The 58687-nt window shown below is 46.0% G+C and overlaps 2 protein-coding genes across 2 annotated transcripts in view; one reads left to right on the forward strand and one right to left on the reverse strand.

Annotated features, from left to right (window-relative positions):
* Window positions 1-6089: 6089 nt before the first annotated feature.
* LOC120033224 (heparan-sulfate 6-O-sulfotransferase 3-B-like) lies at window positions 6090-29069 on the reverse strand. Its single transcript, XM_038979506.1, has 2 exons — window positions 28522-29069; window positions 6090-6861 (listed from the first exon to the last, which is right to left on the reverse strand). Exons 1-2 carry the CDS (start codon window positions 29067-29069, stop codon window positions 6090-6092), a joined length of 1320 nt encoding a protein of 439 aa, XP_038835434.1.
* Window positions 29070-46660: 17591 nt separating this feature from the next.
* LOC120033731 (zinc finger protein Dzip1-like) overlaps window positions 46661-58687 on the forward strand; it is a 12345-nt gene continuing 318 nt past the window's right edge. Inside the window, exons 1-18 of the mRNA XM_038980177.1 lie at window positions 46661-46769; window positions 47522-47742; window positions 48008-48610; window positions 50766-50850; window positions 51179-51315; window positions 51437-51583; window positions 51708-51833; window positions 51918-51980; window positions 52147-52275; window positions 52574-52622; window positions 52792-52842; window positions 53536-53693; window positions 53917-54121; window positions 57044-57179; window positions 57406-57791; window positions 57975-58102; window positions 58250-58412; window positions 58500-58687. The exon at window positions 58500-58687 is cut by the window's right edge and continues 318 nt beyond it. Coding sequence (XP_038836105.1) covers window positions 48152-48610; window positions 50766-50850; window positions 51179-51315; window positions 51437-51583; window positions 51708-51833; window positions 51918-51980; window positions 52147-52275; window positions 52574-52622; window positions 52792-52842; window positions 53536-53693; window positions 53917-54121; window positions 57044-57179; window positions 57406-57791; window positions 57975-58102; window positions 58250-58412; window positions 58500-58579 — 2502 coding nt within the window. The 5' untranslated portion in view covers window positions 46661-46769; window positions 47522-47742; window positions 48008-48151 and the 3' untranslated portion in view covers window positions 58580-58687. The remainder of the gene's footprint in view (window positions 46770-47521; window positions 47743-48007; window positions 48611-50765; window positions 50851-51178; window positions 51316-51436; window positions 51584-51707; window positions 51834-51917; window positions 51981-52146; window positions 52276-52573; window positions 52623-52791; window positions 52843-53535; window positions 53694-53916; window positions 54122-57043; window positions 57180-57405; window positions 57792-57974; window positions 58103-58249; window positions 58413-58499) is intronic.

The raw sequence follows: 58687 nt of genomic DNA on the forward strand, positions 1-58687 counted from the left end.
TTGTGTCATGCACAAAGTAGATGTCCTAACCGACTTGCCAAAACTATAGTTTCTTAACAAGAAATTGGTGGAGTGGTTGAAAAATGGGTTTTAATGACTCCAACCTAAGTGTATGTAAACTTCCGACTTCAACTGTAGATCACTGGTTCTGTTCTCTCTTCATCACATCACACCAGCCTCTCTGGTGTGTAGAAATCCCCAGGGTGACTATGTACCCAGATGAAGGAGTACGGCATTCAGACAGCCTACTCTTTATTGTGCTGCGTTGGAGTCAAGCTCAATGGCACTTTAAATGCTTAATTTCACCCTGAACTGCGTGTAACCACAACTAATGGCTAACAGCTGCTCTACACCACCATGACGTAAGAGGGCTCTAATTGGTTCAGACAGCCAGCCTATTGTGCCACCCCGGTGTTTATTTCTAACATCTTAAACAGAGTTCCATCACACAGTGAGTGAGTGTGTCTACGTGTTTGTGTGAGTGTTTGTGTGCGCGCGTTTGTGGATTTGACAGGGAAGGCGTGCAAAGAGAACTGGATGTCATCAAGACTTCTCTTTGTCATGAATAACACAATGTGAACGGTAGCAGAAAAAAGGACAGATTTTGGAAAGCTTGGAAATCAGTGGTATGCTGCGTACATTTAATGAACAGCTTTCCTACAGGTGAACGTCTTGAATACCATCATACTGTACATACTAACTCATAGTTGGAAAGCAAACTTACAAAGTGAACTAATACAAGTCCTGTCCTAAATAACCAAAGTATGGGAGGGTGGTTAATGAATCCTTTATTGTGTTATTTACTATCGTATCTTACTTTAGATATCATGAGCAAGTCCTAGGTTGCAAAGCTACCACTAATTCACTAAAGTTACCGGAATTTTCAGTAGTTTTGGTAATTAAAATGTAATCTTTGGTAACTTTGGTCATTTACTCAAATAACTTAAAAAATATATTCATATATGTATACATTTTTTATATCTGTGTCCATATTGTCCATGACTTTCTAGTGTATAGACCATATCGTTCAAGAGAAAATAGGCTAATTAATGAAAAAAAGCATCTAATCAACAATGGCATTTTTTTCATTTAACTCTGCAACTCTTCCAACTATTGACTTTTTTCACAACTGCCACCAGTTTGGCGACAAAACAGTTACAACAAAGACATAAAAGTGTGTAAAAAAATATAAATGTGTTTTATGCTGAAACCCTCATATTAAACACCAATGGTATTCACTAAGTTGATGGTTTATATTTGAATAATATTTTACAGGTTTTTCATTCAATTTCCTATTTTAAAATCTTATGCGATTATTTTATACATTTTACATGTGATAAGGCCACATAGAGGGCCATATATAATTACAGACACCTGTGATAAACTGAAGTACCCAAAATGACCTGTAGATGTCATCTGATAAAATACAAAAAGAAAGCTACCAAAATCCTGGTAGTTTACTGGTAAACTTTGAAAGTTTCCAGTATTATACAGTACTGTGCAAAAGTTTTAGGCAGGTGTGAAAAAATGCTGTAAAGTAAGAACGCTTTCAAAAATAGACATGTTAGTAGATTATATTTATCAATTAACTAAATGCAAAGTGAGTGAACAGAAGAAAAATCTACATCAAATCAATATTTGGTGTGACCACCCTTTGCCTTCAAAACAGCATCAATTCTTATAGGTACACTTGCACACAGTTTGAAGGAGCTCAGCAGGTAGGTTGGCCAAAACATCTTGGAGAATTAACCACAGTTCTTCTGTGGACTTAGGCAGCCTCAGGTGCTACTCTCTTCATGTAATCCCAGACAGACTCGATGATGTTGAGATCAGGGCTCTGTGGGGGCCATACCATCACTTCCAGGACTCCTTGTTCTTCTTTACACTGAAGATCGTTCTTAATGACTTTTGCTGTATGTTTGGGGTTGTTGTCATGCTGCAGAATACATTTGGGGCCAATCAGATGCCTCCCTGATGGTATTGCATGATGGATAAGTGTCTGCATGTACTTCTCAGCATTGAGGAGACCATTAATTCTGACCAAATCCCCAACTCCATTTGCAGAAATGCAGCCCCAAACTTGCAAGGAACCTCCACCATGCTTCACTGTTGCCTGCAGACACTCATTCGTGAACCGCTCTCAGCCCTTCGGTGAACAAACTGCCTTCTGCTACAGCAAAATATTTCTAATTTTGACTCATCAGTCTAGAGCACCTGCTGACATTTTTCTGCACCCCAGTTCTTGTGTTTTCGTGCATAGTTGAGTCGCTTGTGTAACGGCTGTCTAATGCCTCCTCCTCGGATGAGGAGGAGGAGTAAGGGTTGGACCAAAACGCAGCGTTGTATGCAGACATAATTGATATTTATTGAAGACAAGACGAACACGAAAAACACTTGGAAAATTACAAAACAACAAAACGACGTAGACAGACCTGAACTTGAGAACTTACATAAACACGAAGAACGCACGAACAGGTAAGACTAGCCAAACGAACGAACAAACGAAACAGTCCCGTGTGTCACGTTCCTGACCTGTTTTCCTTTTTCTTGTATTTATTTAGTTGGTCAGGGCGTGAGTTGGGTGGGTTTGTCTATGTTTGATTTTCTATGTTGGGATGTTTGTGTTCGGCCGGGTATGATTCTCAATCAGAGACAGCTGTCAATCGTTGTCCCTGATTGAGAATCATACTTAGGCAGCCTGGGTTTCACGTGTGTTTTGTGGGTGTTTGTATCTCGTGTCAGTGTTCGTGCCACACGGGACTGTTTTCGGTTTGGTCACGTTTGTTGTTTTTGTATGTGTAAGTGTTCAGTTTACGTTCATTAAATAATGACCACTTTCCACTCTGCGTGTTGGTCCGATCCATGCTCCTCCTCGTCCGAGGAGGAGGATTACGACTGCCGTTACAGAAACACCCACCACCAAAGGACCAAGCGGAGTGGAGAAGGGCGGCAACAGCAGCGGGAAAAAACCCAGGACTCCTGGACTTGGGAAGAGATCCTGGACGGCAAGGGACCCTGGGCTCAGCCAGGGGAATATCGCCGTCCCAAGGCGGAGTTGGAGGCAGCGAAGGCAGAGAGGCGCTGGTATGAGGAGGCAGCGCGGCGACGCGGTTGGGAGCCCGAGAGTCAGACCCAAAAATTTATTGGGGGGGGCACACGCGGAGTGTGGCAAAGCCGGGTAGGATACCTGAGCCAACTCCCCGTGCTTACCGTGGAGTGAGAGGACGTCGTACTGGTCAGACACCGTGTTATGCGGTAAAGCGCACGGTGTCCCCAGTACGCGTGCTTAGTCCAGTGCGGGCTATTCCACCTTGCCGCACTGGTCGGGCTAGGTTGGGCATCGAGCCGGGTGTCATGAAGCCGGCCCAACGCATCTGGCCTCCAGTGCGTCTCCTCGGGCCGGCATACATGGCACCAGCCTTACAGATGGTGTCCCCGGTTCGCCAGCATAGCCCAGTGCGGGCTATTCCACCTCACCGCACTGGCAGGGCTACGGGGACCATTCAACCTGGTAGGGTTGGGGAGGCTCGGTGCTCAAGAGCGCGTGTCCTCCTTCACGGTCCGGTATACCCGGTGCCACCTCCACGTACCAGTCCTCCGGTGGCAGCCCCCCGCACCAGGCTGTCTCTCCGGGTTCTCTCTCCAGCTGCTCCCACCTGTCCAGCGCTGTCAGAGCCTTCCTCCTCTCCAGCGCAGCCTGAGTCTGAACTGCCTGCCTTCCCAGCGCTGTCTGAACTGCCTGCCTTCCCAGCGCTGTCTGAACTGCCTGCCTTCCCAGCGCTGTCTGAACTGCCTGCCTTCCCAGCGCTGTCTGAACTGCCTGCCTTCCCAGCGCTGTCTGAACTGTCTGTCTGCCCAGCGCTGTCTGAACTGTCTGCCTGCCCAGCGCTGCCCGTCTGTCCTGAGCCTTCAGAGCCGTCCGCCAGACAGGAGCCGCTAGAGCCGTCCGCCAGACAGGATCCGCCAGAGCCGTCCAGCCAGGACCAGCCAGAGCCGTCCAGCCAGGATCCGCCAGAGCCGTCCAGCCAGGATCCGCCAGAGCCGTCCAGTCAGGATCCGCCAGAGCCGTCCAGCCAGAGCCGTCCAGCCAGGACCAGCCAGAGCCGTCCAGCCAGGATCCGCCAGAGCCGTCCAGCCAGGATCCGCCAGAGCCGTCCAGCCAGGATCCGCCAGAGCCGTCCAGCCTGGATCCGCCAGAGCCGTCCAGCCTGGATCCGCCAGAGCCGTCCAGCCAGGATCCGCCAGAGCCGTCCAGCCAGGATCCGCCAGAGCCAGCCAGCCAGGATCCGCCAGAGCCAGCCAGCCAGGATTTGCCCCTCAGTCCGGTGCTGCCTCTCAGTCCGGTGCTGCCTCTCAGTCCGGAGCTGCCCCTCAGTCCGGAGCTGCACCTCAGTCCGGAGCTGCCACTCAGTCCGGAGCTGCCCCTCAGTCCGGTGCTGCCCTTTGGTATAGTGGGATTGACATGGAGGGTGGCCATTGGGAGGAGGCCACGGAAGCGGGGTTTGACTATGGTGGGGTGGGGACCACGACCAGCGCCAGAGCCGCCACCGTGAACAGACGCCCACCCAGACCCTCCCCTAGAGTTTATGCTGGTGCGCCCGGAGTTCGCACCTTAAGGGGGGGGTTATGTCACGTTCCTGACCTGTTTTCCTTTTTCTTGTATTTATTTAGTTGGTCAGGGCGTGAGTTGGGTGGGTTTGTCTATGTTTGATTTTCTATGTTGGGATGTTTGTGTTCGGCCGGGTATGATTCTCAATCAGAGACAGCTGTCAATCGTTGTCCCTGATTGAGAATCATACTTAGGCAGCCTGGGTTTCACATGTGTTTTGTGGGTGTTTGTATCTCGTGTCAGTGTTCGTGCCACACGGGACTGTTTTCGGTTTGGTCACGTTTGTTGTTTTTGTATGTGTAAGTGTTCAGTTTACGTTCATTAAATAATGACCACTTTCCACTCTGCGTGTTGGTCCGATCCATGCTCTTCCTCGTCCGAGGAGGAGGATTACGACTGCCGTTACACCGTGTGTTGCAACAGACACAGACACAGGAACAATCACCCACAAACAAACAGTGAGAACAGCCTACCTTAATATGGTTCTCAATCAGAGGAAACGTCAAACACCTGCCTCTAATTGAGAACCATATCAGGCAACACATTCAACCCAACCTAGAAACACATAACATAGACTACCCACCCAGCTCACGTCCTGACCAACTAAACAAAGTAAAACAAAGGCAAATAAGGTCAGGAACGTGACAGCTTGGCCTTGTTTCCACGTCGGAGGTGTGGCTTTCTGGCCCCACGTCTTCCATGAAGGCCACTTCTGACCAGACTTCTCCAGACAGTAGATAGGTGTTACCAGGGTCCCACTGTTTTCTGCCAATTCTGAGCTGATGGCACTGCTGGACATCTTCCGATTGTGAAGGGAAGTAAGCATGATGTGTCTTTCATCTGCTGCAGTAAGTTTCCTTGGCCGACCACTGCGTCTATGGTCCTCAACATTGTCCGTTTCTTTGTGCTTCTTCAAAAGAGCTTGTCTGCCTGGGACATGTCTGCCTGGGAGAGACCTTGCTGATGCAGTATAACTTTGCTGTGCTCAGTCTTGCCATGGTGTATGACTTTTGACAGTAAACTGTGTTCAGCAACCTCACCTTGTTAGCTTACCTGCCTAAAACTTTTTCACAGTACTGTACCCTCCCTTTGCAACCCTAAGTGAACCACATTACTTTTCAAGAATCCTGAGGCGCTAATTTTGTTTACGTACAGTCCCATGGAGATTCTGATCAAATCTTGTAGAATGTCCATTTCACACTTGAGTTGTTCACCAACTTTGAAGAACAGACAAGCATTAGAAAATGAACACACACAATAAACTCTGCATGAGAGGAGAAACAAAAGTTTACCACATCATAATACATAGTAATAATAAATAATAAATACATCCATCTGAAAGATTAAGACACCATTGGGCAGCCCAAGGCAGAGAGAGAGAGAGAGGGAGCAGAGAGAGAGGGAGCAGAGAGAGAGAGAGAGAGAGAGAGAGAGAGAGAAACTGACAAGAAGTACTAGTCCTTACATGGGTGTTACGGCTTCACCATCTCACCACCTGGCTGCTGTAGTCCTCTGTGGTGGCTACACCTCCCACCTCCTCCCCTTCCACCCCCTCTATCTCCCTCTCCTCCTCCTCCCTCCTGGCTTTGGAGATAGGGGCTCTGTGCTGGTGTAGCCGCTGCCTCTCCTCCTGCCTCTCCTGCCTCCTCCTCACCCTCTGCTCCCGGTGCTGTGTCTGGTGGCTGTACTGGTACCTCCGGAGGAACAGCTCCTTGGCATACTCGTACAGCTCCACGTCCAGGGCGTTGAGCCCCTCGATGCGCCGCCGCAGAGCCCCCTCCCCCACCCCCACGCTGGCCGCCCGCGTGCTGTTGATCTGCGTGAAAGCCTGGATGAAGCGCAGGCCGAACGTCCGCTCAAACAGGTACTGCGTCTTGCGCTGGAACTCGGTCAGGCCGTAGAAGGCCATGTTGCGGAGGTTGTTCTTGGCACTGGCTAGTAGGACGCGGCCGCGCTCCCGTTCGGCGCCGGCGGTGAAGGTGGAGACGTTGTAGCAGCCCACCAGGCTGAGGTCGGCCAGCATGCGGACCTGCCGGTTGTTGGCCAGGTTGGAAGGGCAGTCCATGAAGTTGGTCAGCGTGACCCCGGTCCAGTCGTCGCCACTGTAGCAGGCGGGCAGTTCGTCCTGGGTGGGAGAGCGGCCGTCACACATGTGCAGGGCTGTCTTCCAGGTGGCGCCGCGCTGCACGTGCTTCCACTCGCTCAGGTAGCGGGAGACAGGGTCCCTCAGCATGGTGATGTAGTAGAAGTTCCTGCAGCAGCAAAGACAGAAAGAGACATTAGTTTCAATATTTGCTTCCTTTCCATGTCTCCTTTCCTTATCTTATTTCCTCCGTGCTCTCCAATCTGTAATGACAGAACTGGGAAGTGGGAGAAGTGGGAGAGTTAGAGAGAGTGAGACTGGCACACGTCTTTCACTTTCCCTCCCTCTATCTAACACTCACTGATGAGAAAGAGAGTGGCAATGAGCTATAATTATTTGACCATGTGAGAGAGAAAAAAGGTGGAAATGGGGCGATGAAAAGAGTGAAGAAAATATAATATTTCTCACATTTAAAAATAGCCAGCATTAGAAGTCTGATAACTCTCTCTCCTAACAGTGATCCTAATGAGCTGAGAGCACAGTGGGCTATCTCATTTTTAATACTGAATAAGAGATATTTCTCATCTTATTGCTAGGCCTCCCTAGCTCCTGAATATGCATACCCCGGTACCTTCCTTTCACTACATAACAAATAGCCTTTTTCATTGCGCTCTACTGTACTTTTTCGGAAGATTATCAATTTATCGAACATCCAATCCCTAGAGGATTTTTCCTAAATCAATAAAGGGAATATAGGCTAAAGATGAGAGTGTAGTCAGAGAGATCCCCTTCTATGTATATAGAATCACTTCTAACACAGATCAACCCGCACTGCAGTATTTTCTACATTATCCCGTAGTCAAATAAAGTAAAGGAAACGTTTCGGGCACTGGAAAAAATAGTAGCCCCCCCTTGACAGGTAGTGACGGGAGTTTGAGAATTGAGATCAAGACTAAAACCTTGAAAGCTGCAGCTACATGGAGTCAGACTGTGTCAAACGTAGAGCGCTGCTTGTTTCCACTTCCAGATTCCTAACGGCGAGCTGCTAGAGATTTATGAGGAGCGGGTAGGAAAAGAGTAGAGACCGTCAGAGGAAACAAAGCATCACAAAGCATTCACTTGTACATTCTGAATCAGATGGGAATACTTGATGGAGAAGGAACATACACTTTGTAAGATAGATGCCATAGTCAACACTGAATTGCTAACATTTTGCCTGAACAGAAACTGAATTGCTTACATTTTGCCTGAACAGAAACTGAATTGCTTACATTTTGCCTGAACATAAACTGAGTTGCTTACATTTTGCCTGAACATAAACTGAGTTGCTAACATTTTGCCTGAACATAAACTGAGTTGCTAACATTTTGCCTGAACATAAACTGAGTTGCTTACATTTTGCCTGAACAGAAACTGAGTTGCTTACATTTTGCCTGAACATAAACTGAGTTGCTTACATTTTGCCTGAACAGAAACTGAGTTGCTTACATTTTGCCTGAACATAAACTGAATTGCTAACATTTTGCCTGAACAGAAACTGAATTGCTTGAACAGGATTTTCTCAACGGTGAGCAATAGCGTTGAGTAGTCAGAGTACAGTATGTCAGATGTTGTCTCTATACTGATGAACAAATATTGATTTCTACCAAACCTCTTAGGGGTAATTAAGGAAAGTGAAATGTCAGTCTGCAACACTGAAGTGGTAATAATGGCTCTGTGACTGTCATTTAAAGAACCATCTGACTGTTGACCTTTTGGTGCAGGGGACACACACACACCACCCTCAAAGGTAATTAGGAGATTATTGTCAGGTGGCAGACTACTATCGACCGAGATTTTAATGTGTCAGCATAAATAGATCCTAACAAAGTTTTTTCTCATGACACACATGCGCGAGCGTGCGCACACACACACACACACACACACACACAGACTCACACACACACACACACGCACACACTGACTCACATACACGCACAGACTCACACACACACACACACACGCACACACACACTCCAAGCCGTATTGGATGTCCGACCACGGCACAGGCTGTAAATGAATTAAACTGGCAGCTTTGATACACTAAGTGTGGGGAGAGATGGACACACACACCCAGAGCTGTACAGAGAGATGGACACACACTCCCACAGCTGTACAGAGAGATGGAGAACACACTCCCACAGCTGTACAGAGAGATGGACACACACTCCCACAGCTGTACAGAGAGATGGACACACACTCCCACAGCTGTACAGAGAGATGGAGAACACACTCCCACAGCTGTACAGAGAGATGGACACACACCCACAGCTGTACAGAGAGATGGACACACACTCCCACAGCTGTACAGAGAGATGGACACACACTCCCAGAGCTGTACAGAGAGATGGACACACACTCCCACAGCTGTACAAAGAGATGGACACACACACCCACAGCTGTACAGAGAGATGGACACACACACCCACAGCTGTACAGAGAGATGGACACACACTCCCACAGCTGTACAGAGAGATGGACACACACCCACAGCTGTACAGAGAGATGGACACACACTCCCACAGCTGTACAGAGAGATGGACACACACTCCCAGAGCTGTACAGAGAGATGGACACACACTCCCACAGCTGTACAGAGAGATGGACACACACACCCACAGCTGTACAGAGAGATGGACACACACACCCACAGCTGTACAGAGAGATGGACACACACTCCCACAGCTGTACAGAGAGATGGACACACACTCCCACAGCTGTACAGAGAGATGGACACACACTCCCATAGCTGTACAGAGAGATGGACACACACTCCCAGAGCTGTACAGAGAGATGGACACACACTCCCAGAGCTGTACAGAGAGATGGACACACACTCCCAGAGCTGTACAGAGAGATGGACACACACACCCAGAGCTGTACAGAGAGTTGGACACACACACCCAGAGCTGTACAGAGAGATGGACACACACTCCCAGAGCTGTACAGAGAGATGGACACACACTCCCAGAGCTGTACAGAGAGATGGACACACACTCCCAGAGCTGTACAGAGAGATGGAGAACACACTCCCAGAGCTGTACAGAGAGATGGACACACACACCCAGAGCTGTACAGAGAGATGGACACACACTCCCAGAGCTGTACAGAGAGATGGACACACACTCCCACAGCTGTACAGAGAGATGGACACACACTCCCACAGCTGTACAGAGAGATGGACACACACTCCCAGAGCTGTACAGAGAGATGGACACACTCCCACAGCTGTACAGAGAGATGGACACACACACCCACAGCTGTACAGAGAGATGGACACACACACCCACAGCTGTACAGAGAGATGGACACACACTCCCACAGCTGTACAGAGAGATGGACACACACTCCCACAGCTGTACAGAGAGATGGACACACACTCCCAGAGCTGTACAGAGAGATGGACACACACTCCCAGAGCTGTACAGAGAGATGGACACACACTCCCAGAGCTGTACAGAGAGATGGACACACACTCCCAGAGCTGTACAGAGAGATGGACACACACTCCCAGAGCTGTACAGAGAGATGGACACACACTCCCAGAGCTGTACAGAGAGATGGACACACACTCCCAGAGCTGTACAGAGAGATGGACACACACTCCCAGAGCTGTACAGAGAGATGGAGAACACACTCCCAGAGCTGTACAGAGAAATGGACACACACACCCAGAGCTGTACAGAGAGATGGACACACACTCCCACAGCTGTACAGAGAGATGGAGAACACACTCCCACAGCTGTGCAGAGAGATGGAGAACACACTCCCACAGCTGTGCAGAGAGATGGACACACACTCCCAGAGCTGTGCAGAGAGATGGAGAACACACTCCCACAGCTGTACAGAGAGATGGAGAACACACTCCCACAGCTGTGCAGAGAGATGGAGAACACACTCCCAGAGCTGTACAGGGAGATGGACACACACTCCCACAGCTGTACAGAGAGATGGACACACACTCCCACAGCTGTACAGAGAGATGGAGAACACACTCCCACAGCTGTACAGAGAGATGGACACACACTACCCCAGCTGTACAGAGAGATGGAGAACACACTCCCACAGCTGTGCAGAGAGATGGAGAACACACTCCCACAGCTGTGCAGAGAGATGGAGAACACACTCCCACAGCTGTACAGAGAGATGGAGAACACACTCCCACAGCTGTGCAGAGAGATGGAGAACACACTCCCACAGCTGTGCAGAGAGATGGAGAACACACTCCCACAGCTGTACAGAGAGATGGAGAACACACTCCCACAGCTGTACAGAGAGATGGACACACACTCCCACAGCTGTGCAGAGAGATGGAGAACACACTCCCAGAGCTGTACAGAGAGATGGAGAACACACTCCCACAGCTGTACAGAGAGATGGACACACACTCCCACAGCTGTGCAGAGAGATGGAGAACACACTCCCACAGCTGTACAGAGAGATGGAGAACACACTCCCACAGCTGTGCAGAGAGATGGAGAACACACTCCCACAGCTGTACAGAGAGATGGAGAACACACTCCCACAGCTGTACAGAGAGATGGACACACACTCCCACAGCTGTGCAGAGATGGAGAACACACTCCCAGAGCTGTACAGAGATGGAGAACACACTCCCACAGCTGTGCAGAGAGATGGACACACACTCCCACAGCTGTACAGAGAGATGGACACTCCCACAGCTGTACAGAGAGATGGACACTCCCACAGCTGCTGCCTACACAGTGTTTCTGGGAAGAGGGCCTTTTAGACCTCCATTACCTACAGATGTAGGACCTTTATTTGATCACTCTTTTGTAGCTGAGCATCTTCGTGCACTGCAGGAAATGCAGATGAGCTTCATGATTTGCATAAATTCACTGAAAACCCACAGTTCTACTAAGAGTATTTCACTTTTCATGTTACTCCATTTTGACTAGCTAATAGCCTAACCACTGTTCAAGCAACATTATGGACTAAACATTCAAATCCTGTTGCTGCAGGATTATTTTGCTGTGACAATACTATTTATTTAACGAGGCAAGTCAGTTATGAACAAATTCTTATTTACAATGACAGCCTAGGAACAGTGGGTTAACTGCCTTGCTCAGGGGCAGAACGACAGCGTTTTAACCTGTCATTGTAATTGTCTTGGGCGAAGATCATATTCTGTAACAGGATGGATGTTGACTTACAGACTGGCTACACTCCATGCATTTACATATATACTGAACCAAAATATAAACGCAACATGTAAAGTGTTGGTCCCATGTTTCATGAGCGGAAATAACAGATCTCAGACATTTTCCATTCGCACAGAAAGCTTATTTGTCTCACATTTTGTGCACAAATTTGTTTACATTCCGGTTAGTAAGCATTTCTCCTTTGCCAAGATAATCCATCCACTTGACAGGTGTGGCATATAATGAAGCTGATTAAACAGCATGATCATTACACAGGTGCACCTTGTGCTGGGGGACAATAAAAGGCCACTCTAAAATGTGCAGTTTAGTCACACAACACAATGCCACAGATGTCTCAAGTTTTGCGGGAGTGTGCAATTGGCATGCCTACTGCAGGAATGTCCACCAGAGCTGTTGCCAGAGAATTGAATGTTCATTTCTCTACCAAAAGCCACCTCCAATGTCGTTTTAGAGAATTTGGCAGTACATCCAACCGGCCTCACAACCGCAGACCACGGGTAACCACGCTAGCACAGGACCTTCACATCCGGCTTCTTCACCTATGGGATCATCTGAGACCAGCCCCCCGGACAGCTGATAAAACAAAGCCCTTCTGATTGGCTGGGCCTGGCTCCCCAGTGGGTGGTCATGTGAAATCCACAGATTAGGGCCTAATGAATTGATTTCAATTGACTGATTTCCTTGTATGAACTGTAACTCAGTTACATTGTTGAAATTGTTGCATGTTGCGTTTATATTTTTGTTCATTATACTTGTTTCATTTCTACAGCACAGAAAGAACTCCAGTCACTTGAAGCAGACCAGAGCCTGAGGGCTTGTTTTACCGTGTTAGCGCCAGTCATCTTTAAAAGGGGATGAAATCGAAATAAAACAAGCTGAAAATGTGAAACTCCAAAACTATTTACCGCCAAATCGTATATACTCTGTGTGCTCATACATGTATTATGATCCCTTATCAATGACACTCAAACAATGCTTAGGGTCCATCATATTTTTGATCAAAATTCTTTCTTTTTTTATCACAGAAAATCTGGTGAGTTTATGTCAAATGGTTTTATATTTTTGTATGTACATAAAGTGTAATATCGGGATGCAAACTCAAAATGCAATACATTTCAACTCTATATCTGACATGGTGCAGGTGTCTTTTTTTGAAGCCCATAACCACGTGTGTATAATTTTCTTTCAAAGAAGATTTGTTTTAAGACTACCAAGAAACACTGTGTGACCCTTATTCAGCGCAGTGCAGTAAAAGGTTAAATGCTGCAGGTAGATGAACAGCTCTAGCTTACCGTCCTCAAACCGGTACTTTAACCCTGACATTAGATGACCGTCTACACTGCAACTCCCTCCCACTGTTTAAACAGCTGTTGCGGGTTGCTACTCCTCTAATGAATATCTGTGATTTCTACTGGGTTTCCATAATGTAATGCGACAGCTCGGATTCTATTAGTGTGCCTGGAGGACTGATCCTGTCTGATGACTTCATAGAGAAACAAACTACTATTCGCACAGAGCTCAATCAGAGAAGCAGGTAAATACATTTGATTGATTGATTGATTGATTGATTGATTGACTGAAATTAGCACGGCTACTCTCTGTGTTGCTCCACAAAATCCCTGATTAACTTCAATTCAAGTTGTGTTACAACAAGGAATATGAACATGTAGTATAAGAAGCCCGAAATAACTTAATATTTATAACCATGAAGTCACTATTTATTGAGATAAAATATCAAACCAAGCAATATAGGGAAAGTAAGTAAATGAGTAACAACGTAATTCACTAATACATAATCATTTTCATTCAGAAGAACACCCCTCCTCATCTTCTGGCATGGTCAATGCAATGGCTGTGTCTAAAATGCCACCCTATTCCATGTAGTGCACTTATTTTGACAAAAGTAGTGGATTGTATAGGGAATAGGGTGCCATTTGGGATGCATCTGACCCAGTGGCAGAGAGAGGCCTCTATCCACCCTAATAAGATGAGTGCCTCTCAATCATTCATAACTGACCATTTCAACACTCTGAGCACTCTGGACAAGCAATCAATACTGCCCTGCCAGGACTCCCAGTGTCTGTCTGATGGATGGTTGAATAAAGATAATTGGTCAAAGATTAAAATATAAAAAAATGGGCGAAGTTGGCTTATGGCATTTAACACGGCTGGAGTTGTATCCACTGGCCTTCAGTAAGCTATACACTGTCTGCAGTGTCTGCTGACCTTTTAGACACATTTCTCTGGTTCAGACATGTCTGAGGGGAACAGAGGGTGTTATGGGTACTCAGACCCAAGATAGTCGGGAAGATACTTGGACACAAACTCATATGATTAAAAAATATATAACTCTAAGAAAACAGTATGCTGCTATATCAAAGCACTCAATGACTAACATAAATGAATGGATGGGACACTTAAAACAGGAGCAATAGTTGTTGAAACACCTTGTATTCCCATAGACCTAGAATTCTATTTCTATGTCTATTTCTATGCCCCTCTTATGGCCTGATCTCCAAGTCTCCTTCATCTGCAGTGCCGACAGCCTCTCATTGATTTCCCGGAGTGTGTGGGGTGAACTTTACGCTCTTGCTGTCTCCCCCTTGCCTCCCCTCACCTCCACCTCGCTTGTTTAGGCTTTAAAGGAACTCACGCCGTAGAGGAAATGAGGAACATGGGATCAATATTAGCCAAGACAATTCTCATTCATTACTATTAAGGAAACACACTGGCTTGATGAGGTGGAATTGAGTCACTTACTGGAAAATGGCTAAAATCAAATACAGTTTTATTTGTCACATGCTTCATAAACAACAGGTGTAGACTGACAGTGAAGTACTTACTTGCGGGCCCTTCCCATCAAAGGAGAGATTATTTTTTTATAATAAAAAAGAACAACAAGAGGAATAAATACACAATGTCGATGCACAGGGGTAATTGAGGTAGATATGTACATATAGGTAGGGCTAAAGTGACTAGGCAACAGGATTGATAGTAGCAGCAGTGCATGTAATGAGTCAAAAGAGTTAGTTGAAAAAGGGTCAATACAGATAGTGCGGGTAGCTATTTGGGCAACTATTTAGCGGTCTTATGGCTTGGGGTTAGAAGCTATTCAGGGTCCTGCTGGTTCCAGACTTCATGCACTGGTACCACTTGACGTGCGGTAGCAGAGAGAACAGTCTATGACTTGGGTGGCTGGAGTCTTTGACAATGTTTAGGGCCTTTCTCTGGCACCACCTGGTATAGAGGTCCTGGATGGCAGGGAGCTTGGCCCCAGTGATGTACTGGGTCGTACGCAATTCCCTCTGTAGTGCCTTGTGGTTGGATGCCAAGCAGTTGCCATACCAAGCGGTGATGCAGGCTAGCTCGGTGATGCAGGCTAGCCAGTTAGCCTGGAGCTAGCCTCGAGCTAGGCCCATCTCTGGGCTAGCCGAAGAAATTCATCAGATAATTCCTGGGCTTCAATACCTCTTTTGCCAATTAGCCTGGACCCTTTGCTGCCGACACGGAGCCCCGCCGATCCATCACGACTGGTCTACCGATGTAACCGTCCCAGGGGGATGGCTTAGCCTCTTAGCCTCCAGGCTTAGCCTCGAGCTAGGCCCATCTCCCGACTAGCCGAAGAAATCCATCAGATAAGAGTATGGCTTAAGGCTAAGCCTGGTCACCATAGCAACACCCACCCGTAGCACGCGCTCCAGCAGGTATACTGCACTGATCATCCCCAAAGCCAACACTTCCTTTGGCCGCCTTTCCTTCCAGTTCCAAAATCTCTGAAGCTGGATTCTTATATCTCCCTCTCTAAATTTAAGCTGCTAGGGAGTCCTCAATGTAGGTCTCCATAGCCTTGGTCTCCGGAACCGGAAGAGAGTACAGTCGTCCCCGGGGTGGAGTGGTGCCTGGGAAAAGATCATTCCCATAGTCATATGGTTGGTGCGGCGGCAGCGAAGTGGCCCGGGCCTTACTGAACACCTCCCGGAGGTCCTGGTACTCCACGGGAATGGCGGAGAGGTCCGGAGCAACTTCCGAGGCCCCAGGAAGACGTCCCGGGGCAGGCTGCGCTGACTTCAGGCAATGGGCATGGCAGAACGGGCTCCAGCCCGCCCATGATGGCACCGGCAGACCAGTCAATGAGGGGATTGTGTCGCTGGAGCCAGGAGAATCCCAATACCACGGGAACCTGAGGAGACTTAATGAGCAGGAAATGGATCATCTCGCTGTGGTTCCCTGACACACGAAAGTTGATGGGGGTGGTATTATGGGTAACCCGGCCTACAGAGCGCCCGTCCAGTGCTCTAACGTCCATGGGAAAGGAGAGGGGCTGTACCCCAGAACCTGAGACCATCCTACCCACCTCGTGCCTGGCGACAGCACCCAGCTGGGGAATAGCGAAGCAGGTTTGGGAGGCACAGCATTCCCAGCCAAACCGGATTTTTGTGCCTGACTCAGTCCACTCGGCGGTCCTGGAGTGGGCCCACTCCTCCAGGCTTGCCTGCCACCTGGGCTCCCAGCGGACCCTGGCTTATTGTGCAACAATGCTTTTGGTGGCCTACCATGGTTCCTGCCCTCTCCGCATTTGTCGCCGCTTGCATGGTCTGTGCACTGAATAAGACTCATCGGCAAGCTCCGGCTGGTCTCCTCCAACCTCTGCCTGTCCCTCACCGTCCCTGGTCCCACATCTCCCTAGACTTTGTCATGGGTCTCCCCCCATCTGATGGCAACACCGCCATCCTGACCGTTGTGGATCGGTTTTCCAAAGCCGCATACTTCATTCTTCTCCCCAAGCTACCCTCTGCCAAAGAGACGGCCCAGCTCATGGTGCAGCATGTCTTCCGGATCCATAGACTGCACGTTGACATGGTCTCCGCCCGGGGTCCTCAGTTCTCGTCCCTGTTCTGGAAGGCATTCTGCACATTCATTGGGTCGTAGGCCAGCCTGTCCTCCGGGTTCCACCCCCAGTCCAAAGGCCAGTCGGTGCGAGCCAACCAAGACCAAGAGACAACTCTGCACTGCCTGGTCTCCGCCAAACCCTACCACCTGGAGCCAGCAACTTGTGTGGGTCGAATACGCCCACAACACCCTTCCCTGCTCTGCCATGGGTCTATCACCTTTTGAGTGTTCCCTGGGGTATCAGCCCGCTCTTCCCTGAGCAGGAAGAAGAGGTCGGCATACCTTCTGCCCAGATGTTTGTCCGCCGCTGTCGTCGTATCTGGAGGAGAGCCCGGTCGGCCCTTCTCAAGACCACCTCCAGGTATCGACGACAAACGGATCGCCACCGAACCCCGGCTTCCGTACCCTTCACATACATCCCACCTTTCATGTGTCCAGAGTTAAACCCATGTCTCCTGTTTCCTGTTTCCGCCACCTGGCGCCCAGGTAGGACACCAGGTGGCGCCTCTAGAGGGGGGTGGGGTACTGTCACACCCTGATCTGTTTCACCTGTCTTTGTGCTTGTCTCCCCCTCCAGGTGTCGCCCATCTTCCCCATTATCCCCTGTGTATTTATACCTGTGTTCTTTGTTTGTCTGTTGCCAGTTTCTTTTGTTCGTGAAACCTACCAGCGTTTGTTCCCCTGCCCCTGCCTGTTTCTTGCTCCTGTTTTATAATTCTTCCCGGGTTTTGACCATTCTGTCTACCCTGACCCTGAGACTGCCTGCCGTTCTGTACCTTACCCCACCTTACTGGATTATTGACCCCTGCCTGCCCTGATCTGTATTGTCCTGTATTGACGCTTCGCTTATTTGATGGCTTGTCAAAGGTCGTAGCCGAATTGCTTATAAGCTTCCGGATTAGAGTCCTGCTCCTTGAATGTGGCAGCTCCATGGGTTCTGGTTGGGATATGTACGTATGGTCACTGTGGGGACAGTGTTGTTGATACACTTATTAATGAAGCCAGTGACCAATGTGATAAACTCCTCAATGTTATTAGATGAATCCCGGAACATATTCCAGTCTGTGCTAGCGGAACAGTCCTATAGCTTAGCATCCGCTTCATCGGACCACTTCCGTATTGAGCGCATCACTGGTACTTCATGTTTGAATTTTTACTTGTAAGCAGGAATCAGGAGGATAGAGTTTTGGTCAGATTTGCCAATGGGAGGGTGGGGGAGAGCCTTGTATGAGTTTATGTGTGTGGAGTAAAGGTGATGTAGAGTTTTGTTGCATTTAGTTGTACAGGTGATATGCTGGTACAAATTAAGTAAAACTAATTTCTGTTTCCCTGCATTAAAATCACCAGCCATGAGAAGCACCGCTGTATGTACTGTATGTACATTTTCCTGTTTGCTTATGGCCCTATACAGCTCATTGAGTGCAGTTTTAGTGCCATTGTGGTGGAAAATAGATATAGAAAAATATAGATGAAAAATCTTGGTAAATAGTATAGTCTGCAGATTATCATGAGGTATTCTAACTCAGGCAAACAAAAAGTTGAGACTTCCTTAACATTAAAGATCATGCACCAGCTGTTGTTAACAAAGAGACACACTGTCATGTGTTAGTTGTGCAGAGGTGAGAACGGAGGCAGGCGCAGGACACAGAACTGAGTAAAATAACGAACTTTACTCTGGAAAAATAATCTGCAAAAATAAATCCACGCAGGGATCACAAACCCTAACACAACAGACTAACACAGAACCGGGAACAATCACGCACAAAACATAATGAGAACCAGAGGGTTAAATATGGAAATAATAATAATGCAATGGGAACCAGGTGTGTACAATCAAGACATCACAAATGGAAAAAGAAACGTGGATCGGTGGCAGCTAGAAAGCAAGTGACGACGACCGCCGAACGCCGCCCGAACAAGGAGAGGCGCCAACTTTGACGGAAGTCGTGACACACACTCCTTCCTATTTTGTCTTACCTGAGGCTATCGACCGGTCTTGACGATGCATGGAAAAACCAGCGAGATGTACAGTGCATTCGGAATGTGTTCAGACCCCTTGACTTTTTCCACATTTTGTTACAGCCTTATTCTAAAATGTATTAAATCGTTTTTTCCCTCATTAATCTACACACAACACCCCATAATGACAAAGCAAAAACAAGTTCTTATACATTTTTGCAAATGTATAAAAACAAAGGAAATATCACATTTAAATATGTATTAGGAAAGGAAAGGGGATACCTAGCCAGTTGTACAACTGAATGTATTCAACTGAAATGTGTCTTCCGCATTTAACCCCTCTGAATCAGAGAGGTGCGGACCCTTTACTCAGTACTTTGTTGAAGCACCTTGGGCAGTGATTACAGCCTCGAGTCTTCTTGGGTATGATGCTACATGCTTGGCACACCTGTATCTGGGGAGATTCTTCCATTCTTCTCTGCAGATCCTCTCAAGCTCTGTCAGGTTGGATGGGGAGCGTCGCTGCACAGCTTTTCTCAGGTCTCTCCAGAGATGTTCGATTGGGTTCAAGTCCGCGCTCTGGCTCGGCCACTCAAGGACATTCAGAGACTTGTCCCAACTAGTCTCCCAGTCCCTGCCATTGAAAACAATCCCCACAGCATGATGCTGCCACCACTATGCTTCACCGAAGGGATGGTGCCAGGTTTCCTCCAGATGTGACGCTTGGCACTCAGGCCAAAGAGTTCAATCTTGGTGTCATCAGTCCAGAGAATCTTGTTTATCATGGTCTGAGAGTCCTTTAGATGCCTTTTGTCAAACTCCAAGCGGGCTGTTATGTGCCTTTTACTGAGGAATGGCTTCCGCTTGGCCACTCAACCATAAAGGCCTGATTGGTGGAGTGCTGCAGAGATGATTGTAGAAAAAGTCAAGGGGTCTGAATACTTTCCGAATGCACTATGTATTATCCATGTCCTTGTTCAGCCACGACTTCGAGAAACATAGAATATTACAGTTCTTCAGTTTGTTCTCTAGTGACTGTACGTTCGCCAACAGAACAGAGGGTAGAGGCGGTTTATTTGCTCGTCAACAATAATCTCGTCAGGATGGCAGCTCGTCTGCCTGTCTTGTGCTGTCGCTTCCTCTTTCGAGTCCCGGGGATTAGCAGCAAGTCCAGAGCTGTCGAATCATTGAATTGTCATCCATAAATTGTCATCCAAATCGAGGTTAGTGGTCACTGTTCTGTCCAGAAGCTGTTTTCGTTCCTAGGAAATTATGGCAAACACGTTGTGTACAAAAAAGTTACGATCAGCGTAACAAAACACTCAAAAAGCAGAATTGGTCAGGAGCCTGTAAAATGGCTGCTATCCACTGCAGCACCATCTCTTACTCTTCTGCTGTGTTGACTGTTTTAAGTCTGTGCACTAAGTCCCCCCATAGGAAGTTTGGCCAAACTGAGACTACTGTCTGTGATTCCAATCCAATGAGGTGAATAAGTCCATCAGACATTTTCATAAATCACGGTTGCCTGACCTGGTACTTGTGTACTAGCGTTCCTAACCTACCCTTACTTCTGCCATATTGTGTGATACTGGTAGATAAGAGGTTTGAAAGTTGTGGATGTTTCTACTTCACACTGAAGCTAGGGTGTTGATGATTCTTGGGGAGTGTACCACACAACCAGTGCAAATCCAATTCAAAGGTGTCACTAACACCACACTGAAGCTACATTCACCCACATAGGCTACACAAGCCGTACCATTTTCTATCATACACTTTCATATTCACAATAACCCAATCGGTTGTCCTATTCCCAAACTTAACACCCTCAAACACTCTCCAACACCTCTTTCTGGTGTGTGAATTAGCTTCCCTGCAGGAGACCCAGAGGGTGTGAGTTTGTGACCTGTTCCCCAGCCCCCCTGCAGGAGGTGGAATTTCCTGCTGGGAATGGAGGTTGTGTCCTTGAACCGTGCAGTTTCGTGTTTGTATCAAGCACGTTGTGATTGGTAGAGGCAGCAGGCCAACGGTGTTAGACAAGAAATAGAAAGATAGTGAGAGATGCGAATTAAAAAATATATATTATTTAACTAGGCAAATCAGTTAAGAACAAATGCTTATTTACAATGACGGCCTACCCCAGCCAAACCCGGACAACGCTGGGCCAATTGTGCTAAGGGACTCCCAATCATGGCTAGATATGATGCAGCCTGGACCAGGGACTGCATTGATGCCTCTAGCACTGAGATGCAGTTCCTTAGACCGCTATGCCACTCGGGAACCCAAAATGAAGACATATCAGAGCTAACCACTAACTAACTGATCACTAACTGGCAATTAACCATTCACCATGAACTATTAACCAACCAACCACTGGTAATGTTACTATACTTAGTGGCAGATTCATTCAATACTTACTGTAGGGGCCTGAAAGATTGTCAAAACAGGGAACTGAACATAAATCACATCGCCCTAAACATTTCTTTCCGAATATTAGAATGTCAGTATGGGAGTTATATTAGTGTGGGAAACGATCAGATGGGAGTTGGATCATCAGTGTGTCCATTGAGCCAGAGCCACGTGGAGCTGTGTGACTACTGCCAACAGCCAGACTGTGGGAGATATCTACTTAATGAACCCTCACTGAGAGAGAGAGAGAGAGAGAGAGAGAGAGAGAGAGAGAGAGAGAGAGAGAGAGAGAGAGAGAGAGAGAGAGAGAGAGAGAGAGAGAGAGACAGAGAGAGAGACAGAGAGAGAGACAGAGAGAGAGACAGAGAGAGAGAGAGAGAGAGAGAGAGAGAGAGAGAGAGAGAGAGAGAGAGAGAGAGAGAGAGAGAGAGAGAGAGAGAGAGAGAGAGAGAGAGAGGCAGTTACAACATTTTTAGAATAATGATTTGAGAAGAATAGGTAGAGAGGGACAGGGAGGGACAGAGACACAACGACACAACAAAGAGCTGGAGAAGTGACAAAAAAGAGGCAGGGAATGATACGGTAAGATGAAAAGAGCATAGATACTACATATACACAGCTCCTTCTTAGAGACTGCAGGGAGGACAACTCCACAGGAGTTGAAAGACCTGCCTGAGCTGTCTGTAGAGTAAGGTCAGATCCTAGAAATAGATTGAAACTCATTCCAGTTCTATGGGTCAGACTGACCTCCTGTCCATTCACACTCCCAGCACTGTCCCCGGCCCGTACAGCCAAATGTGGGAGTGAACAGATCCATTCACTCTAGTGTGAGATTGATTTTGTTAAATGACTGATTGCTGCTCAAGCCAGTTCCAGGATTGGAAGGTGTTGTTGGGGTAATTAACTTGTAATGACAAGAGCCCAGAGATCATCATGGTCAGGTAAAAAAAATGAACTAGCCCCAATTATGACAAGTGAGCTTACTAAGTCCTCACTGAGAATGTTTGATACAGAGCATCAAGTAACGTCAGAGCACTAGGCAGAATGGGACTGGTAGTGTATCTCTCTCAGTGTGTGAGTCCCAAATGTCATCCTATTCCCTAAAGGTCACTAGTTTTAACCAGAGCAATATGGGCCCTGGTCAAAAGTAGTGCACTATATAGGGATTAGAGTTACATTTGGGACAGAACCACTGTTTCTCTTCCTGAATGTATATGACTGTCACCATGTATTAGGGACCAATCAGATCACTTCTGCACTCTCTCCTGTTCGACGGCGTCTGTTCAACGGCATCTGTTCGACGGCGTGTATATAGTCTCTCTCCACAGATGAAGCGTGAATGATGATGCAACACTCATTTAAAGCAGGGAAAGATGCTACGTGCTAGCCAAGCATGAACAGCTGTGTGTAAAATCATTTTTTCCTTTAGAGATGCTGTGATAACTTAACACCAATCGTTTGGCTGATGTTGTTGGATTAAATAGAGTCGTGCATATTAATTGAGCAATTAGTTGACGTGACTGAACAGATAATAGAATACCTTCCTACAGTGCTCGCACGCGCACACACACACACACAGGCACATACCCACACACGCCCACGTGCCAACACACACACACACACACACAAATGCCCACACACTTACTGCACATCCACAGTACAACGTGCAGTCCATTACAAGCCCACGGGAGAATAGGCAGAAAAGGTATGTTACTCGATATGGCACAGATTCATTTCAGATTGAGTAGACAGAGAGAGAGAGAGAGAGAGAGAGAGAGAGAAAGAGAGAGAGAGAGAGAGAGAGAGAGAGAGAGAGAGAGAGAGAGAGAGAGAGAGAGAGAGAGAGAGAGAGAGAGAGAGAGAGAGAGAGAGAGAGAGAGAGAGAGAGAGAGAGAGAGAGAGAGGGCTAACTGTGGTTCTCTGATGGTCTCAGATCTGGGATGCTATTTCGGGAGCTACAGGAAAGCCCTAGGGATACTGGTGTAGAGACAGTGGAAAAAAATGAGACACCAAAGAATAATGGACTCTCCAGTGAGTTACTTGGACCACAATTTATTTCAGCCTTCCCTTTCCCCCCAGCACAGAGCAGCGCAAATTTCTCAATTGACAGAAACCTGCTTTTGTTGCAAAGACTTGTACATTTCCTAAAGATAAACTATACAAGTCAGGAGCACAGCAGCCTGTCAGGATTGTAGGAGTTAGCATGTCACCTTTCTCTCAGAAAGACCATGTACTGCTTACGGAACTACATATAGTAATACATGGAACCACAGCAATGGCCTACAGACACAGATGGCCAAACAGGTAATAATGCAACCACATGTCACTCATGAGCATGTCCTGATTGTTTCTCAGAAAATAACTTGGTATGGAGACTTGAAAACAGTCAAGTTATGTCACTATTTCAAATGACCTTATATTAGAGAAATTCAGAGTCAAACAAAAGTATTTTGAAATTCTTTGACACAGCCAATGGCATGCTACTACTCTAATACTCGAACCTGGAGTGTTAGTATTTACAGTAGCTTGACATGTTAATCTTAGCAGTTGTTTTCTTCTAAATAAGTCACTTCCAATCCTCTGGGTTGTCTTGGGTGAGCTACACACACACACACACACACACACACACACACACACACACACACACACACACACACACACACAGCTGTTACTGTAATACCACTCACACAGAATCTCTGTGGTGAAACCTGTGTACTCAAAACACTTCTTGATAAGACAGAAAAAGAGAGGGGAAAGGAACAAGTAGAAAGAACATGAAGAACAACAGGCTTGTATTCGGGACTTAAGTGACGTGCTGTACATACACACGAAGAACAACAGGCTTGTATTCGGGACTTTAGTGACGTGCTGTACATACACACGAAGAACAACAGGCTTGTATTCGGGACTTTAGTGACGTGCTGTACATACACACGAAGAACAACAGGCTTGTATTCGGGACTTTAGTGACGTGCTGTACATACACATGAAGAACATCAGGCTTGTATTCGGGACTTTAGTGACGTGCTGTACATACACATGAAGAACAGTAGGCTTGTATTCGGGACTTTAGTGACGTGCTGTACATACACACGAAGAACAACAGGCTTGTATTCGGGACTTTAGTGACGTGCTGTACATACACACGAAGAACAACAGGCTTGTATTCGGGACTTTAGTGACGTGCTGTACATACACATGAAGAACAACAGGCTTGTATTCGGGACTTTAGTGACGTGCTATACATACACATGAAGAACAACAGGCTTGTATTCGGGACTTTAGTGACGTGCTATACATACACATGAAGAACAACAGGCTTGTATTCGGGACTTTAGTGACGTGCTATACATACACATGAAGAACAACAGGCTTGTATTCGGGACTTTAGTGACGTGCTGTACATACACATGAAGAACAGCAGGCTTGTATTCGGGACTTTAGTGACGTGCTGTACATACACATGAAGAACAACAGGCTTGTATTCAGGACTTTAGTGACGTGCTGTACATACACATGAAGAACATCAGGCTTGTATTCGGGACTTTAGTGACGTGCTGTACATACACATGAAGAACATCAGGCTTGTATTCGGGACTTTAGTGACGTGCTGTACATACACATGAAGAACAACAGGCTTGTGTATAAATCGGGATCTGCTCCTTAATCTGCCTCCAGATGATAAAAGGATGTAATCTCTAATCTCCCGTAAAGGAGTGTGGAGATTACTACTATCCTCTGAATACCTCTGCAGAATGCATGATATTACATTACAATGGAATATATTACGTTCTGATTAGGGACTGATACATTTTTGTAATATGATCCTAACCAACGACACATTGGTTTTTTGAAAGACTTCCCAGGCAATTGCTGGGAGAAAGTGTTGCTGACACAAGACTTTATTAACGCATATGATCAATTGACCAACTTCTATGGGAAATAATAACTGAATGGACCTTTGGTCTAGTTCAGGGTTTCCCAAACTCGGTCCTGGGGCCTCCCCTGGGTGCAGGTTCTGTTTTTTGCCCTAGCACTACACAGCTGATTCAAATAACCAACTCTTCATCAGGCTTTGACTAATTGAATCAGCTGTGTCGTGCTGGAGAAAAACCCCAAACGTGCACCCCTGGGAGGCCCCAGGACTGAGTTTGGGAAGCCCTGGTCAGGTTAACTCCAGATCTATAGAAACTACACAGAGGGAACACACTAATGACAGAATTACCTTATACCAACTTGGCTAATTAAGGTCAGAAATCATACCTCTCTCTCTCTCTCTATCCTTCTGCGAAGAAAAAACGGGTAAATGAGTGTCAGAACCGGGATGCTGTGTCTAATGATGTGTGAAGAGCATGCTCCGAGCTCTGTGTGCATGTGTGTGTGCGTGCGTGTGGCTGATCTACACAGAGTGTCTGGAACACACACATACCTCGGAGTGTGAGACATCTGCTGTACATGAATACACCTGGGGCTACACCTCCACTGATAATCACCTTCTGATCATATATTATCCGTTTTATTGACTTATTCTTATTCATTTTCGTCCTATCTGATGTGACTTCCTTGTTATATGTGTTTGTGAAATGGGTTGTAAATACAGTTAGAATTTCAATCTACCCTCTGAACTAACTGGGAGAGGAGCTTACATAAAACAGCCTTCTCTTCAGATGGGAATCTTGAGCTGAGAGATTTAACGGATGAGAAATTGACTTAAGTGCAGGACAAGATTAATGTCAGAAATTTGCCACCAGATGGGTTTTTTCTCATTTTCTCATGGTCTGCTTTGGGTCCCAGTGCCAGTGAAACGTGGAGGAGGAAGACAACGCTGAATCATCAGTGTACTGGATTTTGTGCACAAAACCCATATTATTAGACTACTAGGCTGCTGTGGGTCCTGGGTAGGATGTTTAATCTCTCCTCCTATAAAACAAAGCAAAATGTTAATAATATATTTGTCTATTCTAGTAGTGGTGTCTCTTTATGGAAGAAACACATTAGCCAATGTTCACAGGCTCTGAGTAAAAGCCGTGTCCGTCAGCCTCAGGGTTCATTTCCAATGAATTGAAGAAGAAAAAAATGTCAAAGATAATGTGCAGTTTTCCAGTTCATAGCCGGTGATTCAATGCAATTTGAATTTGATTGTTCTGAGATGGAATTGACTCCAGAACATGTAATTATGTTATCTTTATACTTGGGTGAGACAGTGAGGTTTGCCTCCTCTCTCTCTCTCTCTCTCTCTCTCTCTCTCTCTCTCTCTCTCTCTCTCTCTCTCTCTCTCTCTCTCTCTCTCTCTCTCTCTCTCTCTCTTTCCTACCATTGCAGCTGACCGTGCAAGAGCAGAAGTGACAAATGAAGCAGATTCTAAGGCTGGAGCAGTGTGTTTCTGCTGTGAGCAGCACGCCATGCTGGACTCTGTGGCACGGTGCTCTTATTAGTAATTGGCAATAACCTCACATGACTCACTGATGCGGTTGGTCAAGTGAAGGTAAATTATGTGGAAAGTAGGACGGAAGTCAAGAAGGGAGGGAGGGAGGGAGGGAGGGAGGGAGGGAGGGATTTTAGCATTAGGGAAGAGCCTAATCCTGATCATGTTGGTTAGGAACAGGAGATACATCCACATTCACCCACGGTGGGCGTTCCAACGAAAGTAGTCTGATGTGACAGGATCTGCTGGGATGGATGTGACCTTTCATGCGTTAGCCTGACTGAAGCGTCCCATGCTCTGGAGCTGCATGGGGACTGCCTGGAAATGCCAACGTTGTCAGAGCCCTGGCACCAGCCCTGACACAGCCTCGACCAGGGGAAACCAGATGATGGGGTGTCTGTGAGATGACCCGAGGGCAACAATAGACAGATGGCAGCTTTGGCTCCACTAAAGACCATCATGTCCCCATAGATGCTCCATGCTAGCCTATAGGCACGGAGACTCTCAGAGTGACAACCTCTCAATTTCCAATGTCAAGGCCCAGTGCAGTTAAAAACATGTTTTTCATGTGTTTTATATATTTCCCCACTATGAGGTTGGAATAATACTTTAAAATTTTGAAAATTATGATAGTGCCCTTTATAGTAAGAGCTGTTTGAAAAGGCCGCCTGAAATTTCAGTCTGTTTTGGTGGGATGGAATTTTGGCTTGCCTGACTTGCCTAGACCAATAAGAAAGAAAGTTCCAAACCTCTCTGCCCATAACAGCTTGTTTTCAGTTTTCCCCTCCCCACTCAGACGACACCCAGACAATCTTAGCAAATATCTTTGTTGAGAAATTGCTCTTTGCTAACAAGCTCTTTTTGTTTATATTTGACCATTAAAAAAATGTCTCAAATGAAGGTAATTAATTGCTACCCAGAAATGATTTGATATGCAGATGAAAATGACTGCATTGGAACTTTAACAAACCAGTGCCATGGTTTTAGTCTGTTTGATCTGTTTCATTTCCATGCTTATTCTTCTTATACAAGCAGATCATATTTCTGTAATACTTAAGTGCATTGTTACCAGATTTACTGTTTTAAGTTTTACTATCTCAGTCTTTATGGTCTTTTATAACACCCTCATAATCATTGATTATCTTTGAACTCTTGCTACCAATAAAAACCATGGGGATAATCTACAGTACTCTACTTGTATTATCCCTATGGTTACAGTACATCCTAAAGCTACAGTAAGAAGTATGGGATCAGGACCAACAAGAGGACAAATGCACCAACAAAAATACAAGATTAAATGATTGTAATGTCAAGCAGAACCCAAAAGTAAAAACGGAACAAGTTTTTCTTTTTTTAACTAGAAGTGTTTCAGCCTTTCTACCCCAGAATGGAATTACCCTGACATGGGTGCAGTTTATAATGTGTTTATAATGTGTTTATAACCATTTATAAAGGCGTCATGTACAGTAGCCCTCTGTGAGGATAACTACTGCCTGTTAAAGCCTTCAGAAAAGTGCAAATTCATTTTCAACAGGAACATGAGTGCAAGGGGGGAAATTGTTCATATCTTTAGTCAAGCTCCTTGTCTTCTATACGTTTAATCAAGCTTGTAGCACGCTCTATTCAGAAGAGAGGCTAATCATAGTCTTTTAATACAAACCATAACGATTTTAATCAGTGTTCATCCTGAGTTGGAACAAAAGCCTGCCCACTGCAGCCGCTGCGAGCCAGGGTTTTCCACCCTCTGCATGCTATTGTTCCTGTTATAGAAATGTAGTATAGGCTACAGTATTCTTTCAAACCTATCTGATCACTGGATTGAATTCTGTCAATGTACACTTGCATCTCACACTGTTTCTCCTGGCCACAAACAGTTTAGGCTCTACTGATTAGCTACAGGAACAAGAATCAAATTGAGACCCCTTACCGTCCGTTCCTCTGAGCATCCTTCTTGTCTTTCTTGTTCATCACTGCAGGCACGCAGTTAGTCAGCTCGGTCCAGTCCGCATGCAGACCACAACTCCAGCCAGTAGAGAACCTGGAGAAAAGCCAGGACTCCGCTTTGCCCGGGCGGTGACAGGTACATTTCTTCTGTCCGGGCATACAATCACACGGCTGTTCGAGGTGAATGTTTCGGACAAGGTGCCGTCCGAAAGTAGTCCCACCGGTCTTCTGGATGTGGAGGAACACTATAACGTCATCTCCTTTGATGTTGAAATCCACGTGTCGCTCAAGGTCTCGTTCAGTAAAATTGAATTTGGACAGAATTTTTGAGGAACCCTCCTCGTCCAGGCCATCTTGGTACGCGTAAATGTCGTCCCCCGAGTGATATTGGCGGAACATTCCACTCAACTTGTCCCCAGTTAGAAAACGACAAGAGTTACTGCCGGCTGGACAAATGTACTGATAGCCTATCATCAAGAAGACCACGGCCAGTATCGGAATCAAAATTAGTTTGTTTGATTTATCCTCCATTGTGCGTGGTGAAATAGTCATGCCATTGATAAAAGCGGTAACATAAAGTCTCCAGCCAAACCAAATGCTCCAACTCCTCGTGCACCCTGCTTCATCGTAGTCTAGATGGTTACAGTTGTCAAACTTGATGTCTCCTTTGGGGCGATGCACGTCTCTCTAGACAGGCAGCCGATGTATTTCCAGCAGCAAAATGTAATAATTAACTGTTCCCAACGCTGTGCCAATGTATCGTCTTCTATTGTCAGAAGCAAGGGAGACATTTGTGAAATTTGAAACGGAGACATACCCTATCCAGGGTAGTCTATCTCACGAGCGCGTAGCTGATTCAACATCTTCTTCTACACGGCTCTGTCCGGAGGCGGCGAGTGCAAGCTCACATAAGTGTATCACGCTGTCATTAGTAGCATAACCACCAAGCGCACACGCACTACCCTTGCATCTCTCTATAGCCGACCAGTCCACTGTTAATTTGAAACCTTTGAGTCACCGCGATAATGTTTTTAAATAATAATTTTGTGTCGCTTAAGGCCGGCTCTTCAAGTCAGCATCTCAACAACAATTGTTCTTCTGTGCGCAGGACAATAAATTGAAAGCGGAGGATAGAGAACCCTCTGCATATGAACCAATCATTTATTATCACTTGCTGCAAAATCAACCAATCCATGAACATAGCCTACGTGAAATACCCATACCCAGTAGGCCACCATACCAATGTTCGCAGTGAAACATTACTTTTTAAGCCAATCCAAACAGGGGATATATGTGATTATGCCTATAGACCTACACCGGCCATCCCCATTAATGGAAATCAAATTCCTTTGCGGTCAGCTTGCAAAGGAGTTTCTGATGTCAAACTTCTGGTTCATCAAATTCCCAATAGTAACTACATGACTGTTATACAAATGTCGTATGTCTTCTTGGTTTTAAAGTGAGCCCTGTGCTGACCTGAACGGTCTATACTAGGCTATAGCGTTTCAGAACCTTGGACAGGTCCAATAGCGACAGACAGTACCTAGATTATAGGAAAGCAAAGCACCTTAGTACATTAGGATGAGCAATGTTGGAATGGCACTGACTAGAATACAGTAGAATAGAATACAGTATATACATATGAAATGAGTAAAGAGGTATGTAAACATTATTAACGTGACTAGTGTTCCATTATTAAAGTCACCGGTGATTCCATATCTATGTACATAGGGCAGCAGCCTCTAAGGTGCAGGGTTGAGTAACCTGGTGGTACCGGCTAGTGATGGCTACTTAACAGTCTGATGGCCTTGAGATAGAAGCTGTTTTTCAGTCTCTCGGTCCCAGCTTTGATGCACCTGTACTGACCTCACCTTCTGGATGGTAGCGGGTCTAAGGGTCTAAGGTGCCAGTTAAGGTAGAGGTAATATGATCCTTAACTAGCCTCTCAAAGTGTAACAGTATAACTTTAGACCGTCCCCTCGCCCCGACACGGGCGCGAACCAGGGACCCTCTGCACACATCAACATCTGACACCCACGAAGCATCGTTACCCATCGCTCCACAAAAGCCGCTGCCCTTGCAGAGCAAGGGGCAACACTACTTCTAGGTTTCAGAGCAAGTGACGTAACTGATTGAAACGCTAGTAGCGCGTACCCGCTAACTAGCTAGCCATTTCACATCCGTTACACTCACCCGCCTTTCAACCTCCTCCTTTTCCGCAGCAACCAGTGATCCGGGTCAACAGCATCAATGTAACAGTATAACTTTAAACCGTCCCCTCGCCCCGACCTCGGGCGCAAACCAGGGACCCTCTGCACACATCAACAACGGTCGCCCACGAAGCATCGTTACCCATCGCTCCACAAAGGCCACGGCCCTTGCAGAGCAAGGTGCAACACTACTTCTAGGTTTCAGAGCAAGTGACGTAACTGATTGAAACGCTAGTAGCGCGTACCCGCTAACTAGCTAGCCATTTCACATCCGTTACAAAAGCACTTCATGATGACAGAAGTGAGTGCTACAGGGCGATAGTCATTTAGTTCAGTTACCTTTGCTTTCTTGGGTACAGGAACAATGGTGGACATCTTGAAGCAAGTGGGGCAGCAGACTGGGATAGGGAGAGATTGAATATGTCCATAAACACTCCAGCCAGCTGGTCTGCACATGCTCTGAGGACCCGGCTAGGGATGCCGTCTGGGCCGGCAGCCTTGTGTGTGTGCGTGTGCGTGTGTGTGTGAGCGCAAGTGCGTGTGTGTAATCATTTGCTGATGATTTTCATTGCAATGCACCTCCAACATTACTGCCTTTTCCAAAATTACACCATAACCAGCATGGCCTTGCAGGACAGTGTGCATAGCCTACTTGTGCAGGACAGTGTGCATGAATATAGTCTACTCTTATGCTGTTCTCAATCTGTATCATAAAGACTGTAAGTGCTTCCACTAAGCTTTTTAACAAATGCATGTTTCTTAAGCTTTTATACCGATCTCAAGCTTTTGTTGTGATTTGCCTGAAACACCCACCATCAAAGGCTTTTATAACGATGTGGTGAAACACTTTAGTATTCCATTGTCTTTTTGCCGTGACTGCTCCAGCACATGACTCCTGCCCTGTCCTGCGGTAACATAATCACAGCTTTGATCAGCATCGGAAAATGTGACATTGTGGTTTGTGTCACTGCAGCCAGGAGAACAAAGCCATAAGCTGTGAGTGTTAGATAAACACATGCCAGCCTTTAGCGGTGAGAGACTGTGGATAATACAGCAGAAGTTGTGTTGTAGAAAGGGATGAAGACAACAGCTGTGTCCTCTTACAGAGCAGAGATCCCCACTGTCAAGGGATCACACGCAGTTGAATAAGTTCAAACATAACATCATAAAAAAAACTATACAGATAAGTTCTCGCCATTTTCCTCTCCTTGTTGGTTGAACATTAACCCACTTGCCAAACTGTTTGATGGTCACATGGACACCTTTGAAAATACGTTTGGTAGTTGGAGCCATTCCCAATACTACAATCATTGATTACAGCCATAAGATTGAGCTAATGTACATTACTCAATAAGGTTGGGGTCTTATTATTCAATTTAATCCAGTCTAATCAGGAACAGAATAAAAAATTCCAGTCCTGGTGACTGTAAACATCAACATCAGCCATCCCGGCTTGTTGGTTCTCAGAATCGTTGCGGGAACATTCTGCTACCCCCTTGGCACCAGTCCCAGTTAGTGAGGTGTGGTAAAGAGTCTTGTAATCCTGTGGCTGTGATGTTTATAGGGCCTGAGACTCAGACAAGCAGGCAGCGGTATGAGGAACAACCCCTCAGAGTGCAGACTCAGCACCTCACCGCTGATATACAGCCCCGACGGGCACAGGCGACTACAGGAAATTAGATATTTTTTATATATATCTTTTTTTTTACGTTCCCTGGAGTCCTGAGATGTGAGGACAGATCATGTGACTGTTTGCATTCATTCCCTGTGTATGTGTTGTATTTCTGTCCTAGAACTGGATCACATTGAGGGGGTACGTAACATGTCCTCTCAGTTTCAATAGTTATGAGTAGCTCTGGTTGAAGAGGTCCAAGAGAAATCCTCATTGGAGAGCTGAGATGGCCCTCCAAATCAATACACTTTCTGGACAGGAAGTGACATCTAACTCCATAGGTGCATGAATCACACACTGTGCCATTCGCCTTGACTGCATATAACTGACTGTGTGTGTGTGTGTGTGTGTGTGTGTGTGTGTGTGTGTGTGTGTGTGTGTGTGTGTGTGTGTGTGTGTGTGTGTGTGTGTGTGTGTGTGTGTGTGTGTGTGTGTGTGTGTGTGTGTCCAACACATAAATTAGTTAGATAGTAGCCCTTTGCTTCTGTAAAGACCCACTGCCCTGTGGAGCTCCAGTGCCAAGCTTCTGCCCCCCACTGTCCCCCATGGTCCAACTACACAATGGTAAAGCTCCCAAGTCTTCCTCTCGGGCCTGTATAAAATCCTTCTCGCTCATGCTCTGCCCACCAAGGTTACCATGGCAGCTATGATTGCTCTGTGTGCCAGGAGGGCCATTACCCACTTTCCTGTCCAAACAGGAAATACACAGAACCTGTCTCCGTGATTTGTAAGGAAATTGGGGCGTTGGAGGAAGACTGTTGGGTTCCGACAGGAGTCTGTCACCTCAGCCTACCAGCGCTTTGCCATCGGGCCAGTGCTGGGGGAGGAAGTACTCACCGCTGAAAGATCCCAGGGCAAGGCCTCTCTGCCTCTCTGCGGGGGGAAAATCACATGTGAAAAGGCCCACAAGTAATTGCTGTCCTACCTGTCTACTTAAAGCTGGAATTAACTAGTTGAAACACATGTACTGGCAGCTTTGACATACTGTATGATGCAATCCATGGACGCACAAGCATCAGAATCCTTCCTGTGAATTAATGCCTCCATATTTTTTTTACCTCAAAATATGATAATTACAAGTGCTGCTGTGTGAGATAAAGAGCTTAGATGTGTCATCAAGTGTTTCCGACGATGTTTTACCTCCCTCTCTGTCTCCTGCTGTTGATTTCACAGGAGTTATCCAGTGCTGGGGTGTCGTCAAATCAAATCAAATCAATTTTATTTTATTTTTTCAAATAAAATTTATTTATATAGCCCTTCGTACATCAGCTGATATCTCAAAGTGCTGTACAGAAACCCAGCCTAAAACCCCAAACAGCAAGCAATGCAGGTGTAGAAGCACAGTGGCTAGGAAAAACTCCCTAGAAAGGCCAAAACCTTGGAAGAAACCTAGAGAGGAACCAGGCTATGAGGGGTGGCCAGTCCTCTTCTGGCTGTGCCAGGTGGAGATTATAACAGAATATGGCCAAGATGTTCAAATGTTCATAAATGACCAGCATGGTCAAATAATAATAATCACAGTAGTTGTCGAGGGTGCAGCAAGTCAGCACCTCAGGAGTAAATGTCAGTTGGCTTTTCATAGCCGATCATTAAGAGTATCTCTACCGCTCCTGCGGTCTCTAGAGAGTTGAAAACAACAGGTCTGGGACAGGTAGCACGTCCGGTGAACAGGTCAGGGTTCCATAGCCGCAGGCAGAACAGTTGAAACTGGAGCAGCAGCACGGCCAGGTGGACTGGGGACAGCAAGGAGTCATCATGCCAGGTCGTCCTGAGGCATGGTCCTAGGGCTCAGGTCCTCCGAGAGAGAGAAAGAAAGAGAGAATTAGAGAGAGCATACTTAAATTCACACAGGACACCGGATAAGACAGGAGAAGTACTCCAGATATAACAAACTGACCCTAGCCCCCCGACACATAAACTCCTGCAGCATAAATACTGGAGGCTGAGACAGGAGGGTCAGGAGATACTGTGGCCCCATCCGATGATACCCCCGGACAGGGCCAAACAGGAAGGATATAACCCCACCCACTTTGCCAAAGCACAGCCCCCACACCACTGCAGGCAGTCCTCTCTGCAGGCAGTCTCCTCTCTGCAGGCAGTCTCCGGGCAGAGGGGAAATTATCCATTGCAGCAAGGGCCATTGTAGTAATTCCTTGACTGTGAGGTGCTGTTACATTGATTGAGTTATGGACATAATTGAAGGAGATGAAAGATTTCAAGAAGAAAATAAAAACAAAGTGTGAAAAAACTCAACCACATACAAGTGATTTTAATCATATTCTTTAGAATTTCAGCCATGTACTGTATATTACTGTATATGTCACATTTCAAAGGATCCATTTAAAGTGGGTCAAAAGTGTGAAGCTGTGAGAGTGAATTCTCAGGTGTCCTTTTGCCTTGGCCCTGATAGAATTCTTTAAAAGATATGTCAGTGTTCATTAGAAATCGTGCTATAGTTGTGTAATGGATGCATTGAAAAGAAGGTCTCAAGTAAAACCATAGATGACTCAGTAATGGGTGAAATGGGTATACATAAAAGTATTTTGGATTAGCATAGGATTTCAATAGATGTATATAGCAGAGCTGGGTTCAAATACTATTTAAAATCTTTCAAATATAAGCGTTTGAGTCTGTCACGCCCTGGCCTTAGTTATCTTTGTTTTGTTTATTATTTTGGTTAGTTCAGGGTGTGACATGGGGGATTTATGTGTTTGGTCTTGTCTAGGGGTTTTGTATGTTTATGGGGTGTTTTCTAGTCTAGGTGTTTGTATGTCTATGGTTGCCTAGATTGGTTCTCAATTAGAGGCAGCTGTTTATCATTGTCTCTGATTGGGAACCATATTTAGGCAGCCATATTCTTTAGGGATTTCGTGGGTTATTGTCTATGTATTTGTTGCTTGTGTCTGCACTTTATATATATAGCTTCACGTTCGTTTTGTTGTTTTGATTAGTTTGTTTAAGTGTTCTTCGTTTCGTTATTAATAAATAGAAGAATGTATTCGTATCACGCTGCGCCTTGGTCCTCCTCTCTTCCTCCATACAACAAACGTGACAGAATAACCCACCACAACCGGACCAAGCAGCGTGAAAGGAAGGAACAGCGCTTTGTGGAACAATGGACTTGGGAGGAAATATTAGACGGCAAGGGACCATGGGAACAGCCGGGTGAATATCGCCGCCCCAAGGCAGAGCTGGAGGCAGCGAAAGCCGAGAGGCGGCATTATGAGGAGCTAGCTCGGCAGCGCGGCTGGAAGCCTGAGAGGCAGCCCCAAAAATGTATTGGGGGGGGGCACACGGGGGTGTGGCGAGTTCAGGTAAGAGACCTGCGCCAACTTTCCGTGCTTACCGTGAGGAGCCGAAGATGGAACCAGAGCCAGTCGGGGTGGAATTGGAGGTGAGCAAGGGGAGTGAAACAGAGACTGTGAAGGAATTAATGGGGAAATTGGAGGAGAGTGAAATGAGGGAGTTGCTGTGTTGGTGCATGAGACACGACATCCGCCCGACGGAGCGTGTCCGGGATTTGATGTTACCTGAGTCAGCTCTCCATACTCGTCCTGAGGTGCGTGCTAACCGTCTGGTAATGACAGTGCCAGTCCCATGCACCAGGCCTCCTGTGCGCCTCCCTAGTCCTGCACCTCCTGTGGCAGCCCCACGTACTAGCTCTCCTGTGGCAGCCCCACGCACCAGCTCTCCTGTGGCAGCCCCTCGCACCAGTCCTCCGGTGCCGGCGCCACGAACCAGGCCTCCAGTTCCAGCACCCCGCACTCGCCTTGAGGTACGTGTCCCCAGCCCAGTACCACCAGTGCCAACACCACGCACCAGGCTTCCTGTGCGTCTCCAGGGTCCAGTACTCCCTGTTACTGCTCCTCGCACTCGCCCTGAGGTGCGTGCCCCCAGCCCGGTACCACCAGTGCCGGCACCACGCACCAGGCTTATAGTGCGCCTCGGCAGTCCAGTATGCCCTGTTCCTGCTCCCCGCACTAGCCTTGAGGTGCGTGTCCTCAGCCCGGTACCACCAGTTCCAGCACCACACACCAGGCCTACTGTGCGTCTCCAGGGTCCAGTACTCCCTGTTACTGCTCCTCGCACTCGCCCTGAGGTGCGTGCCCCCAGCCCGGTACCACCAGTGCCGGCACCACGCACCAGGCTTATAGTGCGCCTCGGCAGTCCAGTATGCCTTGTTCCTTCTCCCCGCACTCGCCTTGAGGTGCGTGTCCCCAGCCCGGTACCACCAGTTCCGGCACCACGCACCAGGCCTACTGTGCGCCTCCAGGGTCCAGTATGCCCTGTTCCTGCTCCCCGCACTAGCCTTGAGGTGCGTGTTCCCAGCCCGGTACCACCAGTTCCGGCACCACACACGAGGCCTACTGTGCGCATCCAGGGTCCAGTATGCACTGTTCCTGCTCCCGTCTGTATAGCGCCACCTGAGCTGCCCGTCTGTCCAGCGCCGCCTGAGCTGCCCGTCTGTCCAGCGCCGCCTGAGCTGCCCGTCTGTCCAGCGCCGCCTGAGCTGCCCGTCTGTCCTGAGCCATCAGAGCCGCCCGTCTGTCCTGAGCCGCTAGAGCCATCCGTCAGTCAGGAGCCGCCAGAGCCGCCCGTCTGTCCTGAGCAGCTAGAGCCGTCCGTCAGTCAGGAGCCGCCAGAGCCGCCCGCCAGTCAGGAGCTGCCAGAGACGCCCGTCTGTCCTGAGCAGCTAGAGCCGTCCGTAAGTCAGGAGCCGCCAGAGCCGCCCGCCAGTCAGGAGCTGCCAGAGACGCCCGCCAGTCAGGAGCTGCCAGAGCCGCCCGCCAGTCAGGAGCTGCCAGAGCCGCCCGCCAGTCAGGAGCTGCCTTTCAGTCAGGAGCTGCCTTTCAGTCCGGAGCTGCCCCTCAGTCCTGAGCTACCCCTCAGTCCGGAGCTGCCCGTCAGTCCGGAGCTACCCCTCAGTCCTGAGTTACCCCTCAGTCCGGAGCTGTCCCTCAGTCCGGAGCTGCCCTTCAGTCCGGAGCTGCCTTTCAGTCCGGAGCTACCCCTCAGTCCTGAGCTACCCCTCAGTCCGGAGCTACCCCTCAGTCAGGAGCTACCCCTCAGTCCGGAGCTGCCTTTCAGTCCTGAGCTACCCCTCAGTCCTGAGCTACCCCTCAGTCCGGAGCTGCCCCTCAGTCCAGAGCTACCCCTCAGTCCGGAGCTGCCCCTCAGTCCAGAGGCGCCCCTCCGTCCAGTGGCTCTCTCTACAATGGTCTTCAGTCCGGGACCCGCTGCGAGGGTCCCCGCTCCAGAGGCGCCACCAAAGCGGGTAATGATTATGGTGGGGTCCACGTCCCGCACCCAAGCCGCCGCCGTAAGAAGGCCCACCCGGACCCTCCCCTTTTGTGTCAGGTTTTGCGGCCGGAGTCCGCACCTTTGGGGGGGGGGGGGTACTGTCACGCCCTGGCCTTAGTTATCTTTGTTTTCTTTATTATTTTGGTTAGGTCAGGGTGTGACATTGGGGATTTATGTGTTTTGTCTTGTCTAGGGGTTTTGTATGTTTATGGGGTGTTTTCTAGTCTAGGTGTTTGTATGTCTATGGTTGCCTAGATTGGTTCTCAATTAGAGGCAGCTGTTTATCATTGTCTCTAATTGGGAACCATATTTAGGCAGCCATATTCTTTAGGGATTTCGTGGGTTATTGTCTATGTATTTGTTGCTTGCACTTTATATATATAGCTTCACGTTCGTTTTGTTGTTTTGATTAGTTTGTTTAAGTGTTCTTCGTTTCGTTATTAATAAATAGAAGAATGTATTCGTATCACGCTGCGCCTTGGTCCTCCTCTCTTCCTCCATACAACGAACGTGACAGAGTCTGTCTGGAGTGCCAAATGGGTGGGTTTGCAGTTTTGGTCTTTGAAATTATTTCAAATAGTATTTGAACCCAGGTCTGGTAAATAGGAAAGATGCATAGACGGGTTGGTTGTTTAGCAACAAAGCCAACGCATGTGCAACTAACTATGGGGAAAAACAGACAGGCTTGGCTTAGATTGTTGACAACATGTAAACTATATTTCGTCTCCAATGTTTTTTGAAAACAAATACATTTCCACAATGAGCACTTGTCTCTTAAATACTTCGTTCCAGTTGTTGGTTCGCTAGCTAACACATTTTTGCCATAGAATTGACATGAAATCAGTCAAAACATCTCAAAACAAGACATGTTATGAAGAACAAGACGAAACCATCTGAAATGAGTCACTTACGATTCCCTGCATGGCAGTTTCTTGTCATGCTGGCTAGCAATCAGCTAACCCATCAATAGGGAAGGACATTCATAGGATGCAGAATAGGATAGAGACTACACTCACTGGCCTTTCTTGGTAATGGTAGGGCTAAATACCTTGATGTGTGTGTGTGTGTGTGAATGTGTGCGTGCATGAATGTGTGCATGCGTGAATGTGTGCGTGCATGGGTGTGTGCGTGCATGGGTGTGTGCGTGCGTGCGTGTGTGTGTGCATGGGTGGGTGCTTGCGGGTGTGCGTGTGTGGGTGCGTGGGTGCTGAGTTAACCCAGGGTACCACCTGAGTCAAGGAGGAAGTGGGAGCTGTGCCACACAGACCCTGGCACCAGACTAGCCCTCACCAGCCAATGTATTACTCCACCACTAAAGACTAGGGCCAACATTCAATCATTCCATAGTGCTTCAAATCTCAATATAATCTCAAAATATGTATTTATATGTTGTTAAAGTCATATCCAAACTACAGTATATATAAAAACAAAATGTGTATTTGTTTGAAATTATTTTCTGTTATTACAGCTGTTATTGCTGCTGTTTTTCCCAAAGCGGTATGTGTAATAATGTCAATGAATCATGGTGGAATTCATGCAGTAATATGTGTGGGTATTCAGGACTTTAACAAGCAACTTGGGTAAGAAAACAAGGTGAACAGCCTGTGGATCCAGTCTGAATCACAGAAAGTCATTATCTACTGAAAACACCTTCCCCAGAGGAGGAGCAAGGAAGCTTCAAACGGATATCTTAATATTAGAATGCAGTCACATTGCACAAAACTAGGAGAATTGCACTGGGAAATCTGTGAAAGCTTGATATGCCTGGGCTGCTTAGGTAAGTGCATTGGACAACTGTACATCAAAGCCTCAAAATATTCAGTGAGCAGAGCAGAAATGGTAAGAAAAATATACTAATGGATTAGTCATCTCCCTCCGGCCGTAAATATAGTGAATCTCATCTTGGCACATTCCATAAGGCAGCCAACAGGGAATCTTTTATAGTACATTCCCTGAGTGACATGTTCCACAGTGACATGGGATGCGTCCCAAATAGCACCCTATTACCCATATAGTGCATTACCTTTGAGCAGGGTCCATAGGGCTCTGGTTAAAAGTAGGGCACTTTTAGGGAATATGGTGCCATTTGGGATGCAGAATGGTGAGAGCTGACAGAAATAGAAAATAGAGAATGTTGTGTGTCACGTTGTATAAATGATTGGAGACAGGTGCAGGAATTTGTAATAGGGGGGTTTAATACTCCACCAAAATATACAACATGCCATGAAAAGGTATGGGGACAAAGCCCAAAGCAAACATGTATACAAAAACACAGGGATGTAACCCAAACAAAATAGTTTTTACGAGACCCGTAATAACGAGTACACAATACACGCAGCACGAAAGCCGAAACAAAGCACAGGTACTCATAAGACCAACAGACATGGGAACAATAACCCACAAGACAATGGTGAACAGAGAGCACATATATACAATTACTAATCAGGGGAATTGGAATCAGGTGTGCGTAATGAGACAGTTCAGTGACACCTAGAAGGCCGGTGACGTAGACCTCCGGAACTGGTACACGGAATGAGCAGCAGTACCGGTGGAATCCGTGACATTGTGTCCTCAACACCCCTTAGTAGAATAGATTGTTGGTCAGCAGAAACAAAACTTCAAAACAAACGTTTGTTGACCTTTAAATTATTAATGAAGCCAATTACAGTACCAGTCAAAAGTTTGGACACACCTACTCATTCCAGGGTTTTTCTTTATTTTACAATTTTCTACATTGTAGAATAATAGTGAATACATCAAACTATGAAATAACACATATGGAAACATGTAGTAACCAAAAAAGTGTTAAACAAATTGTAACGGTTTTCTTCCTGGGATGAAGGAGAGGACCAACACGCAGCGCGGCTAGTGTTCAACATGATTTAATAAAGAATACATGAGAACACTACAATCAACAAAACAAGAAAATGTGAAAACCGAAAGCAGTCCTATCTGGTGCAGAACACAAAGACAGAAGACAACCACCCACAATCCCCAACACAAAACAAGCCACCTATATATGATTCTCAATCAGGGACAACGATTGACAGCTGCCTCTGATTGAGAACCATATTAGGCTGAACACAGAAACAGACAAACTAGACACACAACATAGAATGCCCACCCAGCTCACGTCCTGACCAACACTAAAACAAGCAAAACACATAAGCACTATGGTCAGGACGTGACACAAATGAAAATATATTTTATATTTGAGATTCTTAAAAGTACCCACCCTTTGACTAATGATAGCTTTGCACACTCTTGGTATTCTCTCATCCAGCTTCATGAGGTAGTCACCTGGAATGCATTTCAATTAACAGGTGTGCCTTGTTAAAAGTTCATTTGTGTAATTTCTTTCCTTCTTAATGGGTTTGAGCCAATCAGTTGTGTTGTGACAAGGTAGGGTTGGTATACAGAAGGTAGCCCTATTTGGTAAAAGACCAAGTCCATATTATGGCAAGAACAGCTCAAATAAGCAAAGAGAAACAACAGTCCATCATTACTTTAAGACATGAAGGTCAGTCAATCAGAAAATGTCATGAACTTTGAAAGTTTCTTCAAGTGCAGTAACAAAAACCATCAAGCACTATGATGAAACTGGCTCTCATGAGGACCGCCACTGGAAAGGAAGACCCAGAGTTACCTCTACTGCAGAGGATAAGTTCATTAGAGTTACCAGTGGCGGTTACCAGCCCCAGAAATTGATGATCTCCGCATGTGTGGTTCCCACCGTGAAGCATGGAGGAGGAGCTGTGATGGTGTGGGGGTGCTTTGCTGGTGACACTGTCAGTGATCAATTTATAATTCAAGGCACACTTAACCAGCATGGCTACCACAGCATTCTGCAGCGATACATAATCCCATCTGGTTTGCGCTTAGTGGGGCTATCATTTGTTTTTCAAAAGGACAATGACCCAACACACCTCCAGGCTGTGTAAGGGCTATTTGACCAACAAGGAGAGTGATGGAGTGCTGCGTCTGTCACGTTCTGACCATAGTTCCTTTTTTATGTCTTTGTGTTAGGTTGGTCAGGGCGTGAGTTGGGGTGGGTAGTCTATGTTCTTTTTTCCATGTTGTTATATTTCTGTGTTTGGCCTGGTATGGTTCTCAATCAGAGGCAGCTGTCGATCGCTGTCTCTGATTGAGAATCATACTTAGGTAGCCTGTTTTCCCCATTTTGGTTGTGGGTGTTTATTTTCTGTTTTAGTGTCTGTTCACCTTGCAGAACTGTTTCGTTTTCTCCTTGTAGTTATTTTGTGTAGTGTTCAGTTTTCAATTAAATTATGACGAACACTTACCACGCTGCATTTTGGTCCTCTTCTCCTTCACCAGACGAGAATCGTTACAGCATCAGATGACCTGGCCTCCACAATCACCTGACCTCAACCCAATCGAGATGGTTTGTGATGAGTTGGACCGCAGAGTGAAGGAAAAGTAGTCAACAAGTGCTCAGCATATGTAGAAACTCCTTCAAGACTGTTGGAAAAGCATTCCAGGTGAAGCTGGTTGAGAGAATGCCAAGAGTGTGCAAAGCTGTCATCAAGGCAAAGCGGGGCTACTTTGAAAAATATAACATATATTTTTATTTGTTTTTATTTGGTTACTACATGATTCCAGGTGTGTTATTTCATAGTTGTGATGTCTTCACTATTATTCTACAATGTAGAAAATAGTAAAAATAAAGTAAAACCCTTGAATGAGTAGGTGTGTCCAAACGTTTGACTGGTACCGTATATCAAAATAAAGGAACACCATTTGAAATAACATTGTAAGGATTCTTTCAACAAGCAGCAGTTGGAACGATGAATGAATGATGCAGCTAGTGCTCTATTTTTCAAGAGGAGTGGCTGAATATCTAGAGAGGTCTTAAAACATGACTGCTTCAAAAGGACACCTGAAGTAGATGTAGGATACGTTCCAAAGGGCATCCTATCTCCCTATGTAGTGCACTACTTTTGACCGGGGCCCTAGGGCTCCTGTCAAAAGTAGTGCACTCTATTGGGCATGGGGTCCCATTTGGGACAGAACAGTATATTAACCTTGTTCAGCTATATATGTCTGTTATTATGTTTTCGATTGTGAGTCATGAAGATCAGTGAAATCTCATCCGGCCCGAATGTGTGGACAGTTTCAAATCAATTTGTATTGCAGTAGTATCTGAAAGGGCCGAAGCAGCATTAATATGCTATGTAAGAAGATTGTTCTGTGATGATGACCTTTCGCTAAGCATTAAGCCTTGGAAGATAATGTTTGATAAAAAAGAGAATATGTAGAGAAAGCTTAATATGTGAACTCCAAATAGGCCAGAGGACAGGTTTTTGCTATCTCCGTGGTCACAGAGCTACCAGCCCATTTGGCATTTAAACACATGTCTGCGATAACATCCTCTTCTTTTCAATTCTTTTTCCCCTGGCCTCTAGAGAAAATCTCTGAGCCTTTCTAAATGTCAAGTTAAGTGCTTCTCTTGTCCTGGCTTGACAGGAATGAGATCCCTTCTCAGAATTGGAAGAGAATCAGGCTGAGAGTTGCCAGGGACTATGTCGGATATCGCCCGTTCAGATCTACACCCTTTATTGTCTTTCAACCTGTCAAATTAAGATAGCTACTGGTGCTCTCTACCTGCACACTGAGATAGAGAACTCAAGTATTTCAAGTTTATTTTTTTCAAGTTTATTTTATATAGCCCTTCGTACATCAGCTAATATCTCGAAGTGCTGTACAGAAACCCAGCCTAAAACCCCAAACAGCAAGCAATGCAGGTGTAGAAGCACGGTGGCTAGGAAAAACTCCCTAGAAAGGCCAAAACCTAGGAAGAAACCTAGAGAGGAACTAAGTATCTAAGTATTTCAATTGAATAGAAAGTGGAGCCATAACCTATTTATTTGCTAACATTCCTAACAAGGTACATCGATATACACTATGATCTCTGTTAATATATGTCGATGTCAACTTCCCATCTCCCTATTGGATAGCAACAGCCAGTACTCAAGCACTTCCCCTCCTGCCATGCTTGGCTCACTGCAGTTGTGTGAACTCTCTATCTCCAACACCAGAGTGATACTGTAACAGACTTTACACAGTGAGTTACATAGAGAGACTGAATGTCTGAAAGCGTTGCATCACAGAAGTCAAGAAGACACCCACACATATTGATTAAAAGCTGTATAACTGAATATTCCGGGAGACAAGCGGGGAGGAGCCATTTAGAAATGACTACTGCTTATAAGAGACGTGTTATAATGAGATGATTACTTGTTTGTGTGCTGGAGCCAGGCCAAAGGGAGCAAAACACAGCTTGATGTGATGTCACATGACATAAAGCACATGGATCTATCGTCATTAAGAAGACGTGCCCCAGCCCAGATTTACATCTAGTGCATACAGGGCTGTAAGCAGCAACGTTGAGATGCATATTGCACTGATGTAAAAATAACCATCATCAGAACCGGTGAGTGCTACTCACTAACATACAAATGATACTGTTTAGTGTTGCACGTAGCACTATCTTGGAAGATGGTGAGAAGTTCTCATGTCTCACAGTTCCTCCATGAGTGTCGGAGCCCACCTACACTCTTAAGCTGTGACTCTTGTTTTTTTTATTTTTTTATTTCACCTTTATTTAACCAGGTAGGCAAGTTGAGAACAAGTTCTCATTTACAATTGCGACCTGGCCAAGATAAAGCAAAGCAGTTTGACACATACAACAACACAGAGTTACACATGGAGTAAAACAAACAGACAGTCAATAATACAGTAGAAAAAGAGATAAGGTGAGATAAGGGAACTGTGAACTATCTTCCCTTCCTTATCGCTGACCAGCATTGGGCCAATAACTGAAAAGTTGCTACTTCACTTGCTCGAATCACCGAGCCGATTAGGTGAAAAAAAGCGGTCGATTTGCCCTTGAGCAAGGCACTTAACCCTAATTTCTCCAGGGTCGCTGTCAATCATGGCTGATCCCTGACCGCAGCCCCCACTCACCGAGGGTTTCTCAGGGGGAGTGGGATATGCAAAAAACACATTTCCAATTCACACCACGCACTTATACAGGGTACACACTTCTACATGTGTGAAACAGGACAAATATAAGCACCCCCTATTTGACCTTTGGTTTGAGGACCTGTGATATAGAACCAGGTTGGAGATGCGTGAAAACAACAAGACCTTGCACCTTCCAGGAAAGGATAGAAGAAGAAGCAGCCATTTTATAGCACTAAAGCACAGTCCTAGTCCACATGCAGCATACAGGTACCTCTCCCTGACTCTTACCTCTTATTACTTTTGAGATTATTGGTAATCTCTCTACTTCTATGTCCTTCTCTCTCACACTCTTAGAGCCTTCTCCGCCCTAGCTCCAGCAACAAATCAAGTACAACCTGTTGTGAACACAGAGTCCTCGGTTCCCAGTGAACTTAGCAACATGTGTTTGTGGGTAGACAATAAAAGGATCCGTGGGTTGCCTCTGTCCTCGTCACTTTTTCCTTTCATGTTCTCTTCCTACGAGGCCGAGTCACCTCGCTACACTGTATCTAAACACTCCTCGGCTCGCCTGTCAAAAATAGACAACAAAGTGGCTTGGATGAAAGGAAAAGGACCATTTCTAAAGAATGTTCAGCTCTGAGATACTGCACAATTGTTATACCGCACTCACTAGGCTCGAGATATGGAGAAAAGTGGAGGATAAGACGCATAGCGATGACAGTGTAGCACTCAATTGTCTTGCAATTTTTCTTGTCACTCAGCTTGATAGTTGCTGAAGTGGCTCGGATGGTTTCACCTTCCAAAGGGCCCCAGACATCACCAATATCGACCTTTGGAGTAAGCATCTAATGGGCATGTGGTCAGGCGCCTTTGGGTGAAACTTGGACCTCTACACATCATCTTCAACATGTTGTCCTTTTGCTGAACTGTGGGATGCTTCATTGGGATGCCACACCACACCAGCATGGGCTTCCTGCCTGCTCCTGGAAAAGCCCCTGAGAGAAAAGTCTCTGTCTGTCTGCCTGGGGCTATCCTGTCGGTCTGTCTGTCTGCCTGCCTGGGGCTATCCTGTCTGTCTGTCTGAATTAAATCCTTTATTTATCAGGACCTCTATCTGCTGCTAGTGGTGCAGTCTGGGGACTGACCAGGGAAATGTACCAGGATCCACTGCTCACATAGCGTCTACTGTCAGTCTACCACAGCAGCGGGACTCCAACAGCAGGTTCAGCACTAGATGATCTGTTAAATGAACAATGTAATGTTCACTGTGTGTGTGTGTGTGTGTGTGTGTGTGTGTGTGTGTGTGTGTGTGTGTGTGTGTGTGTGTGTGTGTGTGTGTGTGTGTGTGTGTGTGTGTGTGTGTGTGTGTGTGTGTGTGTGTGTGTGTATGCCTGAGTGTGCTGACTGGCACGATGCACACCACAGTGTCTTTCTGTCTCTTTTGACAAGGAGGTGCTGTGTTCTCTCCCTGCCCCCACAGCTGTTTGGCCTGACTGCCCTCAACTAAAACAGCTGACATGTTTCCTAGCTGACATGCCAGTGATGGATAAACATTTTTATAAAGGACCTACTACTGACATCTTCTGGCAGAACAAGGCACACATCTCTGTGGGGAAGTTCATAATCTACACCACAAGGGAGAGTCATTTAGCCACTAAAAACCGCTTAAAAACGAACACCACTTTGAGCGCTGTCCTTTGCGCCGTTGCTTTTCTTGCCTATAAAAACAACGACTGTGGCTAAAAAGTAACGGCCAACAGCCAACAAAATGTTAAAAGCACTGTGACTCTAAATGTGTATATGGTATATGCAATTGCGTATTCAGGGGATAATAGACTAACACCCACATTTGTCAATCCCCCTTTCCTAAATCTCAGCAGTTTGAGTTCCCTAATTCCCCTCCACCCTCTTTTGAGAGGGGACACGCGATGAGCAGAGCATTTGGAATGTGTGCAGCAGCTGCTACGTCACCGCGGTCTCTCCAGTCTCTCCAACCGAAGATCTCAGTAAAGCTTGAGGCCCGTGGAAAAACAGTTTTTATGGACTTTAAAAACGTTGCGGGCGGTAAGTTTGCGTTCTAACTAAAACTTAGAATTAGATCAGAATGGTATTTATTTTATGAGATACATTCAAAAGGCACATACAATGAAGTCCATGTTCAATATATTTGTTTGCTGCTAAATTAAATGTCTGTAAACCAATTTAGCTAGCTAATGTTAGCGAGCTGACAGTAGTAACTAACGGACTAAACTCATTCCTTCACCATGGAGTGGAGTTTAGTCCGCTAACTAGTTAGGGATGTTTTTGAAAATAAAGACGTGTGAGCTAGCTAACTTACTGGTTGCTATTTTGTTAATGTCTACAAAATAAACGTTACTTAGCTAGCTAAATAACTAGTTACTCCGCTATTAACTAGTATAGCCTAGTTACATTTATAGCTAGGTAACGTTAGCTAACGTAAAAAAAATACACTTTTTCTCCACATGCGTTCTGTTCTTTTGTTGGGCTCAACTTGTCCCAACTTGAACTGTTTTGAGGCACAGTGCCCGTAATTTGAGGGAAATATAAAAAAGACTGAAGTTTAAGCATTTTTGTTGCAGATGTTAGCCAGACAGATATCACGTGGGTAGAATAACAGAACATTAATTAAAAATGGTCATATGTTATTACTGCAGTGTCAGTGGCATGAGTGGCTTCACAAAAACATTGAAAACATCCAGCTTGCTTGCGAGGATGCTGTTGATGCTGCAGTCGCGTGCATTGTGGAATCATTTAGGATTGATTAGGTGCAATATTTTGATAACGTGTCTCCCCAGGGAGCCCGTAAAGTGAGACGCACTTCTGTCTCCATGGTGATCGAGAGGACGCCCTGCCTCGGTGTCGCGGCGTACAGCTGAAGGGGGCGTGCACCAATAGGTAACGACTACTCGTTCTCTATGTTCAATCGCATAAAGGCTCATGAAATCCACGATGGTAAGGACAACACGGCATCAACTCGACATCAGCAGAACTGGGAAGATTACCATCGAATACAAATGTAAATGCTTAGCCTTTTTTGTGTCATCTCATATGGTTCATTCATGTGCTGAGTGGTGGAATCCTTGCTTTTTTTCTTCCATATTCTCTACTCTGTGTTCATGCTGCTGTTGTACTGCTGTGATCCCTGCAGAAGGTTTGTTTCTCCCTGACCTTGATTGAGATGCTGCATTTCTAATCTGTAACACACAATAATCTCTTCGTTGTTGTCTGTCACAAGTCAAATCCAAAATAATAACCTAGTATAAATGTCTTGTTTTTTTCAGCCATTTTACAATAACGTCTATTACCCATACCAGCCAGAGACACAAGGTACCCACTCATCAGCTGGGATCCCCTCCCTCCTAAACTCCCTCCTGAGCCAGCCCTCCTCCAGCAGCCGGTGTTTTCTTGCACCACCCCCGCCAGCCATGTCTGTCTCCACATCCACCACCATCCCGCCCTTCAAATTCCGGCCGCGGCGCGAGAGCGTTGACTGGCGCCGAATCAGCGCGGTGGACGTGGACCTGGTGGCCAGCGAACTGGACTTCCAGACCCTGCAGGAGCACATCACAGGGGTGACCTTCTGCAACGTGGAGGGAGAGCGTTGTGTCCGCTGCCAGAGCCCCGTGGACCCAGCGCTGCTCAAGCTCTTCCGCCTGGCCCAGCTGACAGTGGAGTACCTGCTGCACTCCCAGGAGTACTTGACCCTGAGCCTGTGGGTGGCTGAGGAGAGGCTGCAGACCCAGGCCCGCGAGCACCAGCAGCTCCTGGCCCAGCAGCAGAAGCAGGCGGACCAGGCCAAGATACTGAAGACGGAGCTAAAGCAGAGGAAGAAAATCATTGCCCTCAACCAGCAGGCTATGATCAACATGACTAATTGCCATAAGGTACTGAACACCTCCTCACGCTGCCGCTTCTTCTCGGTGTCTGTTTCCATGTGTATTGTACAACAGTTAGTCCCCCCACCCCCCTTCCTCCTGGGTCCTCCTCTTAGCCATTGTTCTCCAGGCGGTATTCAGAGCTACTTTAGTTTTGTTCAATTATCATTGTCAGAGGAGTGAGAATGCTAACAGGAGGTTCATCTTTGTACATATCTACCTCAATTACCTCGTACCCCTGTGTATATAGCCAAGTTATCATTACTCAATCTGTATTTATTCCTCGTGTTATTATTTTCCTATAATTGTTATTGTTTCTATCTCTGCATTGTTGGGAAGGGCCCATAAGTAAGCATTTCACTGTTAGTCTACTGTTAGTCTACTGTTGTTTACGACGCATGTGACAAATTGAATTTGATTTGGTTTAAATTAATTATACCATTTAAATCAGAGACATAGTGTTGGAAATAGGTTCACCTCGTCCCGTAGCTGTAATGTGGCCACTTTATAAGGATTGGTAGACGTAATCATTATCAGCCTTGTTTTGGGACCTAAACAATAGGATTGTGCTCTGAGCAGGTGGTGTCAGCTGGGGATAATTAGACCTACTTCTTTCAGCCCACTTACAAAAGGGTGGCAAGAGACATAACCAAAATGACTGAACCACCTCCCCTACCCTCATTCATGTTTTCATAATGACATTGGTCTCGAGTCAACGTGACGTTTTGATTTTCTACACCAGAAATGTATGCATTTATTGAAAAGATGTAGAATAGAAGGATATATCCTTATACTTTTAAAGGGCATTGCTGTTGAATAGGGCCCAGCTTTGGCCAAGACAACAACTAGTGTTTCATATGACTGAGCATTGTTGCTAGGTGAGAGTGCCCTGCCCGGCTAACAGGCACGTTGATAACCAAGGCGTCTGTACAGCTCAATTATTGATGGGCCACCATGCATCCAAAAATAGACCAAGATGGGTTGATTGTTTCACACAGGTACTCAAATGTATTGCGTCAAGCTACATTTTACAGATACAGAAACTTCAACAGATATACAGAATGCACAGTGTATTTGATACACAGTATCTAGCCTAATTGTCTGCAAAGCACAGAAATGTTGCCTAAATTGTAGTGCTTTTATCATTCAAGAAACGTCCTGCCTATTTCAGCCTGTGTGTTGTCAATGCAATCTAGAAAATGAACGTTTAAGTCCGCTTTTTTATTACCGTCTCGCACATCAAGACACGGCAAACGGATGCCAACAGATACACAACCGCCTTGATTCTATCAATGACCAGACCTAATTCAATTTCACTGGCGATTTCCAAAGTTATTCCAGAGCAGCAATGTAATTACAGCACACAACAACAAGGGTCTCTGTTGTAGAAACCACCACTTCCCCTGCAGCATGGTAGAGCACCAGCACGCGAGGCAACAAGGTGGCAGTGCAGTTCAATTTGAATGAAGGCACAGATGCAAGCTGTGTTGGTGTCGGGCGTTAAATGTGGTGTGTGATGTGGTTGCTCCAGCGTTTAATCTGCCCCGTCTGTCACTCCCCCTGTGAGCTGGAGCGAGGTGATGCCAGGCATCCGGGGAGAATCACGTCACTCACGCTATGTTGATCTGTCTGCCAGGAACAGTCCCTAAAGCTTAATCGTAGATAATATAGTCACTATGTTGATCTGTCTGCCAGGAACAGTCCCTAAAGCTTAATCGTAGATAATATAGTCACTATGTTGATCTGTCTGCCAGGAACAGTCCCTAAAGCTTAATCGTAGATAGTATAGTCGCTATGTCGATCTGTCTCCCAGGAAACAGTCCCTAAAGCTTAATGGTAGATGGTATAGTCGCTATGTCGATCTGTCTCCCAGGAAACAGTCCCTAAAGCTTAATGGTAGATAGTATAGTCGCTATGTCGATCTGTCTCCCAGGAAACAGTCCCTAAAGCTTAATGGTAGATGGTATAGTCGTGGCTTGAGCTTCGGCTTCAGATGTGTTCAATTTTTACACACAGCCCAAGTTGCCTATTACGAAATTGGCTTTACATTTGATCTATAAGTGAAGGTAGCAAACAACATGTATTCAGACCATTGATTCATTGCAATCTTTGCATGGGAATGTACTGTAGATCTATAATTACGTTTCCTTTTCTTTTCCTTTAGTGTCAACATTGTGATAAAGCCTTCATGAATTCCTCCTTTCTCCAGAATCATATGCAACGTCGCCATCCAGACGAGTACGACAGCCGTAAGTCAAGAGAGCTTTAAAAGGTTTGATCATCAGTTTAGAGACAACGGTAGGGAAAGTAACCATCAGTCAGGTAAGAAGGTTCGCAACAGCCAACCACCCTGTCTCCCCTGACAGTCCCATAGGGAGCCACTGGTATGGCTGTCCCCAAGCGCACCACAGTGTTCCTTCAATGCTGGAAAACCAGTTCCCATGACATCCCGCTCTAGTTTGCAGCAGTAGACATGTCACACACTCCCACACAGTCTAGCAGAAAGAGAGAGGTGTATCTTTGATAGTTAGGCTAACTTTTTCTTCATTAGTATGTCTCTGTGATTGTTTCTCTCAGAGTTAAGGACAGTCAACCAGAGGAAAGTGAAGAGCATTGCAGATGAGGAGGAGATCAGTCGGCTGAAAGGGCAGCTGAGTTACACCACATCTGAGCTGGAGTCACAGAGGCAAGCCCTCTTGGCCAAAGCCTCTCAGGTGGGACAATAAGAACCGTGCTTGTTTCCATGGCTTTGATCAGCTTCGTTATTGAATGCAATGTTTGCACTTGCGTATTTGTTTAGAGCTTTTGACCATTTTCATTCTCTTTCATCTGTAGGAAAGAGACCAGCAGTCCATGCACCAGGATTTGATGAGAACGCTAGAGATCTGGAAGGAAGAAGAACACAGGAAGATGGAGGAGATGAGAGAGGGTTTCCGGGGGGAGATCGAGATGCTTCACAACAGGAACGCTCTTCTTCAACAAGTTAGTCCATTTGTCAAAGCGCTGACTTTCATGGTTCTGTGTCCAGTTCAAACTGATGCGTTGGTGATTTGGTTCTGTAATTCAGGGAGGTTTTTGTTTGAATGATTGGATGTGATCTGTACAGAAAGTGGACCTCACGATGACCACTCCTGAGAGGAGGCCCAGTCCTGCTCCCCAGCAGACTGACCAAGACATGGATGAAAAAAACAAGGTTGTGGTCCAGAAGATGGATCAGAAACACAAGAAACTGGTAAGCAGCTAAGCAGTACTTCTTCTCTTAAATATTTCAAGTTGTGATTAAAAAAAAAAAGATCAACTATTTATTTTGTTACAGGAAGAAAGGTTTACATCAAAAATAGAAAAAATGAAGGCTAACCATGAGAGCGAGAAGAATCAGGTAAGATGTGGATGACATATCTGTGAAGCTTTCATGAAGAATACTGGTTAACAGAACTACTTGTAAGTTCTGTTGAATAGTTCATTCAAGGTCAGCGGAGAGCCTTGAGAGGCAGCCATCGCAGTGGGATCTCTAACGTCTACGTCTGTCCTATGTCTCCTCTCAGTGGCAGGATCAGTTTAGCAGGTTGGAGTCGTCTGTGGTGGAGTGGCAGCAGCAGAGCCAGAGGCAGAAGGAGGAGAGTGACCAGCGGCTTCAGGAGCGGGACCTAATCATCTTCTCTCAGAGAGAGCAGGTCAGTTCACTCACCACCACCCCCTGGCGACCCGGCCACCGGGGCAGCTGGGAATATCAGGAAACAGGGCGCCTACTTGGCCCTCATACAGGAAATCCTGGATTGATGGCGCCGGATGGACGTGTCATGTTTTCACACGCTCATATAGTGTAGTCGTCAGGGCCACTCTGACTTCATAAGCATGTTAAGAAGTTCAATTAAATTAGATCATGCCCTTGGGGTTCAACAGCTTTGAATACAAAACATAAAAATATATATAATTAAGTAATGTAGCTAATTATACTTCTTCATTTCACAGATAAAGCATATGTCCTCAAATCCACCTACTAAATTAGTTGAAGTTCCAGGTATGCATACTTTTTCATTGACTTTATTTTTTGTATGACTATGTTTATATTTGTCAAATTTGGATATTAGCTTGAATCTGGATGTTAGCTTGAACTTGGATATTAGCGGTTTGTAGTTCTGTAAAGAACCTGTTATTACTGACTATTGTTCCTACTTTGTATGTTTCAGTGATCATAACAGCCCCAGCACCAGAGCCTAAACCAAAGAGAGTAGTGAAGGGTAGGTTATTAGCAGGAGATTCCCAACAATATGTAGCTCAGTCAATTTAGACGTCTGCGTCCTTTTGCTCAGAGAAAAGGTAGGCAAGCACGTAACAAGACTGTTCTGTCAGCGATCTCTCCCTGTTGATCAGACCTCCCAACGAGACACCATTAAAGATCAATGTTATTGTTCCCTTTACTGAGTTCCCTCCTCCTAATTCCCGCTCTTGTCTGACCTCTGACCCCCTGTGTTGTCCAATCAGAGCAGCATCCCTCTGCTCCTAAACTGGATCCTATAGAGGAGCTGTCTGAGGAGGACAAAGGTAACACAGTCTAGACGGCAGCAGCGTCTGTCTGTCTGCTCCATGCATGCTCTCTGCACGGACGTGTGATTCGGTCTGTGATGCCTGCCATGTAGTCAGTGAGCATTTGTGATGTCGAGTCAGTCAAAGCCACGTTGGCCCAAAAAAGCAGCAAGATGTTCTCCTCTTCTGCCCGTCGCTCTCCAGAATCCTGTGGCTGTTAGCTGTAGTTATCTATGGCACAGGTCCTTTGTAGATGGAAGAAAAGGAAGGTCATATGCACCTCTCTCAAATAATTTTCATGCTTGCCCAGCCTGTCCTCTGAAACTACAAAGGCTTCAGTGTTATTTTGAGTGTGTTATCAAGTGTATGTGTGTAAGTGTACTGTACCTGTCTGTTGCTTGTCATAGACTCGTCCAGCGTGTCTGAGAAGAAGCCAGTTGTTGTAATGAAGCAGCCGTCTTCGGTGACCAGTGTCCTGAGGAAGAACCCCAACATCAAGAGGGAGCTGCGTCCCGCCCTGGAGCAGGCACTCCTAGAGAAGCTTGAGTCCCTGGGAGTCAAACCGGTATGTACTGTACCTTCATGAGTACAAATACACAATGGAATCTTTAAAATCACACTCTGTGGAAGATCTATGCCATTAAAGAGTCAGCCTGAGCGATACACCATCAAAAACATACAACAAATTGACTTCACTAATAGACTTAAGGGATCATTTGTCTCCCCAGTAAAGATAATCCCTATGATATTTAAGCGTCTTCTGTTTTCTAATCTACACAACTCTGTAGGGGCTGAGGGGACTCGGAGGCAGTGAGTACAGTGATCTCATGGCTAAGGTGTGCATGGAGAGAGAGAGTACAGCGAGGGACATTCCGGACTACTGGCGTCACCGTGAGGATGTGGCTCACACACTGCGTCTGAGACTGAAGGACAAGAGGACGGGGAGTGACTCTGCCCCCGAGCAGCGGGTCAAACCAAAACAACCCACTCAAGGTAGATGTATTTGTGTTTATTATGAATCCCCATTAGGTGCTGCCAAGGCAGCAGCTACTCTTCCTGGGGTCCGGCAAAGTTAAGGCAGTTATACAATTTTAAAAACATTACAATACAACCATTACGTAAGTCACAACACACTAAGTGTGTGCCCTCAGGCCCATACACCACTACCACACATCCACAATGCAAAATCCATGTGTACGTGTGTGTATAGTGCGTATGTTATCATGTGTGTGTATGCATGTGTCTGCCTATGTTTGTGTTACTTCACAGTCCCCACTGTTCCATAAGGTGTATTTTTATCTGCTTTTTAAATCTGATTCTACTGCTTGCATCAGTTACCTGATGTGGAATAGAGTTCCATGTAGTCATGGCTTTATGTAGTACTGTGCGCCTCCCATAGTCTGTTCTGGACTTGGGGACTGTGAAGAGACCTCTGGTGGCATGTCTTGTGGGGTATGCAGGGGGGCGGTGCCTTCAGCATGTCAACACCTCTTACAAAGACAAGTAATGATGCAGTCAATCTCTCATCCACTGTGAGCCATGAGAGATTGACATGCATGTCATTAATGTTAGCTCTCCGTGTACTTTTAAGGGCCAGCCGTGCTGCACTGTTCTGAGCCAACTGCAATTTTCCCAAGTCCCTCTTTGTAGCACCTGACCACACTACTGAACAGTAGTCTAGGTGCGACAAAACTGCCTTGTTGATAGTGTTGTTAAGAAGGCAGAGCAGCGCTTTTTTTATGGACAGACTTCTCCCCATCTTGGCTACTGTTGTTTCAATATGTTTTTAACCATGACAGTTTACAGTTCAGTGTAACTCCAAGCAGTTTAGTCACCTCAACTTGCTCAATTTCCACATTATTCATTTCGAGATGTAGTTGAGGTTTAGGGTTTAGTGAATGATTTGTCCTAAATACAATGCTTTTAGTTTTGGAAATATTTAGGACTAACTTATTCCTTTCTACCCATTTCAGTCTCTGTAGTAGCTGACGCGTATAGTGTTGAGTCATCCGCATACATAGACACACTGGCCTTACTCAAAGCCAGTGGCATGTCGATAGTAAAGATTGAAAAAAGCAAGGGTCCTAAACAGATACCCTGGGGAATTCCTGCTTCTACCTGGATTATGTTGGAGAGGCTTCCATTAAAGAAAACCCTCTGTGTTCTGTTAGACAAGTAACTCTTTCTCCACATTATAGCAGGGGGTCCAAAGCCATAACATATGTTTTTCCAGCAGCAGACTATGATCGATAATGTCAAAAGCTGCACTGAAGTCTAACAAGACAGCCCTCACAATCATTTTATCATCAATTTCTCTCAGCCAATCATCAGCCATTTGTGTAAGTGCTATGCTTGTTGAGTGTCCTTCCCAATATGCGTGCTGAATGTCTGTTGTCAATTTGTTTACTGTGAAATAGCATATCTGGTCAAACACAATTTTTTTCAGGAGTTTACTAGGGTTTGGTAACGGGCTGATTGGTCGGCTATTTGAGCCAGTAAAGGGGGCTTTACTATTCTTGGGTAGCGGAATAACTTTAGATTCCCTCCAGGCCTGAGGGCACACACTTTCTAGTAGGCTTAAATTGAAGATGTGGCAATATTGTCTGCTATTATCCTCAGTAATTTTCCCCCCAGATTGTCAGACCCTGGTGGCTTGTCATTGTTGATAGAAAACAATCATTTTTTTCACCTCTTCTACACTGACTCTACGGAATTCAAAAGTACAGGTCTTGTCTTTCATAATTTGGTCTGATATACTTGGATGTGGCATGTCATCCCGAAGTTTGCTTGTCTTGCCAATGAAAAAGTAATTAAAGTAGGTGGCAATATCAGTGGGTTTTGTGATAAATGAGCCATCTGATTCAATGAATGATGGAGCCGAGTTGGCTTTTTTACCCGAAATGTAATTTAAGGTGCTCCAAAGCTTTTTACTATCATTCTTTATATCACTTCTTTGTTTCATAGTATAGTTTATTTTTATTTAGCTTAGTTCTTAATTTTCAGTAAGTTTGCCAGTCAGTTGGGCTGCCAGCTTATTTGCCATACCTTTTGCCTCATCCCTCTCAACCATACAATTTTTCAATTTCCTCATCAAGCCAAGGGGATTGAACAGTTTTTACAGTCATTTTCTTAATGGGTGCGTGCTTATTAGTAACTGGAATAAGCAATTTACATAAATGCGTTAAGTGCAGCGTCTGGTTGCTCCACATTACAAACCACAGACCAGCAAATATTCTTTACATCATCAACATATGAATGTTGATGCTACAAAACGTATTGTATGACCTCTTATACACTATATTAGGCCCAGCCTTTGGAACTTTGGTTTTCCTAGATATGGATATTATATTGTAATCACTACATCCTATGGATTTGGATACTGCTTTAAAGCACAATTCTGCAGCATTAGTAAAGATGTGATCAATACATGTTGATGATTTCATTCCTGTGTTGTATGTAACCAGGTTGCAGGCACTGGTTACAGTTTGAAGTTTGTTCTTGAGTGAGCAGCTTGATGAGAGCCAGTCAATATTTAAATCACCCAGGAAATATACTTCTCTGTTGATATCACATACATTGTCAAGCATTTCACAGATATTATCCAGATACTGACTGTTAGCACTTGGTGGTCTATAGCATGTGGGGAGTATGAGGACTTAGAACTTTTGACTCATTCAATGTGGATTTTGCTGAGGGGTTCATGTTTCATCTCATGAGTCCATTCCATTCTCTTGTGATAGTTTGCTAGGACGCTGCTGGTGACATTAAACAAGGACCCCTTAATCAATGTAACATTTAAGCCTTAAGCTGCTCCCAACAGGAGTCATGTCCGTCACCGTTTTAACCTACTTCGGACTCGAGACGTCCTCAAATGAACTAATCAGCTGATTGTTGTTGTTCTGTCCCTCCCGAAAGTGACCCAGGCCAGACAACGGTCCAGCAGCCTTTCCTCCAAGGTGACCCAAGTGATGTCAGGACCACCAGCAGCGCCTGCCAAACAGCCTGCCCCCCGGACCCTTACCAGTACCCTGCCCAAGACCTCCACTCCCAAGTACGTACCTAGTCAGAATCTCCTGCTGTTTGTCTCAATGCATGCCAGAGACTACCTCGCCACTGGCTTCATTTATGTGGTATCAGAAATCTGAGTACGTAGTCTGTTGCATTGAGAAGGATACCATAGAAAGTGAGTTGTCTTACAAGCTGTGTCTTATTACCTTATAAGGGAGTGATTGATTGTATGTTCATTTCAAATTATGACATTGCCTTTGGCCTCATAGGACCCCTCCCTTCAGCTCAGACGACAAGTCAACAGAGGAGGAGGAGTCTGAAGAGGAGAAGCCACCTCAGAAACCCAGGCAGCAGCAGAGAGTCCCTCATCACAGAGCGTCCCAGCCCAAACCAACACAACCCAAGACCACCCCCCATCACAAACTCACCCAGTCCAAACCGGCCCAGGCCAGATTTGGCCAGCCCAGGACCACCCAGGCTCAGCCATATAAACCCCAGCAGCCCAGAAGCGCTGCGGTCAACACAACCAAGATGGGGGTCACTGTGGTAGAGAGTGAGGGAGAGTGGACAGAGGGGAGTGAGTTGGAGGAGATCGACCCACAACAGCTCCAGAACTACAAAGACAAGAATGGGAACGTACAGAAGACTACAAACAGTAAGAGGGACTTTTGTTGTTTTTACTGCTATGATTTACTCCTTTGTGTGGTATTAAGTGCTAATTTCAGATAACAACACACATATACCAAGTCTACAGCCTTTTCTTTTTTAGTTGTGTGTTTATTGAAAACTGTTGCCCATAGGTTTTTATGCGTTGTGCTGACCATATTTGTCTTTCCAGATAACCTGGTCAAGGACTTGACTAAGAGCCTGGAGAAGGAGCTTGCAGACAGAGGACCAAAGAAGCCACTAGGGGGAGTGAGCACCTTACCAGAGAGGAAAGACAAAGACGTTGTACGGGAACTCAAGGTGAGAAATCCTCTCTCGTCTCCTCTCTGCAGTGTCATCATCAACTCAGAGTAACATAAGACACAGAGAACAAACAGAACATTTGCTGACGTCAGAATGTTCTCATATCCTAATCGTGTTCGTCTGGACTGTTATGTGGCGTTTCAGTATACAAACGATGATGATGAGGATGACTGGGATATCTCCTCGTTGGATGACCTATCGGTACCCGCCCCTGTGGGCAAGCCCACCACCCCCGTGAGGAAGAGCCTGGACTCAGACAGCACTACCAGTGTCTGGGGAACATCCACCGGGAAGGGACCGAAAACAGGTCAGTCTCACTCACTCTCACAGATCCGGCTCCATTCAGGTCCCTTTATCCTTCACCTTCAGCCTCTGATGTTTATCCATTCCCCAGGTTTGAATGAAGCAGGAACCGGCAGCACTCTGAAGAGCAGTCTGGTCTCTGTCAGCGACTGGAGTGACGATGATATATAGTAATATGGAGGTGATACAGGTTTACAGTTCTACAATGATAAAACTCAATATGACGCCCATAGGAATTCTTTGGAAGGCAAATATACTTATACATGAATTACCGATACT

This window comes from Salvelinus namaycush, chromosome 40 (assembly GCF_016432855.1).
Source record: "Salvelinus namaycush isolate Seneca chromosome 40, SaNama_1.0, whole genome shotgun sequence".
Classification (NCBI taxonomy): Eukaryota; Metazoa; Chordata; class Actinopteri; order Salmoniformes; family Salmonidae; genus Salvelinus; species Salvelinus namaycush.

Excerpts from the sequence above, each read along its gene's own strand:
- LOC120033224 (XM_038979506.1), bottom strand. The coding sequence starts at position 29,069 with ATGGAGGATAAATCAAACAAACTAATTTTGATTCCGATACTGGCCGTG. Across the intron at positions 6,862-28,521 it reads GATGCTCAGAGGAACGGACG|GAACTTCTACTACATCACCA; the intron begins GTAAGGGGTCTC and ends TTGCTGCTGCAG.